The sequence below is a fragment of the Anas acuta genome, chromosome 5 (genome assembly GCF_963932015.1).
Source record: "Anas acuta chromosome 5, bAnaAcu1.1, whole genome shotgun sequence".
In the NCBI taxonomy this organism is placed as follows: Eukaryota; Metazoa; Chordata; class Aves; order Anseriformes; family Anatidae; genus Anas; species Anas acuta.
In genome coordinates, this window is record NC_088983.1 from 19,459,113 (window position 1) to 19,531,201 (window position 72,089).

The following is a 72,089-nucleotide window of genomic DNA, read 5'->3' on the forward strand; positions in this document are numbered from 1 at the left end:
GTGATAAATGTGGTTAAAGGGTTATTTGCAAAATGTTATAGGGATTTTGAAGTGGTGCCGGGAACAGGTATCCAGTGGATCACTGTAAAGTGGACTGAAGCAGTTTTAGAATCTGCACACGCTGAAGACGACCATGAAGAGGTTCCTGATAATCATTCTGACAATGACGTGGGCTGTGACACCTCAAGGACTGTCAAGAACAGCCTTTGATCACCATCAAGTGATTAGGTTTAAGTGTGTTACTATTAAGTTGTGTTACTTACTATTAGACTGTGTTACCATTAAATGCTTACGGTAATTATAGACAAATTGAGGTTTTTTTGTTCCCAATTGCTATTTTAATAAGCAGGCTTCCAAACCAGGCTTCATACAGTGTATATCGTTTCTCCTCTGGGCAGCAGGGAAGCTGCTTTCCATTCAGTTTTAGTAATAACCTGAGTTTAAATCTCTTCCTGCAGAATTACAGTGGTGTGTAAGAGGAAGTGTAAGTGGAGTGTAAGAGGAAGAAGAAAATGGCCAAGAATATTTCACCTGTCTGTGAGGACAGGACAAGGGGCAATGGCCACAGAATGGAGCACAGGAAGTTCTGTACCACTATGGTGGAAGGTGATGGAATACTGCACGAGGCTGCTCAGCTACCTTCTCTGCAGTTATTTTTGACTTGTATGGATGCCTCCCTATGCCATTTCATCAAGGGAACCTTTTTTGCTAACGGTGTTCAATGCGATGGCCTCTCGAGGTCGCTCCCAAGCCCTAGAATTCTGTTATTTCTTTCTTCTGCATACGCTGTTGCAAACCAAAGGCAAAACAGTTAGAGCTTACAACACAGTTCTCAATCTGGTAACTAAAGGTAAAAGGAAACCCAAGGCAGCTCCTCATAACAACCACCCTAACAAAGACAACCTCAGAGGTTACAGCAAACGGAGAAGAGGACAAGGCCAACCGAAAGCAGCTTTTCTTACCGTGTTGTACACGCAGAGGACCTTCATGCGGCGCTGCGGCAGGGCTCCAAGGCTGGCACCAAGGGCAAATGAAAGCTGGGCACACACAGCAACGGCCCAAGAGCCTGGACCCCTGGCTTACAGGGGGGCTCCGAGGAGCCATTGACAATTTCAAGTGCCCAGGGAACCAGAGCATCAGCACCCTGAGTTACAGGGCTGCCCTGGGCCCAGAGGCCGCGGGAGGCTCCTTCTCCCCAAAGTGGGGAATCCACAAGCCTGCATCCCGCTAACGGGTCAGGCACCCCACAGCTGCCAGCGGAGCAAAAGGCTCCGGACCAAAGCCTGGTTAAGGCGGGTCCGCAACACCCATGGAACCGCAGAGCTCAACCTTCCCCCCGCCAGCGGAGCAAGACGGCCAAATGCCGAGGCTCGGGCCCCAAGCCCTGCTTACAGGGAGGGTGAAAACCCGGCCCTGCTTCTAGTGGCCCCAGGCCCATGGAAAGCGGGGGACACGGAGACCCACCTGGCTACAGGGGGCTCCTTGCAGCGAGAGACACGGGGCTACGCTTGACCCTGCTTACAGGGCGGTATCCCACGCACCATCAATTACAGTGATGCCAGAGACGCCCAGAAGCCGAAACGGCTTCTGCCGAGACCCAATTGGACAACGCACCCCAGCTACGGGGTGCTGAAACACAGCATGCATCATAATTTATCGTTCATCTCCTTTAGAGAATCTGTTTTCACAGTATTCATATAGGTCATATTATATATATATCTCGCTTTTATATTGCTTTTTATGCAATAGTTGGCATTATATCGTAGGCATCAGTCATATACTAAGTTTCCATAGTCCATCACGTTTAGACAAATAGCCAGACGGCTAAAATTAAGGGGGTGGGGAATTGGCTCTGCCCTGACTACAGGGAGGCCCTGGGGTCCGGCAAGCTCCACAGTCCTCCCGGGTGCGGAGAGAGCAGCTGTGCCCCTGATTACAGGGGGCCGCTCCCCCCAGGCAGCCAAAGGAGCAACAAGGCAAAAGGCCGATTACAATCGCAAAGACCCGAGCCCTGCTTACAGGGAGGTCGCCCAGCACAAAACAATCCAGGCACCTCACGTGCCAGCACTGCTCTCCTCTACCTACAGCCCCGCTAACAGGGCGAAGCCTTTGCCCAGGGTGTCCTCCTCTTTGCCCGTCTTCCATCTGCCGCTCCCTCTTGCCTCGCCGTTCCACACGACGCCTCCTCCTTCTTCTGCGCTGGCTGCTGCAAACAAAGCACAAGCCATTAGACATGGGTTCGAAGCTCCACCTCCTGTGCCCGACAGAAACATGGAACCCAAGACCCTAAGGCAGGGCCCCACTCCACCCCCCCCCCAGACAAGGAGAGCCTCAGAGGTCCTCCTCCCCCTTTGCCGTAACAAGGCCAACCGAAAGCAGCTTTTCTTACCGTGTTGTACACGCAGAGGACCTTCATGCGGCGCTGCGGCAGGGCTCCAAGGCTGGCACCAAGGGCAAATGAAAGCTGGGCACACACAGCAACGGCCCAAGAGCCTGGACCCCTGGCTTACAGGGGGGCTCCGAGGAGCCATTGACAATTTCAAGTGCCCAGGGAACCAGAGCATCAGCACCCTGAGTTACAGGGCTGCCCTGGGCCCAGAGGCCGCGGGAGGCTCCTTCTCCCCAAAGTGGGGAATCCACAAGCCTGCATCCCGCTAACGGGTCAGGCACCCCACAGCTGCCAGCGGAGCAAAAGGCTCCAGACCAAAGCCTGGTTAAGGCGGGTCCGCAACACCCATGGAACCGCAGAGCTCAACCTTTCCCCCGCCAGCGGAGCCAGACGGCCAAATGCCGAGGCTCGGGCCCCAAGCCCTGCTTACAGGGAGGGTGAAAACCCGGCCCTGCTTCTAGTGGCCCCAGGCCCATGGAAAGCGGGGGACACGGAGACCCACCTGGCTACAGGGGGCTCCTTGCAGCGAGAGACACGGGGCTACGCTTGACCCTGCTTACAGGGCGGTATCCCACGCATCATCAATTACAGTGATGCCAGAGACGCCCAGAAGCCGAAACGGCTTCTGCCGAGACCCAATTGGACAACGCACCCCAGCTACGGGGTGCTGAAACACAGCATGCATCATAATTTATCGTTCATCTCCTTTAGAGAATCTGTTTTCACAGTATTCATATAGGTCATATTATATATATATCGCTTTTATATTGCTTTTTATGCAATGGTTGGCATTATATCGTAGGCATCAGTCATATACTAAGTTTCCATAGTCCATCACGTTTAGACAAATAGCCAGACGGCTAAAATTAAGGGGGTGGGGAATTGGCTCTGCCCTGACTACAGGGAGGCCCTGGGGTCCGGCAAGCTCCACAGTCCTCCCGGGTGCGGAGAGAGCAGCTGTGCCCCTGATTACAGGGGGCCGCTCCCCCCAGGCAGCCAAAGGAGCAACAAGGCAAAAGGCCGATTACAATCGCAAAGACCCGAGCCCTGCTTACAGGGAGGTCGCCCAGCACAAAACAATCCAGGCACCTCACGTGCCAGCACTGCTCTCCTCTACCTACAGCCCCGCTAACAGGGCGAAGCCTTTGCCCAGGGTGTCCTCCTCTTTGCCCGTCTTCCATCTGCCGCTCCCTCTTGCCTCGCCGTTCCACACGACGCCTCCTCCTTCTTCTGCGCTGGCTGCTGCAAACAAAGCACAAGCCATTAGACATGGGTTCAAAGCTCCACCTCCTGTGCCCGACAGAAACATGGAACCCAAGACCCTAAGGCAGGGCCCCACTCCACCCCCCCCCCAGACAAGGAGAGCCTCAGAGGTCCTCCTCCCCCTTTGCCGTAACAAGGCCAACCGAAAGCAGCTTTTCTTACCGTGTTGTACACGCAGAGGACCTTCATGCGGCGCTGCGGCAGGGCTCCAAGGCTGGCACCAAGGGCAAATGAAAGCTGGGCACACACAGCAACGGCCCAAGAGCCTGGACCCCTGGCTTACAGGGGGGCTCCGAGGAGCCATTGACAATTTCAAGTGCCCAGGGAACCAGAGCATCAGCACCCTGAGTTACAGGGCTGCCCTGGGCCCAGAGGCCGCGGGAGGCTCCTTCTCCCCAAAGTGGGGAATCCACAAGCCTGCATCCCGCTAACGGGTCAGGCACCCCACAGCTGCCAGCGGAGCAAAAGGCTCCAGACCAAAGCCTGGTTAAGGCGGGTCCGCAACACCCATGGAACCGCAGAGCTCAACCTTTCCCCCGCCAGCGGAGCAAGACGGCCAAATGCCGAGGCTCGGGCCCCAAGCCCTGCTTACAGGGAGGGTGAAAACCCGGCCCTGCTTCTAGTGGCCCCAGGCCCATGGAAAGCGGGGGACACGGAGACCCACCTGGCTACAGGGGGCTCCTTGCAGCGAGAGACACGGGGCTACGCTTGACCCTGCTTACAGGGCGGTATCCCACGCATCATCAATTACAGTGATGCCAGAGACGTCCAGAAGCCGAAACGGCTTCTGCCGAGACCCAATTGGACAACGCACCCCAGCTACGGGGTGCTGAAACACAGCATGCATCATAATTTATCGTTCATCTCCTTTAGAGAATCTGTTTTCACAGTATTCATATAGGTCATATTATATATATATCGCTTTTATATTGCTTTTTATGCAATGGTTGGCATTATATCGTAGGCATCAGTCATATACTAAGTTTCCATAGTCCATCACGTTTAGACAAATAGCCAGACGGCTAAAATTAAGGGGGTGGGGAATTGGCTCTGCCCTGACTACAGGGAGGCCCTGGGGTCCGGCAAGCTCCACAGCCCTCCCGGGTGCGGAGAGAGCAGCTGTGCCCCTGATTACAGGGGGCCGCTCCCCCCCAGGCAGCCAAAGGAGCAACAAGGCAAAAGGCCGATTACAATCGCAAAGACCTGAGCCCTGCTTACAGGGAGGTCGCCCAGCACAAAACAATCCAGGCACCTCACGTGCCAGCACTGCTCTCCTCTACCTACAGCCCCGCTAACAGGGCGAAGCCTTTGCCCAGGGTGTCCTCCTCTTTGCCCGTCTTCCATCTGCCGCTCCCTCTTGCCTCGCCGTTCCACACGACGCCTCCTCCTTCTTCTGCGCTGGCTGCTGCAAACAAAGCACAAGCCATTAGACATGGGTTCGAAGCTCCACCTCCTGTGCCAGAAAGAAATGGGGAGGACTTTCAAGTTTGTGTTCATTAGGGTGGTTGTTTTGAGGAGCTGCCTTTGGATCCCTGACTTTGTCTTACCAACACCAACTTAAATCAACTTTTCTCACCATCCTGAGGCACAGAGCTCCTCAAGCTACTTCTGCCGTGCGGCTCCAACCCCGGGTAAGTAGGGTAGGGCGCACACAGAAGCAGCCTGAGCACCTGCACCCTTGCTTACAGAGCGGTCACACAGTAGAAAACCAACCCGGGCACCTAATGTGCCAGCGCTGTTCTGCTTACTGTAGCCCTGCTGACAGGGCAGTGCCTTTACTGTTTCCCCTCTTCAGTCTTCTGGTGGTCTTCTTGTCACCCATTGTTGCGTCACAGTTCCACATGACACGTCTTCTTTCTTGTGCACTGGCTGCTACCAGCTGAAGTCCTTACCTGTTGACAGGGCAGTACCTTTGTCCAGGCTGTTTTTTTCTTCATTCATCATTGCTGCTACTCTCCTCTTCTTACTCATTCATACTGTTCATTCCCTTTGATTTATGTTGTGTTTTTTTTCCCCTAGCACCTGCTGCCAAAGGAACAACATACAGCTTAAATGGAGATTAGTGTCTACCAGTATCTGCTCCTAAAGACCAGCTATCTAGCAAATAAAAATTACTACACATTGCATTTTTCTTAGCATTCTTGTTTTTCTTCTTTCATGTATTTTTTTTTTTTTTTTTTTTTTTTTACATCATCCATTCCTCCACGCTATCGCTGAGAGTTAGCCAATAGGGACATCTGAACAAGGCTTTCTCCAACTTTCTCACAACCTCATCAGGAAAATTAAAAATAAAGCCTCCATCAACCATCCCACCACACCTACAGACATTGGTTGTATTAGCGCCTACCCAAAAATCCCAAACCGACTCCATGCTGCCGCCCCTTCCAGTCCCCTCAGCACGGCCCTGCTCACTCACCGCTCGCCCCCCCTCCATTACCTCAGCCCAGGCGGGCTCCTCAGCACCGTCTCCTCTTCTCCCCACATCGTCCCGTGCAGCCCCCCGACACCGCCCCACCACACTCCCACTCGGTACCGACACCTCACCGCCCCCCGATGGGGCTGCGCACCGCGATCTCCTCAGGAGGACAGGCCGGCAGAGCGCGCACCTGCAGCACATCCACCCTCCGCTCAGGCACTGACCAGACGGGGTACCTCACAAAGCCTTATATACCCGCCCGGCCCGCCCGCCAGCCAATAGCAACGCGGAACGGCACCCGCCACTTTTGCCTTGGCAATCGCGCCCGCCCATTGGTGGAAATGGGCTCGCGGCTGGCTTTGATTGGTTGAGGCCTCTGAGGGTGACGGCTGTTGCTGGCGGCGCCGACTTGCCCGCGGCCCTGCCCGTCATTTTGTCAATTATGAGGGGGTTGTGTCCGTCACAGCGGCCCGCGCCCTGCGGAGGGGCCCTGGGAAAACCCGTGCGCACCCGGCCAAATAAAAAGCTAAAAACCTCCTGTTTCCGAGTGTTCTGTCCGGGAACATGTTATACATCGCTTTCCAGGAAATAGGTGGCCCCAAATTAATTAAAAATACATATTTTGGTTAATAAATTTTCCACAGAAATTTCTAATATCACTGCCTCCACAAAGAAAATCCCTTTGACCTCAGAAATATTTCTGAGAAAAGGGAATATTATTACAGGGAAAACAGTTAAAAAAAGAAGCCTGATGTCAGGTAGCCCTTTCTCAAATCTTCTTACAGACTCTGATCTAACTTGCTCTTAAAACTCTAAAGAAATATCATATCCTACCACAGCAGTTTATTCTTTAATTTCAGGCTGCAGTTTTTGAACTTTTACTGCCAGGGTCACAAGAGTGTCTGAGCAGCTCAGCTGTGGCAAAAAGCATTCAGCTGAGATCTATTTGGCAGCTGTGCATCCCTAGCTCTTGACTCTTTTTTCTTGAGTGGAAGGCATACTAAAATGCACTTCATTTTACAAAACTGTTAATGAAAACGAGTATTTTAACTATCTACTTGTCATGAGAAATACAAATAATTTTAAAGGTTTTATAAAAGTAACTGAGTGAAAAATGGTAAGCTTCGGTTAAGCTGAAGTAAACAGGCCCAGGTCAGGGTAGATTTTAGCCGTGCAGCCTCTCAAATGTGGTGGTGTTGCTGCACCCCCATAAATTCTGATGTACCTGGTTTTCTTGTCCTGCAGCTGATGACAGCTTGTGGCTTGTACTGGGAGAGAGGGGGTCTAAGAGCTTTTCAGGGGGTACCAAAGGATTTCTGTGGATTGTGGAGCCTGGAGCATATCCCCCAGGCGAAGTCAGCACTTACCACATGGTTTCTAATGTTTCAGCAACTTGCACAAAAGCACGTATTACAAGTCATATCCACATATCAGTTCTTGCCTGCGAATTTAATGCTTTGTGTATTTTTCTTTGTTTATTGGTTTTTGACAAAGGTATCATTCCAACTGTCCTTCTCAGCTCTACCTTGCAACAGCACACACATTCTGCCTCAGAACTGCCTTTAGTAGCTGTCACTAATACAGGAGCAACTCCTTATATTAATGTGATTTACACAAAAGTTGTAGAAAACAGTAAATTTTCAGTATAGTCTAATGAATACTGAGATCTTTGCAACACAAGGTGTAAAAACTAAGGGATCCTACGATACATGGCAGAGCCAGCTGCTGATAGCAAGCCCTGCTGTAAAGATTTTGAAGCCTTGATTATGTAAATAAGGGAGATTATTCCATCCACAAAATTCTAGCAAGATAATCATCAAACAATAAATCACCACAACTCAGGCAAACGCAAATGAATTTTGAACATTATCACCATAATTACAACCGTATTGCTGTTATTATCTGAGCAGCATAGAGGACATCAGGCCCTAGATATTATTCCCCACTGGTTGCAATTTAAATTGGTTGACATTATTTAGTCTGTAGGGACATTGTGTAGAAATGGATTCAGTTTTCCGAAATTGGACTCGGCTTCTCTGCAGCCATGATTTCCACTTGCCTGGTACCCTGGTTTCTGGCTGATTCAGACACGTCAAAGACCTAATCCAAAGCATACTGAAGGGAACACCAGCCTTCCTACTGCTATCAAGAAACCCAAAATCTAGTCCTAGGCCCCCCCGTTTGTTAAAAATACGACAGTCGCAGCAGAAAAACTCTTTCAATCTCTCGTGCCTAAACTCAGTTTGATTGTCAGCCCTAACTGACTCTAGTTTTCTAAGATCTGAGCACAATTCAGCAGAGCAGGTATACACACACTTAACTCTTACTAACACATCCCCTCAGCTTTCTTTGGAGCGTGCCCCACTGCAAACACCCACGAAATGGCATGTTCTCAAGGGTAAAGCATGGTCATTTGCTGCCTTTTACTTGGAACAGCCACTTTCCGAGCTGTAAGAAAAGCCAGGCTTGGAGCTCCCTAGAAGTATGCTGCAGCAGGAGTTCCTCAGTACATTATGTCACAGGTACCTATAGTGTTTCAACAAATTAGATGATGTTTCACTGGAGGTTAATTTATGTTCAAACATAATCGATTATAGGGATTTGGGACAGAGCTATGTTGTGAATTTAGGTGGCAAAGGATGAGATTTATTATAAATACATTTATAGAGGAGGAAAATGTCGGATGGCTTGGGAAATTTAGAGATATTGAAAGAAGAATTTGACATCTATATTAACTAAAGCCCTAAATGGGCTGGGCTTGTTTACATTGCTTCAGTCTTATTACAGGGTGAATTTTACCAGCTGTCTTGCTGAGCAGTCATTTAGCCTTAAACTATAGTTAAAACTGTCATGGTTTTAAGCAAATTATATTGCGTAAAGTAATTATTTCCCTAACTGCAAAGAGGATCCAGGTAGCTTGTGAATCTCATTTCCGAAAAAAAGGAGCTAGCAGAGCGCCCTCTGCACAAAATATAGGAATGCAGAGTTAAGGATTTGGAAATGTCTCTGTAATCCAGAAAAGTGCAGGAAGGCTTGATTAGTTAGTGGTATACATTTAGTTAGTGCTATACATTTGGGTATGGAGGAGACAGGAAGGAAGTCGATTTCTGCCAAGCCAATCTGTTAATTACACAGATTGACTACTAATTCCAGAACATCAAGGCAAAACTTGTTTCTTTACAAGGTGTTCCTGCACCAATAAATGTTAATCCTCATGATTAATACAAACTTTACACTTACTTTGTCTGAGGGGGAATTGCCAAAGAGCCATTTTGGAGAAATAAACTACAGCAATTAGAGGTTAGCCAGGATAAGGAGGCATGCAATGGGCAGAGGTCTCACAGATCCCTAAAATCACCACTTGCAGCTGACGCTCTCCACGTGTAACAGGAAGGCTCCACTATGCTCATTTGAAACTGCTGTGGGGCCTCAAAACCTTGATCTATTCAAAAATGTGATGGCCTTTCTGCTGTATGCATTGTGGCAAACCACGGCTGGTGTCTGGGAGAGATGCTCACTTAGCTCCATACCACGTGGATAAAGAGCTCTCAGCTACTCAGTGTCGTGGTTCCGCTCGAGTGGGCAGCTGAGCTCCACCACAGCCGCTCTCTCACTCCCCCTCCTCAAAGAGGAATGGGGAGAAAATATGTGAAAGGGGCTCAAGGATTGAGATAAGGACGAGAAAATCACGCAATAATTAGTGTAACGGGCAAACCAGACTCAGCATAAGAAGACAGATAGTAAGATTTATTGCTCATTACTAACAAGCTAGAGAAGTGAGAAACAAAGGAAAGAAACCAAAAGCACCTCCTCCCCCCGAGCGGCGCAGGGGAACGGGGGAATGGGGGTTATGGTCAGTCTACAGCGCTTCTTCTCTGCCGCTCCTTCTCGGTCACTCTCGTCCCCTGTGCTGTGGGGTCCCACCCACGGGATGCAGTCCTTGACGAACTGATCCGGCGTGGGCTTCCCACAGGCAGCAGCTCTTCCAGAACTGCTCCAGATATGGGTCCGTACCACGGGGTCCATCCCTCAGGAGAAAACTGCTCCAACCTGGCTGCCCCACGGGCAGCAGCTCCTGCCAGGTCACCTGCTCCTGCGTGGTCTCCTCTCCACGAGCTACAGGTCTGGCCTGGAATCTGCTCCGGCAGGGGTCTTCCACAGGCGGCAGCCTCCGTCGGTGCAGGGCCACCTGCTCCACCGTGGTCTCCTCCACGGGCAGCAGCGTGGAACCCTGCTCCACCGTGGTACTCCATGGGCTGCAGGGGGACAGCCTGCTTCACCATGGTCCTCACCACAGGCCGCAGGGGACTTCTGCTCCAGCGCCTGGAGCACCTCTCCCCCTCCTTCCTCACTGACCTTGGCACCTGCAAGGCTGTTTCTCACTCCCTTGACTCTCCCGGCTGCTGTGTGGCGCAGCGTTTTTTTCCCTGTCTTAAATATGCTCTCACAGAGGCGCAAAACAACATCGCTTATTGGCTCAGATCTGGAAAACAACGGGGCCCTTCCCAAACATGGGGCGGCTTCTAGATCTTTCTCACAGAAACCACCCCTATGGCCCCCTGCTACCAAAACCTTGCCACGTAAACCCACTACACTCAGGCAAATACATAAAATAATAAATTGGATTTATTAATATTATTAATAAATAAAATAATAAATTGGATTTACCAATGGCTTGGTTTCGTTCATTGCTGTGTCCCTTTCTGATTGCTTCTCCTTGCAAATCAGTGCCTGACCGGTGACTTTCTTTTATATAATCAGATTCACCTCCACACCCAGTGCTGGCACTCGCTCTGTTTTTAATTAGGAAGCAAAAGCTTATTGCAGACAAGTATTTCTCCAGGACAATCCTCTTGCAAGGCTGCATTTTACACTATATATAGTTCATCTAGTGGCAATTTAACATTGCCATCAAACATTCATTATAGCATCAGAATGGAATTTGCATCATATCTGTGTGCTTCCTTTACAATGCTACTGCACAAGGATCCAGCAACTAATTCACCCAGCAGCAGGAGCTCAGACAAGTGCTATCAGCAAGGCAGAGCACCACTGAAGCCTCTCTTTACATGGACTGCATTGCTGTCCACTGAGTAACCACTACAGCAGCCCACAATGAGGGTAAATTAGACATTTTGAGGGCTATTCAGCAGTGTTCCTTTAGCCAGAAAACAAGACAGGCTATTTAACAGAGGTACTTCTGAAATCATGATTCGTCAGAAAGGCACACTGGAGCTAAATTCCCAGTGAGGTCTAGATTTAACTGTGGAATGGGACAAGAACATCTTTGGTCCCATACGAAAGTGTCCTCAGGGTCGTCTTCTGCCTCGGGGTTGAAATCTTGTAGCAGAATTATTTATTAGTACCAGCTAATATTTTTTTTCTAGCATAGATAAAGCAAATCACCACTTGCAAACTTCAAAGAAGGCCAAATGGAGGAAGACACCTGTTTAATGCTTATATGACATTTTTGAATGAGGTTGGGGTGAAAGGGAGAAGGAAAGTGGGAGTGAGAAATCATGGATATCACATTAATAATAACATGATAACAATGTTTACTTAGAAATTTTCCATTTCAGTGCTTTTTGACAGAGGTGGGGTGTTGGGAATTGGCATAATTGTTCGATCTAAGCTTGCTTTAAGCAACCAGGGGTAGGCCTTAGAAATCTCAGGGCCTGCTGTAGCTGAGCAAACCAAGCTGCCAGAGTAACTGTGAGAAGCTCCCACGGCAATGACTCCCACATCACCCAATTAAGGAACTCAGAAAATATTGTTATCAGCAGCTGGCCTCAAGGACTAGGTCTACGCGACCGTTAAGCACAAAGGGGGTTGTTTTCCTAACTTCTAATCAAAAGGTGGTGTTATTTTCTTAACGGTTTGTCTGGGTGCTTTTGACCAATAATCTTGTGTGAAACACTGTCCACCCCTGTAAAATTCACTATAAAAGTTGGGCTATTCGGGCAATAAAATGGCGAAGCATGATCTGACTCTGCTGGTGTCTGTCGTGCTTTCATCCGTGCTTCGCAACAAATGGCGCCCGAACAGGCTGAGACCTGAACAAGGCCTGAACAGGACATCGCAGTGGGACAGACATCGCACCGGAGCAGGACATCGCAGCACCGGAGCAGACATCGCAGCACCGGAGCAGACATCGCAGCCGAGCACGGACATCGCAGCGGCGCCGGGGCAAACAACGCAACGCAGCGGGACACCAGCGGCGCCGGCACATCCGAACGCAGGTAGACCAGGAGACCAGCGGCGTCGGGACCAGCAGCGCCGGGACATCGGCGCGGCGCCGGGACCAGTGCCGCCGGGGACCAGCGCCGGGGTCACAGCGTCGAGACTGAGACATCGGAGCGGCGCGGGACATCGGAGCGCCGCCGGAACTTCGGAGCGGGCATCGGACCGGCGCTGCAGCTGACCAGACACCGAGCCGCACACGCTGTACACAGGACTCACGGTGAGACGCGCTACTCCCGGTGAGACGCGGAAAACGCGGTACTCCCGGTGAGAGACGCGGGACACGGTGGGACGCGGGGACGCGGGGACTCACGGTGAGAGACGCGGGGTACGGAACCGCGCAGGACATTGAAGTAATCGCGAGACACTGAAGTAATTGCGGTAGAGGTAAAAGGGACGATAATCCCCGCACCTGCACTCTGACAGGTGAACGGGACGTAAAGGCGGAATCCCCGCACCCGAGAGCACCTATAGAGGGTCTCTGTCAGTCATGTGTCTCGCAAAGGCTGCAACAGCATAAATAAAGGCATGGAGGCATATGATTTGCTCAAATGCTTTTTAGAAAACCGCAGCACGCAGGGTATAGACTGCAAAAAAGATTTACCAGGATTATTAGCACATGGAGTAACAAAGGGTTGTTTTATCAATCCGGATACAGTTTTTGAACAAGCAGAGTGGCGCAAATTTGGGGACGAATTGTTTGATGAAGTTATCAATGACAATAAGACTGCTAAAAAATTATCGAAGCCTTGGAAAGCAGTCACTAACGCCTTAGCTATACATCAGGCCGAGCAGAGAGTCGCTGCTGCCGCTACAGAGCGACTGGGATTGCCAGGAAGAGCTGGTAGTGTTAACCCTCAGATGGACGAGGAAATAAGAGAGCAAAAACCAGACAGAAAAAACACAAGCCTGTTTACAGACGGTGTTCAACAGAGGCAGAGGATGTGGAACCAAATAGCAAATGAGGCCCTGCGTGAGGGTGAACATGAGATAGCTGCACAATTGATTACAGAGGCCTTCCCGGTAATATACTCACCACCGGACACCCAGGGTAATGTTACGGTTAATCTAGTGAATTTGGACTGGAAATTGTTAACTCAGCTGTGGTCCACAGTAAATGACTCAGGTCTGAAAGGTGAACCTACAAGACACATGCTGGACTACATTTGGGGAACGAATATTTTGCTTCCAGGAGACATACGCAACATAATGAAATTAATTTTGACCCAACACCAGCAGCTTTTATTTAATGCCCATTGGCACGCTGCTTGTCAAGAAGCAGTTGCAGTGATAAGAGCACCGGGGGACCCTTTACATGGGGTCACGCTGGAAGAGTTGATGGGGATAGGACCGTATTTTAGGACAGAAGCACAGGCATTGCTGGGACCTGATAAAGCCAAGGAATCAATGAGAACCGCCAGAAGAGCATTGGATCAGATAAAGGGGCCAGGGGGAATACCTTCCTACATGGGAATCAAACAGGGTAGAGAGGAACCATTTGGGCTTTTTATTGATCGCGTTGCAAATGCAATACAGGCGGCAGGGGTGCCCGATTACCTCCAGGGCATGATATTAAAACAGTGCGCAATTCAGAATAGCAACCCCTCTACTCGCAATATATTGGCTTCCTTGCCCGGGACATGGACAATCGAGGAAGGGTTGGAAAGAATGGCTCAGGTACCAGTAGGCCCACAAGCTATGTTAGTAGAGGCAGTAAAGCAATTAGGTGACAGCATGCGAGAGCAGGCACAGGCTATGAAAGAGCATGCTGAGTTTACACAGAGTCAGGTCCTTGCAGCTCTTGCTCCTTTGCAAACCGCCGGTGGTCCAGTACCACCCCCTAGTAACCAATTACCACACCGCTGCCGATGTTATCGTTGTGGTGCTTTTGGACACGTGAGACGACACTGCAGAGCTGGGGCAGTATGGTGCTCAAATTGTCAGTCGAACAATCACAAGGAAGCGGCATGTCGACGCAACATGCCGGGAAACGGCCGGAACAGCGGCAAGAGTCGCAAACGCCTCCCGTGGCCGCTCCGCTCCCGGCCCTGGCCCCGGCGCCGGCACCGACCGGGGCAGCGCGGCCGCGGGCGGCCACCTCTCGGCTGGGGCCGGTCCCGGTCCCTGTGCCCGAAGTTTCCCAAGCCCGCCCCGCCGAGGCGGAGGATGCAGCAGGATGGCGCTGAGCAGGGCGGCTTCCCGTGGCCGGAGCCGCTGCCCGTGGCCGGCCCGGCGCTGCCGTTCCGCTGCCCGCGCTGCGGGGAGCGCGGTCGGTTCGGCCGCGGTGCGCGTGTCAGGGCGAAGTTCAGCAGGATGGTGGAGGCCGTGGACAAGACGATGGAGAAGTGGCTCGACAGGCTGACCGGGGAGCTGGCCCAGAAGACGGCAGAGCTGCAGGAGATGCGGGAGGCCTTCATGAAGCTCTCGCAGAAGCAGCAGGAGGTGCAGCGGAGGGAGCGGGTGCTCAGCAGGCAGGTGGACGTGGCGGTGGAGATGATCGCAGCCTTGAAGCAGCGCCTCAGCGAGTTCGAGGAGGAGGCAGAAAAAGAATTGCAGGGAAAAGCCAGGCTCCAGCACTTCATTGAGAACCTGCTGCAGCGCGTGGACCTGGCAGAGAGGCAGCTAGAGTATTACCAAAACCAGCAGATCGCCTGCAGCCGTATAGCAGATGTTACACGCTCTTGCCTAACTAGTAATCATGTGTCTCATCCATTTGTGGTGAATGGGCAGTGGCAAAAAGAAAAGGGGGAGAGTAAGGGGCGGCAAAGACAGAAACAGTACCAGGAGGATGCCACTGACACTGACGGCACGGGTAATAGCAGTAGTATAAGTGACATAGGTGCAGGGCGGCGGCAGGCACTGCCGCGCTGTGGGGCATTCTGCCTGCTGCTCGCCCTCACCTGTCTGTGCACTGCTGCCGACAGTGCTAGAGCAAAATGTGAAGACTGCTCAGACGGCAGTGATGAGAGTGCTTGTGTGAAGAAGACGTGTGCTGAATCTGACTTTGTGTGCAACAGTGGTCAGTGTGTGCCAAACAGATGGCAGTGTGATGGGGATCCGGACTGTGAAAATGGGTCTGATGAGATTGCTGATCTGTGTTATATGAGAACATGCCAGGTAAATGAAATCAGCTGTGGTCCTCAGTCAACCCAGTGTATCCTGGTGTCCTGGAAATGTGATGGTGAAAAAGACTGTAACAGAGATCCTGATTGCAAGGATGGAAGTGGTGAAATTAACTGCCCTTTTCAGACTTGCAGGCCAGACCAGTTCAGATGTGAAGATGGGAACTGTGTCCATGGAAGTAGGCAGTGCAGTGGTGTGAAAGACTGTCTGGATGGCACTGATGAAGCAAACTGTAACGATGTTATTCAGTGCTCTGGACCTGGCAAATTCAAGTGCAGAAGTGGAGAATGCACAGATATCAATAAAGTGTGTAACCAGCAGAGAGACTGCAAGGACTGGGGTGATGAGCCCCTGAAGGAATGCAACAAAACTGAATGTGACTGTCCAGCTGGGTTTGAGTTTGTAGACAAGAGAAACTGTGGAGATTTTGATGAATGTCAAAAGCCTGGTATCTGTAGTCAAATATGTATCAACCTGAAAGGTGGCTACAAATGTGAACGTAGCCGTGGATATCAGATGATTCCTGCTACAGGAACCTGGAAAAGACCATACCGGTACAAAAATACAAATAACACCTGTGATTACAATGACACTGCTAAGCAGGGTTTAGGGGTTCATAGCATGGAGACAAGGGGCAACAACTACAGTGTTTGCAACAATTGTACAGCTTTGGCCTTACCTCCTGATGTTTTTCTGATTTGTGGGGATAGGGCCTGGCAAGGTATCACTGCAAATGCTATCAGAAGTCCATGTTACTTAGATAAACTCATTGTATTCGCTTCTAGCTTGTTGCAGTTGCATGAAATCACCAGACATAAATGGGCATTGCTTGCACCGGATAGCAATGATAATGTTGAATTGTGTGGGGTTGCAGCTAGAGCGGCATTGGCAATTTTAGTGCTTGGAGTGGCATCTGTGGCCGCACGTAACAACTGCTCAGCTGCGGGGATCAGCTGCGGTGTGGACACCCCTAGGTGCACCCTGAGCGTTTTGTTCGGAGGGGACTCCACTCTCAGCTGCTCACCGCAGGAGCAGACAAAGATCTCCTGTAGCTGCAGACAAACAGTAGGTTTTCAGCTGCTGGAGGGATACTAACTGGAGTATTAATAATTATATGTGTTATTCTTAAATGTCCAGGTATTTTGTGTTGAAAGTATTTGTGTAAGGGTAAGGTTTTAAAACAAAGTGTTGCAAGTCATTTCACGAGGAACACAATGAGAGACAATACTTGTTTGTTTGCTTATCATTCTAAATTATATTCTTGTGGTATGATTGAGGTTATGGTATGATTGAGAGTGAGATGTGCCAGAGGCCTCTGGGTGTACGATTGTGCTCTGTATGTGTGATTGTATTGTGTACTGTGTGAGTGAGAGTGCATATAGCCATAGTCCAGGTTATTGTTGCCATAGTGTAGGATCCTGGGATATAACCACAGTGCAGGCTAAAAGCATAGGTAATTGGTGCCAGCAAAAATCATAGAAAAATGGATTTATTAAAAAGATTCAATATGATATCAATCCTTTCAATCAATGGTTCACTGATTTGTTTGAAACAATACATAGATGGTTACTGGGATTAGTCAAAGGAGCATTAAGGATTCTGTTCATTGTGGTGTCAATCATCATTACACATAGTATTGTGATAAATGTGGTTAAAGGGTTATTTGCAAAATGTTATAGGGATTTTGAAGTGGTGCCGGGAACAGGTATCCAGTGGATCACTGTAAAGTGGACTGAAGCAGTTTTAGAATCTGCACACGCTGAAGACGACCATGAAGAGGTTCCTGATAATCATTCTGACAATGACGTGGGCTGTGACACCTCAAGGACTGTCAAGAACAGCCTTTGATCACCATCAAGTGATTAGGTTTAAGTGTGTTACTATTAAGTTGTGTTACTTACTATTAGACTGTGTTACCATTAAATGCTTACGGTAATTATAGACAAATTGAGGTTTTTTTGTTCCCAATTGCTATTTTAATAAGCAGGCTTCCAAACCAGGCTTCATACAGTGTATATCGTTTCTCCTCTGGGCAGCACGGAAGCTGCTTTCCATTCAGTTTTAGTAATAACCTGAGTTTAAATCTCTTCCTGCAGAATTACAGTGGTGTGTAAGAGGAAGTGTAAGTGGAGTGTAAGAGGAAGAAGAAAATGGCCAAGAATATTTCACCTGTCTGTGAGGACAGGACAAGGGGCAATGGCCACAGAATGGAGCACAGGAAGTTCTGTACCACTATGGTGGAAGGTGATGGAATACTGCACGAGGCTGCTCAGCTACCTTCTCTGCAGTTATTTTTGACTTGTATGGATGCCTCCCTATGCCATTTCATCAAGGGAACCTTTTTTGCTAACGGTGTTGAATGCGATGGCCTCTCGAGGTCGCTCCCAAGCCCTAGAATTCTGTTATTTCTTTCTTCTGCATACGCTGTTGCAAACCAAAGGCAAAACAGTTAGAGCTTACAACACAGTTCTCAATCTGGTAACTAAAGGTAAAAGGAAACCCAAGGCAGCTCCTCATAACAACCACCCTAACAAAGACAACCTCAGAGGTTACAGCAAACGGAGAAGAGGACAAGGCCAACCGAAAGCAGCTTTTCTTACCGTGTTGTACACGCAGAGGACCTTCATGCGGCGCTGCGGCAGGGCTCCAAGGCTGGCACCAAGGGCAAATGAAAGCTGGGCACACACAGCAACGGCCCAAGAGCCTGGACCCCTGGCTTACAGGGGGGCTCCGAGGAGCCATTGACAATTTCAAGTGCCCAGGGAACCAGAGCATCAGCACCCTGAGTTACAGGGCTGCCCTGGGCCCAGAGGCCGCGGGAGGCTCCTTCTCCCCAAAGTGGGGAATCCACAAGCCTGCATCCCGCTAACGGGTCAGGCACCCCACAGCTGCCAGCGGAGCAAAAGGCTCCGGACCAAAGCCTGGTTAAGGCGGGTCCGCAACACCCATGGAACCGCAGAGCTCAACCTTTCCCCCGCCAGCGGAGCAAGACGGCCAAATGCCGAGGCTCGGGCCCCAAGCCCTGCTTACAGGGAGGGTGAAAACCCGGCCCTGCTTCTAGTGGCCCCAGGCCCATGGAAAGCGGGGGACACGGAGACCCACCTGGCTACAGGGGGCTCCTTGCAGCGAGAGACACGGGGCTACGCTTGACCCTGCTTACAGGGCGGTATCCCACGCATCATCAATTACAGTGATGCCAGAGACGTCCAGAAGCCGAAACGGCTTCTGCCGAGACCCAATTGGACAACGCACCCCAGCTACGGGGTGCTGAAACACAGCATGCATCATAATTTATCGTTCATCTCCTTTAGAGAATCTGTTTTCACAGTATTCATATAGGTCATATTATATATATATCTCGCTTTTATATTGCTTTTTATGCAATAGTTGGCATTATATTGTAGGCATCAGTCATATACTAAGTTTCCATAGTCCATCACGTTTAGACAAATAGCCAGACGGCTAAAATTAAGGGGGTGGGGAATTGGCTCTGCCCTGACTACAGGGAGGCCCTGGGGTCCGGCAAGCTCCACAGTCCTCCCGGGTGCGGAGAGAGCAGCTGTGCCCCTGATTACAGGGGGCCGCTCCCCCCAGGCAGCCAAAGGAGCAACAAGGCAAAAGGCCGATTACAATCGCAAAGACCCGAGCCCTGCTTACAGGGAGATCGCCCAGCACAAAACAATCCAGGCACCTCACGTGCCAGCACTGCTCTCCTCTACCTACAGCCCCGCTAACAGGGCGAAGCCTTTGCCCAGGGTGTCCTCCTCTTTGCCCGTCTTCCATCTGCCGCTCCCTCTTGCCTCGCCGTTCCACACGACGCCTCCTCCTTCTTCTGCGCTGGCTGCTGCAAACAAAGCACAAGCCATTAGACATGGGTTCGAAGCTCCACCTCCTGTGCCCGACAGAAACATGGAACCCAAGACCCTAAGGCAGGGCCCCACTCCACCCACCCCTCAGACAAGGAGAGCCTCAGAGGTCCTCCTCCCCCTTTGCCGTAACAAGGCCAACCGAAAGCAGCTTTTCTTACCGTGTTGTACACGCAGAGGACCTTCATGCGGCGCTGCGGCAGGGCTCCAAGGCTGGCACCAAGGGCAAATGAAAGCTGGGCACACACAGCAACGGCCCAAGAGCCTGGACCCCTGGCTTACAGGGGGGCTCCGAGGAGCCATTGACAATTTCAAGTGCCCAGGGAACCAGAGCATCAGCACCCTGAGTTACAGGGCTGCCCTGGGCCCAGAGGCCGCGGGAGGCTCCTTCTCCCCAAAGTGGGGAATCCACAAGCCTGCATCCCGCTAACGGGTCAGGCACCCCACAGCTGCCAGCGGAGCAAAAGGCTCCGGACCAAAGCCTGGTTAAGGCGGGTCCGCAACACCCATGGAACCGCAGAGCTCAACCTTTCCCCCGCCAGCGGAGCCAGACGGCCAAATGCCGAGGCTCGGGCCCCAAGCCCTGCTTACAGGGAGGGTGAAAACCCGGCCCTGCTTCTAGTGGCCCCAGGCCCATGGAAAGCGGGGGACACGGAGACCCACCTGGCTACAGGGGGCTCCTTGCAGCGAGAGACACGGGGCTACGCTTGACCCTGCTTACAGGGCGGTATCCCACGCATCATCAATTACAGTGATGCCAGAGACGCCCAGAAGCCGAAACGGCTTCTGCCGAGACCCAATTGGACAACGCACCCCAGCTACGGGGTGCTGAAACACAGCATGCATCATAATTTATCATTCATCTCCTTTAGAGAATCTGTTTTCACAGTATTCATATAGGTCATATTATATATATATATCTCGCTTTTATATTGCTTTTTATGCAATAGTTGGCATTATATCGTAGGCATCAGTCATATACTAAGTTTCCATAGTCCATCACGTTTAGACAAATAGCCAGACGGCTAAAATTAAGGGGGTGGGGAATTGGCTCTGCCCTGACTACAGGGAGGCCCTGGGGTCCGGCAAGCTCCACAGTCCTCCCGGGTGCGGAGAGAGCAGCTGTGCCCCTGATTACAGGGGGCCGCTCCCCCCAGGCAGCCAAAGGAGCAACAAGGCAAAAGGCCGATTACAATCGCAAAGACCCGAGCCCTGCTTACAGGGAGGTCGCCCAGCACAAAACAATCCAGGCACCTCACGTGCCAGCACTGCTCTCCTCTACCTACAGCCCCGCTAACAGGGCGAAGCCTTTGCCCAGGGTGTCCTCCTCTTTGCCCGTCTTCCATCTGCCGCTCCCTCTTGCCTCGCCGTTCCACACGACGCCTCCTCCTTCTTCTGCGCTGGCTGCTGCAAACAAAGCACAAGCCATTAGACATGGGTTCGAAGCTCCACCTCCTGTGCCCGACAGAAACATGGAACCCAAGACCCTAAGGCAGGGCCCCACTCCACCCACCCCCCAGACAAGGAGAGCCTCAGAGGTCCTCCTCCCCCTTTGCCGTAACAAGGCCAACCGAAAGCAGCTTTTCTTACCGTGTTGTACACGCAGAGGACCTTCATGCGGCGCTGCGGCAGGGCTCCAAGGCTGGCACCAAGGGCAAATGAAAGCTGGGCACACACAGCAACGGCCCAAGAGCCTGGACCCCTGGCTTACAGGGGGGCTCCGAGGAGCCATTGACAATTTCAAGTGCCCAGGGAACCAGAGCATCAGCACCCTGAGTTACAGGGCTGCCCTGGGCCCAGAGGCCGCGGGAGGCTCCTTCTCCCCAAAGTGGGGAATCCACAAGCCTGCATCCCGCTAACGGGTCAGGCACCCCACAGCTGCCAGCGGAGCAAAAGGCTCCGGACCAAAGCCTGGTTAAGGCGGGTCCGCAACACCCATGGAACCGCAGAGCTCAACCTTCCCCCCGCCAGCGGAGCCAGACGGCCAAATGCTGAGGCTCGGGCCCCAAGCCCTGCTTACAGGGAGGGTGAAAACCCGGCCCTGCTTCTAGTGGCCCCAGGCCCATGGAAAGCGGGGGACACGGAGACCCACCTGGCTACAGGGGGCTCCTTGCAGCGAGAGACACGGGGCTACGCTTGACCCTGCTTACAGGGCGGTATCCCACGCATCATCAATTACAGTGATGCCAGAGACGTCCAGAAGCCGAAACGGCTTCTGCCGAGACCCAATTGGACAACGCACCCCAGCTACGGGGTGCTGAAACACAGCATGCATCATAATTTATCGTTCATCTCCTTTAGAGAATCTGTTTTCACAGTATTCATATAGGTCATATTATATATATATCTCGCTTTTATATTGCTTTTTATGCAATAGTTGGCATTATATCGTAGGCATCAGTCATATACTAAGTTTCCATAGTCCATCACGTTTAGACAAATAGCCAGACGGCTAAAATTAAGGGGGTGGGGAATTGGCTCTGCCCTGACTACAGGGAGGCCCTGGGGTCCGGCAAGCTCCACAGTCCTCCCGGGTGCGGAGAGAGCAGCTGTGCCCCTGATTACAGGGGGCCGCTCCCCCCAGGCAGCCAAAGGAGCAACAAGGCAAAAGGCCGATTACAATCGCAAAGACCCGAGCCCTGCTTACAGGGAGGTCGCCCAGCACAAAACAATCCAGGCACCTCACGTGCCAGCACTGCTCTCCTCTACCTACAGCCCCGCTAACAGGGCGAAGCCTTTGCCCAGGGTGTCCTCCTCTTTGCCCGTCTTCCATCTGCCGCTCCCTCTTGCCTCGCCGTTCCACACGACGCCTCCTCCTTCTTCTGCGCTGGCTGCTGCAAACAAAGCACAAGCCATTAGACATGGGTTCGAAGCTCCACCTCCTGTGCCCGACAGAAACATGGAACCCAAGACCCTAAGGCAGGGCCCCACTCCACCCCCCCCCCAGACAAGGAGAGCCTCAGAGGTCCTCCTCCCCCTTTGCCGTAACAAGGCCAACCGAAAGCAGCTTTTCTTACCGTGTTGTACACGCAGAGGACCTTCATGCGGCGCTGCGGCAGGGCTCCAAGGCTGGCACCAAGGGCAAATGAAAGCTGGGCACACACAGCAACGGCCCAAGAGCCTGGACCCCTGGCTTACAGGGGGGCTCCGAGGAGCCATTGACAATTTCAAGTGCCCAGGGAACCAGAGCATCAGCACCCTGAGTTACAGGGCTGCCCTGGGCCCAGAGGCCGCGGGAGGCTCCTTCTCCCCAAAGTGGGGAATCCACAAGCCTGCATCCCGCTAACGGGTCAGGCACCCCACAGCTGCCAGCGGAGCAAAAGGCTCCGGACCAAAGCCTGGTTAAGGCGGGTCCGCAACACCCATGGAACCGCAGAGCTCAACCTTTCCCCCGCCAGCGGAGCCAGACGGCCAAATGCTGAGGCTCGGGCCCCAAGCCCTGCTTACAGGGAGGGTGAAAACCCGGCCCTGCTTCTAGTGGCCCCAGGCCCATGGAAAGCGGGGGACACGGAGACCCACCTGGCTACAGGGGGCTCCTTGCAGCGAGAGACACGGGGCTACGCTTGACCCTGCTTACAGGGCGGTATCCCACGCATCATCAATTACAGTGATGCCAGAGACGCCCAGAAGCCGAAACGGCTTCTGCCGAGACCCAATTGGACAACGCACCCCAGCTACGGGGTGCTGAAACACAGCATGCATCATAATTTATCGTTCATCTCCTTTAGAGAATCTGTTTTCACAGTATTCATATAGGTCATATTATATATATATCTCGCTTTTATATTGCTTTTTATGCAATAGTTGGCATTATATCGTAGGCATCAGTCATATACTAAGTTTCCATAGTCCATCACGTTTAGACAAATAGCCAGACGGCTAAAATTAAGGGGGTGGGGAATTGGCTCTGCCCTGACTACAGGGAGGCCCTGGGGTCCGGCAAGCTCCACAGTCCTCCCGGGTGCGGAGAGAGCAGCTGTGCCCCTGATTACAGGGGGCCGCTCCCCCCAGGCAGCCAAAGGAGCAACAAGGCAAAAGGCCGATTACAATCGCAAAGACCCGAGCCCTGCTTACAGGGAGGTCGCCCAGCACAAAACAATCCAGGCACCTCACGTGCCAGCACTGCTCTCCTCTACCTACAGCCCCGCTAACAGGGCGAAGCCTTTGCCCAGGGTGTCCTCCTCTTTGCCCGTCTTCCATCTGCCGCTCCCTCTTGCCTCGCCGTTCCACACGACGCCTCCTCCTTCTTCTGCGCTGGCTGCTGCAAACAAAGCACAAGCCATTAGACATGGGTTCGAAGCTCCACCTCCTGTGCCCGACAGAAACATGGAACCCAAGACCCTAAGGCAGGGCCCCACTCCACCCACCCCCCAGACAAGGAGAGCCTCAGAGGTCCTCCTCCCCCTTTGCCGTAACAAGGCCAACCGAAAGCAGCTTTTCTTACCGTGTTGTACACGCAGAGGACCTTCATGCGGCGCTGCGGCAGGGCTCCAAGGCTGGCACCAAGGGCAAATGAAAGCTGGGCACACACAGCAACGGCCCAAGAGCCTGGACCCCTGGCTTACAGGGGGGCTCCGAGGAGCCATTGACAATTTCAAGTGCCCAGGGAACCAGAGCATCAGCACCCTGAGTTACAGGGCTGCCCTGGGCCCAGAGGCCGCGGGAGGCTCCTTCTCCCCAAAGTGGGGAATCCACAAGCCTGCATCCCGCTAACGGGTCAGGCACCCCACAGCTGCCAGCGGAGCAAAAGGCTCCAGACCAAAGCCTGGTTAAGGCGGGTCCGCAACACCCATGGAACCGCAGAGCTCAACCTTTCCCCCGCCAGCGGAGCCAGACGGCCAAATGCCGAGGCTCGGGCCCCAAGCCCTGCTTACAGGGAGGGTGAAAACCCGGCCCTGCTTCTAGTGGCCCCAGGCCCATGGAAAGCGGGGGACACGGAGACCCACCTGGCTACAGGGGGCTCCTTGCAGCGAGAGACACGGGGCTACGCTTGACCCTGCTTACAGGGCGGTATCCCACGCATCATCAATTACAGTGATGCCAGAGACGCCCAGAAGCCGAAACGGCTTCTGCCGAGACCCAATTGGACAACGCACCCCAGCTACGGGGTGCTGAAACACAGCATGCATCATAATTTATCGTTCATCTCCTTTAGAGAATCTGTTTTCACAGTATTCATATAGGTCATATTATATATATATATCTCGCTTTTATATTGCTTTTTATGCAATAGTTGGCATTATATCGTAGGCATCAGTCATATACTAAGTTTCCATAGTCCATCACGTTTAGACAAATAGCCAGACGGCTAAAATTAAGGGGGTGGGGAATTGGCTCTGCCCTGACTACAGGGAGGCCCTGGGGTCCGGCAAGCTCCACAGTCCTCCCGGGTGCGGAGAGAGCAGCTGTGCCCCTGATTACAGGGGGCCGCTCCCCCCAGGCAGCCAAAGGAGCAACAAGGCAAAAGGCCGATTACAATCGCAAAGACCCGAGCCCTGCTTACAGGGAGGTCGCCCAGCACAAAACAATCCAGGCACCTCACGTGCCAGCACTGCTCTCCTCTACCTACAGCCCCGCTAACAGGGCGAAGCCTTTGCCCAGGGTGTCCTCCTCTTTGCCCGTCTTCCATCTGCCGCTCCCTCTTGCCTCGCCGTTCCACACGACGCCTCCTCCTTCTTCTGCGCTGGCTGCTGCAAACAAAGCACAAGCCATTAGACATGGGTTCGAAGCTCCACCTCCTGTGCCCGACAGAAACATGGAACCCAAGACCCTAAGGCAGGGCCCCACTCCACCCACCCCCCAGACAAGGAGAGCCTCAGAGGTCCTCCTCCCCCTTTGCCGTAACAAGGCCAACCGAAAGCAGCTTTTCTTACCGTGTTGTACACGCAGAGGACCTTCATGCGGCGCTGCGGCAGGGCTCCAAGGCTGGCACCAAGGGCAAATGAAAGCTGGGCACACACAGCAACGGCCCAAGAGCCTGGACCCCTGGCTTACAGGGGGGCTCCGAGGAGCCATTGACAATTTCAAGTGCCCAGGGAACCAGAGCATCAGCACCCTGAGTTACAGGGCTGCCCTGGGCCCAGAGGCCGCGGGAGGCTCCTTCTCCCCAAAGTGGGGAATCCACAAGCCTGCATCCCGCTAACGGGTCAGGCACCCCACAGCTGCCAGCGGAGCAAAAGGCTCCGGACCAAAGCCTGGTTAAGGCGGGTCCGCAACACCCATGGAACCGCAGAGCTCAACCTTCCCCCCGCCAGCGGAGCCAGACGGCCAAATGCTGAGGCTCGGGCCCCAAGCCCTGCTTACAGGGAGGGTGAAAACCCGGCCCTGCTTCTAGTGGCCCCAGGCCCATGGAAAGCGGGGGACACGGAGACCCACCTGGCTACAGGGGGCTCCTTGCAGCGAGAGACACGGGGCTACGCTTGACCCTGCTTACAGGGCGGTATCCCACGCATCATCAATTACAGTGATGCCAGAGACGTCCAGAAGCCGAAACGGCTTCTGCCGAGACCCAATTGGACAACGCACCCCAGCTACGGGGTGCTGAAACACAGCATGCATCATAATTTATCGTTCATCTCCTTTAGAGAATCTGTTTTCACAGTATTCATATAGGTCATATTATATATATATCTCGCTTTTATATTGCTTTTTATGCAATAGTTGGCATTATATCGTAGGCATCAGTCATATACTAAGTTTCCATAGTCCATCACGTTTAGACAAATAGCCAGACGGCTAAAATTAAGGGGGTGGGGAATTGGCTCTGCCCTGACTACAGGGAGGCCCTGGGGTCCGGCAAGCTCCACAGTCCTCCCGGGTGCGGAGAGAGCAGCTGTGCCCCTGATTACAGGGGGCCGCTCCCCCCAGGCAGCCAAAGGAGCAACAAGGCAAAAGGCCGATTACAATCGCAAAGACCCGAGCCCTGCTTACAGGGAGGTCGCCCAGCACAAAACAATCCAGGCACCTCACGTGCCAGCACTGCTCTCCTCTACCTACAGCCCCGCTAACAGGGCGAAGCCTTTGCCCAGGGTGTCCTCCTCTTTGCCCGTCTTCCATCTGCCGCTCCCTCTTCCCGCTCGCTCTTGCCTCGCCGTTCCACACGACGCCTCCTCCTTCTTCTGCGCTGGCTGCTGCAAACAAAGCACAAGCCATTAGACATGGGTTCGAAGCTCCACCTCCTGTGCCAGAAAGAAATGGGGAGGACTTTCAAGTTTGTGTTCATTAGGGTGGTTGTTTTGAGGAGCTGCGTTTGGATCCCTGACTTTGTCTTACCAACACCAACTTAAATCAACTTTTCTCACCATCCTGAGGCACAGAGCTCCTCAAGCTACTTCTGCCGTGCGGCTCCAACCCCGGGTAAGTAGGGTAGGGCGCACACAGAAGCAGCCTGAGCACCTGCACCCTTGCTTACAGAGCGGTCACACAGTAGAAAACCAACCCGGGCACCTAATGTGCCAGCGCTGTTCTGCTTACTGTAGCCCTGCTGACAGGGCAGTGCCTTTACTGTTTCCCCTCTTCAGTCTTCTGGTGGTCTTCTTGTCACCCATTGTTGCGTCACAGTTCCACATGACACGTCTTCTTTCTTGTGCACTGGCTGCTACCAGCTGAAGTCCTTACCTGTTGACAGGGCAGTACCTTTGTCCAGGCTGTTTTTTTCTTCATTCATCATTGCTGCTACTCTCCTCTTCTTACTCATTCATACTGTTCATTCCCTTTGATTTATGTTGTGTTTTTTTTCCCCTAGCACCTGCTGCCAAAGGAACATCATACAGCTTAAATGGAGATTAGTGTCTACCAGTATCTGCTCCTAAAGACCAGCTATCTAGCAAATAAAAATTACTACACATTGCATTTTTCTTAGCATTCTTGTTTTTCTTCTTTCATGTATTTTTTTTTTTTTTTTTTTTTTTTTTACATCATCCATTCCTCCACGCTATCGCTGAGAGTTAGCCAATAGGGACATCTGAACAAGGCTTTCTCCAACTTTCTCACAACCTCATCAGGAAAATTAAAAATAAAGCCTCCATCAACCATCCCACCACACCTACAGACATTGGTTGTATTAGCGCCTACCCAAAAATCCCAAACCGACTCCATGCTGCCGCCCCTTCCAGTCCCCTCAGCACGGCCCTGCTCACTCACCGCTCGCCCCCCCTCCATTACCTCAGCCCAGGCGGGCTCCTCAGCACCGTCTCCTCTTCTCCCCACATCGTCCCGTGCAGCCCCCCGACACCGCCCCACCACACTCCCACTCGGTACCGACACCTCACCGCCCCCCGATGGGGCTGCGCACCGCGATCTCCTCAGGAGGACAGGCCGGCAGAGCGCGCACCTGCAGCACATCCACCCTCCGCTCAGGCACTGACCAGACGGGGTACCTCACAAAGCCTTATATACCCGCCCGGCCCGCCCGCCAGCCAATAGCAACGCGGAACGGCACCCGCCACTTTTGCCTTGGCAATCGCGCCCGCCCATTGGTGGAAATGGGCTCGCGGCTGGCTTTGATTGGTTGAGGCCTCTGAGGGTGACGGCTGCTGCTGGCGGCGCCGACTTGCCCGCGGCCCTGCCCGTCATTCTGTCAATTATGAGGGGGTTGTGTCCGTCACAGCGGCCCGCGCCCTGCGGAGGGGCCCTGGGAAAACCCGTGCGCACCCGGCCAAATAAAAAGCTAAAAACCTCCTGTTTCCGAGTGTTCTGTCCGGGAACATGTTATACATCGCTTTCCAGGAAATAGGTGGCCCCAAATTAATTAAAAATACATATTTTGGTTAATAAATTTTCCACAGAAATTTCTAATATCACTGCCTCCACAAAGAAAATCCCTTTGACCTCAGAAATATTTCTGAGAAAAGGGAATATTATTACAGGGAAAACAGTTAAAAAAAGAAGCCTGATGTCAGGTAGCCCTTTCTCAAATCTTCTTACAGACTCTGATCTAACTTGCTCTTAAAACTCTAAAGAAATATCATATCCTACCACAGCAGTTTATTCTTTAATTTCAGGCTGCAGTTTTTGAACTTTTACTGCCAGGGTCACAAGAGTGTCTGAGCAGCTCAGCTGTGGCAAAAAGCATTCAGCTGAGATCTATTTGGCAGCTGTGCATCCCTAGCTCTTGACTCTTTTTTCTTGAGTGGAAGGCATACTAAAATGCACTTCATTTTACAAAACTGTTAATGAAAACGAGTATTTTAACTATCTACTTGTCATGAGAAATACAAATAATTTTAAAGGTTTTATAAAAGTAACTGAGTGAAAAATGGTAAGCTTCGGTTAAGCTGAAGTAAACAGGCCCAGGTCAGGGTAGATTTTAGCCGTGCAGCCTCTCAAATGTGGTGGTGTTGCTGCACCCCCATAAATTCTGATGTACCTGGTTTTCTTGTCCTGCAGCTGATGACAGCTTGTGGCTTGTACTGGGAGAGAGGGGGTCTAAGAGCTTTTCAGGGGGTACCAAAGGATTTCTGTGGATTGTGGAGCCTGGAGCATATCCCCCAGGCGAAGTCAGCACTTACCACATGGTTTCTAATGTTTCAGCAACTTGCACAAAAGCACGTATTACAAGTCATATCCACATATCAGTTCTTGCCTGCGAATTTAATGCTTTGTGTATTTTTCTTTGTTTATTGGTTTTTGACAAAGGTATCATTCCAACTGTCCTTCTCAGCTCTACCTTGCAACAGCACACACATTCTGCCTCAGAACTGCCTTTAGTAGCTGTCACTAATACAGGAGCAACTCCTTATATTAATGTGATTTACACAAAAGTTGTAGAAAACAGTAAATTTTCAGTATAGTCTAATGAATACTGAGATCTTTGCAACACAAGGTGTAAAAACTAAGGGATCCTACGATACATGGCAGAGCCAGCTGCTGATAGCAAGCCCTGCTGTAAAGATTTTGAAGCCTTGATTATGTAAATAAGGGAGATTATTCCATCCACAAAATTCTAGCAAGATAATCATCAAACAATAAATCACCACAACTCAGGCAAACGCAAATGAATTTTGAACATTATCACCATAATTACAACCGTATTGCTGTTATTATCTGAGCAGCATAGAGGACATCAGGCCCTAGATATTATTCCCCACTGGTTGCAATTTAAATTGGTTGACATTATTTAGTCTGTAGGGACATTGTGTAGAAATGGATTCAGTTTTCCGAAATTGGACTCGGCTTCTCTGCAGCCATGATTTCCACTTGCCTGGTACCCTGGTTTCTGGCTGATTCAGACACGTCAAAGACCTAATCCAAAGCATACTGAAGGGAACACCAGCCTTCCTACTGCTATCAAGAAACCCAAAATCTAGTCCTAGGCCCCCCCGTTTGTTAAAAATACGACAGTCGCAGCAGAAAAACTCTTTCAATCTCTCGTGCCTAAACTCAGTTTGATTGTCAGCCCTAACTGACTCTAGTTTTCTAAGATCTGAGCACAATTCAGCAGAGCAGGTATACACACACTTAACTCTTACTAACACATCCCCTCAGCTTTCTTTGGAGCGTGCCCCACTGCAAACACCCACGAAATGGCATGTTCTCAAGGGTAAAGCATGGTCATTTGCTGCCTTTTACTTGGAACAGCCACTTTCCGAGCTGTAAGAAAAGCCAGGCTTGGAGCTCCCTAGAAGTATGCTGCAGCAGGAGTTCCTCAGTACATTATGTCACAGGTACCTATAGTGTTTCAACAAATTAGATGATGTTTCACTGGAGGTTAATTTATGTTCAAACATAATCGATTATAGGGATTTGGGACAGAGCTATGTTGTGAATTTAGGTGGCAAAGGATGAGATTTATTATAAATACATTTATAGAGGAGGAAAATGTCGGATGGCTTGGGAAATTTAGAGATATTGAAAGAAGAATTTGACATCTATATTAACTAAAGCCCTAAATGGGCTGGGCTTGTTTACATTGCTTCAGTCTTATTACAGGGTGAATTTTACCAGCTGTCTTGCTGAGCAGTCATTTAGCCTTAAACTATAGTTAAAACTGTCATGGTTTTAAGCAAATTATATTGCGTAAAGTAATTATTTCCCTAACTGCAAAGAGGATCCAGGTAGCTTGTGAATCTCATTTCCGAAAAAAAGGAGCTAGCAGAGCGCCCTCTGCACAAAATATAGGAATGCAGAGTTAAGGATTTGGAAATGTCTCTGTAATCCAGAAAAGTGCAGGAAGGCTTGATTAGTTAGTGGTATACATTTAGTTAGTGCTATACATTTGGGTATGGAGGAGACAGGAAGGAAGTCGATTTCTGCCAAGCCAATCTGTTAATTACACAGATTGACTACTAATTCCAGAACATCAAGGCAAAACTTGTTTCTTTACAAGGTGTTCCTGCACCAATAAATGTTAATCCTCATGATTAATACAAACTTTACACTTACTTTGTCTGAGGGGGAATTGCCAAAGAGCCATTTTGGAGAAATAAACTACAGCAATTAGAGGTTAGCCAGGATAAGGAGGCATGCAATGGGCAGAGGTCTCACAGATCCCTAAAATCACCACTTGCAGCTGACGCTCTCCACGTGTAACAGGAAGGCTCCACTATGCTCATTTGAAACTGCTGTGGGGCCTCAAAACCTTGATCTATTCAAAAATGTGATGGCCTTTCTGCTGTATGCATTGTGGCAAACCACGGCTGGTGTCTGGGAGAGATGCTCACTTAGCTCCATACCACGTGGATAAAGAGCTCTCAGCTACTCAGTGTCGTGGTTCCGCTCGAGTGGGCAGCCGAGCTCCACCACAGCCGCTCTCTCACTCCCCCTCCTCAAAGAGGAATGGGGAGAAAATATGTGAAAGGGGCTCAAGGATTGAGATAAGGACGAGAAAATCACGCAATAATTAGTGTAACGGGCAAACCAGACTCAGCATAAGAAGACAGATAGTAAGATTTATTGCTCATTACTAACAAGCTAGAGAAGTGAGAAACAAAGGAAAGAAACCAAAAGCACCTCCTCCCCCCGAGCGGCGCAGGGGAACGGGGGAATGGGGGTTATGGTCAGTCTACAGCGCTTCTTCTCTGCCGCTCCTTCTCGGTCACTCTCGTCCCCTGTGCTGTGGGGTCCCACCCACGGGATGCAGTCCTTGACGAACTGATCCGGCGTGGGCTTCCCACAGGCAGCAGCTCTTCCAGAACTGCTCCAGATATGGGTCCGTACCACGGGGTCCATCCCTCAGGAGAAAACTGCTCCAACCTGGCTGCCCCACGGGCAGCAGCTCCTGCCAGGTCACCTGCTCCTGCGTGGTCTCCTCTCCACGAGCTACAGGTCCGGCCCGGAATCTGCTCCGGCAGGGGTCTTCCACAGGCGGCAGCCTCCATTGGTGCAGGGCCACCTGCTCCACCGTGGTCTCCTCCACGGGCTGCAGCGTGGAACCCTGCTCCACCGTGGTACTCCATGGGCTGCAGGGGGACAGCCTGCTTCACCATGGTCCTCACCACAGGCCGCAGGGGACTTCTGCTCCAGCGCCTGGAGCACCTCTCCCCCTCCTTCCTCACTGACCTTGGCACCTGCAAGGCTGTTTCTCACTCCCTTGACTCTCCCGGCTGCTGTGTGGCGCAGCGTTTTTTTCCCTGTCTTAAATATGCTCTCACAGAGGCGCAAAACAACATCGCTTATTGGCTCAGATCTGGAAAACAACGGGGCCCTTCCCAAACATGGGGCGGCTTCTAGATCTTTCTCACAGAAACCACCCCTATGGCCCCCTGCTACCAAAACCTTGCCACGTAAACCCACTACACTCAGGCAAATACATAAAATAATAAATTGGATTTATTAATATTATTTATAAATAAAATAATAAATCGGATTTACCAATGGCTTGGTTTCGTTCATTGCTGTGTCCCTTTCTGATTGCTTCTCCTTGCAAATCAGTGCCTGACCGGTGACTTTCTTTTATATAATCAGATTCACCTCCACACCCGGTGCTGGCACTCGCTCTGTTTTTAATTAGGAAGCAAAAGCTTATTGCAGACAAGTATTTCTCCAGGACAATCCTCTTGCAAGGCTGCATTTTACACTATATATTGTTCATCTAGTGGCAATTTAACATTGCCATCAAACATTCATTATAGCATCAGAATGAAATTTGCATCATATCTGTGTGCTTCCTTTACAATGCTACTGCACAAGGATCCAGCAATTAATTCACCCAGCAGCAGGAGCTCAGACAAGTGCTATCAGCAAGGCAGAGCACCACTGAAGCCTCTCTTTACATGGACTGCATTGCTGTCCACTGAGTAACCACTACAGCAGCCCACAATGAGGGTAAATTAGACATTTTGAGGGCTATTCAGCAGTGTTCCTTTAGCCAGAAAACAAGACAGGCTATTTAACAGAGGTACTTCTGAAATCATGATTCGTCAGAAAGGCACACTGGAGCTAAATTCCCAGTGAGGTCTAGATTTAACTGTGGAATGGGACAAGAACATCTTTGGTCCCATACGAAAGTGTCCTCAGGGTCGTCTTCTGCCTCGGGGTTGAAATCTTGTAGCAGAATTATTTATTAGTACCAGCTAATATTTTTTTTCTAGCATAGATAAAGCAAATCACCACTTGCAAACTTCAAAGAAGGCCAAATGGAGGAAGACACCTGTTTAATGCTTATATGACATTTTTGAATGAGGTTGGGGTGAAAGGGAGAAGGAAAGTGGGAGTGAGAAATCATGGATATCACATTAATAATAACATGATAACAATGTTTACTTAGAAATTTTCCATTTCAGTGCTTTTTGACAGAGGTGGGGTGTTGGGAATTGGCATAATTGTTCGATCTAAGCTTGCTTTAAGCAACCAGGGGTAGGCCTTAGAAATCTCAGGGCCTGCTGTAGCTGAGCAAACCAAGCTGCCAGAGTAACTGTGAGAAGCTCCCACGGCAATGACTCCCACATCACCCAATTAAGGAACTCAGAAAATATTGTTATCAGCAGCTGGCCTCAAGGACTAGGTCTACGCGACCGTTAAGCACAAAGGGGGTTGTTTTCCTAACTTCTAATCAAAAGGTGGTGTTATTTTCTTAACGGTTTGTCTGGGTGCTTTTGACCAATAATCTTGTGTGAAACACTGTCCACCCCTGTAAAATTCACTATAAAAGTTGGGCTATTCGGGCAATAAAATGGCGAAGCATGATCTGACTCTGCTGGTGTCTGTCGTGCTTTCGTCCGTGCTTCGCAACATTTGGATATACTAAAAGCAGAGTCATGATATAAACCTGACTTCCTTCCAGTCTAATATCTTGTGTATCAGGAAAAGTAAGATCACAGGTATGAATTGGGCATACTTGTCTGGCACAAGTGTTTAGGCTAGCATTTTACGCTCAGGTCTATGTCATTACAGAATCACATTTTGGGTATTCCTGCCTAGCTAAGTCTAAGCTAGCTTCCTCATAGACCTACTAAGCCTGTGTGTGGACACAACCTCAATGTCTATCTAGTTTTAGTGACATAAAATTACAGATTGATTTTTAAGGAGGTAGCCAGAAGTAGACTCATGTGCATTACAGGATAGAAAAAAATGATTGTTTGCTTTTTTTTTGTTTGCTTGTTTTTGGTTTGGTTTCGTTTTCATCTTGTTGATTGTTTCATTTTGTTCCAACATCTTTCTCTCATGAGTTTGTATTCAGGGAAATGTTTAACATATCGATAAAGGTACATTAATCAAAATCTGACAGTTAAAGTCCTTCTGCCATCTCCTATTAACTGAGGTTTTATCCCATTCTTTTATGTAGAAGAATGTATTTTAGATAGTGATTTGAATAGAATTACTCTTGTATTTGTCATAAGAATAGAGAAGTAATATCTGGATACTCAGTTCTGTAATCTGTTAGCAGCAGCATAAAAATAGTGCTTTTATATATGTAATGCCAATGTTTCATGTTGGCATGTTTGAATACATCTTTCCCAACCAAATACGTCAACATCACAGGAGCCACAGAGAAGAAATTTTAGTTGTTTCAAATCAAATAGCAATGATATAACATCTGACTGAGACAGCTCTTCACTCAGCTAGTTCTGTGAGCTGGTATTCATATTGTGCATTGCATTGGAGGTTTTATTTATTTATTTATTTTTCTTGAGAATGCAGATCAGAGTTTTTCCTCCAAACAATTAATTCGATTTCTTACATGCAATGGATAGATGACCATTCCCTACCACCTAACATTCTGCAGAAACCTGCACTTAAGAGCAAAGGCCATTGTTTCATTGCAGCCACTAAGATATTTTTAGGGTCTTGCAACTGAACCTTATTTCTAATTCTCTAATTTTTTATTATTATTTTTTTTTACAGCTTTTCATTGCTACCTAGTCTTGTAGCCATTTTTGCAGAGTCACCAGTGCATTTAATACAAACTTTACAGTTTATATATAAACTTTAAAGTTTCTGTGGGGCAGGATTGTCCATTAATCCACTGGCTGATATAAAGTGGATTACTCAGCTTTTTTGATAAAATGCATTTGCTCCACAGACATATATGTTGAGAAAACCTGAAGTACAGAAAGGGTTAAAATTGCATAGACTTCATGTGCTGTTTACCTTTTTATCAGATGGGATGCAAAAAAAAAAAAAAAAAAGTGAATAAGCTATAGAAGAAAAAGGAAAGAAAGAAAAATGAAAAGAGCTCTGAATCTGGGTAAGTATGATAAAATGGTGCAAAGCAAGGACATGGTCTGATTTGTGATTGAACAATTATCAAGAGCTAGATAAACTGCTGTCTGGCATTTGCAACTCTGTAAACCTGAACACTTTCATATCTACCAGACCCCAAAGGTGTCTGCCAGATGTCTTTATTGAAAATGTACTATGTAGAAGAAAATGTAAAGGGCAAGTCACTAAAATAAATCCCTGAATTCATCTCTAGTGAGTCTATCACAAAGGCTTGATCTGCTAACCTTATTTATAAAACAAAACAAAACAAACAAACAACAGGCAATAGCTATCACTAAAGGTTTGCTTAATAATATAGTTTTTGTCCCATGTAAAATTTTCATCCACAAAGATAAATGTACCATAAGATTGAATAAATGGGGAAGTGCTGTTTTAAGTAGATAACACTATAAGCTTGCATGCTGCAAAGTAATTAAAGGACATCATATACTATTATACAAGATCAATACACACTTGAGACCAGGGCAGGATCTATTTCTGAAATGATATAGCTCACGCTGATTTCTATCACAATTTCAGTATTGATCTGATGAGAAGATACTTCATAGCTTGTTTGCAGGGTTTTGATGGCTGCTTCTGTCTCCAGAGTGAAATTTAAGTCAAGGCTGTTTGCATGTCTACAAACCGCCCTTAGCAGGTCTCAGCCAGAGTCCTCAGTAAACAAGTTATATTTATTTGAAATGATCAGTCCCAGCTCCGTTTTAACAATTTCTGGCACACTGTTTTTCATTAATAAAATTCTTTGATGGGAATGGTAAACATATGAAGCAATATATATATATAATATATACGTATACATATCGAGAGAGGGAGCATATTACTTTCTGTTACATGTTGTTTGCCCTTTTATGTATGAAGAAGCACTATGGGGTATTCTGATCAGAAAAATGCTGGTTGGGAAATTTGGCAATGACTCTGGATTGGCTTTACTCCAGCTAGTTGGTAGAGTTAGTATAAACAACTATTTGAATGAAAAGAATTAACTTAAGGTAGCATGGCAATGTGTAATTGTACTATTGCTTACAGGCAAGACAGCTAACAGAAAAGGCTCACCTAATTTTTCTTAGTCCGTCAGAATTAGAAGCTCCAGAAAGACACCTGCAGACTTTCATTTACACACAGGTCCAAGATAGGCTTTCCATTCCTCCCTAAGCCAAATTTATTCTTATGTCATATAGAAGGAACAAGGATTTTGGAGGATTGTTGGTGACACAGTGATCATCAGCAGTTAAATGCCAAGCTACAGTTCTCAAAACTACTGCTAAAGTTCCACACAGCATAAGTGCACAGATTCAGTGACAGCAGTTAACTTTTATACAAACACCAGGTTTAAGGTTTTCTTCAAGATATTATGAAGGAAGACTGTCAATACCAAATAATGTGGCACTTGTACTTAAACCTTGTGCCCTCCAAAAAAAATGAGATTTTACAGATGGACAGAAGTTATGGCATGTATTTGTACTATGGATTTTTATGCAAATGTATTATGTAAAAGAGGACTAGAAGAGAACATATTTCTATCTTCTCCCTGGCATTTTAAAGTTTAGGTGTTAATTTTAGAGAGATGGGCTCAAGTCTGAATTTTTTAATTCAAGGTTCAGCTAGAAGATCATCATAACCATGAGGTATTAAGCTATTTTGGAATGGATCATCCACCATTCTTGTAAAGAACTCTGCAGTCACTAGGTCAAAGTCACTGGCTTGAGTGATGAATGCAGTTGTTACAAAGGTGAAATAGTTACAGAAAAGGTTTCCTGCAAAATATATATCCACTCTTTTCAGAGGAAATGAGGTGTGTGTAGGAGGCAGCAGGAGGAATGGTACTAAAAGCTAAGCCAGACAGATAGGCAGTTCTGGGCACTGTGAATCTTGAAGCAGAACAGCATCACGAGAAAGGAATGGGAGTTAGAGTGCTCCTCCTCACATCCTTGTCTTTAATCTGCTGATTAGGGCATTCCTGTGGGAGGTGAAATGCCGTTTTTGGTGCCCTGGACTCCCACAACCTATATAAGGATGTTCTCTTATCTGATGCTCCAGTAGGAAATGAAAGCATCACAGTATCACAGCCTCCTCCAGCTGTCTCTTACAGAAAGAAGTGACTCATGTTCCATTTAGAAAAAGATGTGAAAAATGCCAAGTACAGCAAGAGGGCCTGGTGAACACAAATGCTTCTCAGTAACACTGAATACATTTAACACAACCTCTCCTTAGATTTCTCTGTATGCTGGTTTAGCAAGTTTCCTAAGCTATGTGTTTTTGGACCCATTCACAGAATGGGTTAATGGGGAACCCCAGGTAATTCATTCAAAGAATGCAGATTTTGTTATGAGGATCAGAGATTTCTATTTCTTTTGGAATCTGAGCCTGCAACTCATATATATCATAGAATCATAGAATATCCAAGTTGGAAGTGGCCCATAAGGATCATTGAGTCCAACTCCTGAGTCCCCAAAGGACCACTCAAAAAACAAATAAACAAACAAAAAATCAGATTATGTGTCTTGAACTCCAGCAGACTCAGTGCCATGACCTCTTCCCCGAAGAGCCTGTTCTAGTGCCTAGCCACCCTTTCGGTGAAGAACCTCTTCCTGATATCCAGCCTGAACTTTCCCTGTCACAGATTTGAGATGTTCCCTCCAGTCCTGTTGCTGTCAGCAAAGAGAAGAGATCAGTGCTTGCCTCTGCACTCCCCTTTATGAGGAAGCTGTAGACTGCAATGAGGTCTCCCCTCAGTCTCCTCTTCTCTAGGCTGAACAATCCAAGTGACTTTATCTGCTCCTTATACGTCTAAAATGTTAAAGCTTTGCAGAGAATATTTATTCAGTGAGCAATGAGTTACAGAAAAGTGAAAGTTCTGGATTTAAATATGTATATATATATATTAATGTATGTATTTCTTTTTCCACAAAGGAGTAATGAAAGCTCTTGAACTTAAAATGAATATTTTTAGAAGGTTTCATGTTATTATTATTATTTTTAAAGAATCACTCATTTCTCTGATGATATATAAACTGTACTTGTATCCTATGTATTACCTTAGGCTTCCTTGTGATATTTCTGGAAGTTGCTTTTTTCTTTTTTTTTTTTCTTTTTTTTTTGGGGGGGGGGGGAGGGGGGGGAAGGCTGGCGGAGACTGGGGTCGGAGTAAAATTTTCAAAAGAACCTTTTCTGATATTATTTTGTCATTGCTGACTTCCATCTAGAATCCTCAAAAATAGAAAGTAGTTAGAGCAGATAGCTTGGGGATTTATTTCTTTATTATTTTTATTTTATTATTTTTTATTTTTGTCTCAGCAGTTTAAACTTGCATTTGGCTTGACTTCCAGGTAGATCTGATTTTAGTTTACCCATATTGATTTTTGCATTCTGATGGGAAGATATAGTTTTCCATAAAGGGATAGCTTCTAAGATGAAGTAAATCAATGTTGTTCAACTGACTTTAGCGTTATGCTGATCTGTATAAACTGATGATCTAGCCCAAAGTTGAGCTTGTTCATTTTATGACCTAGAACAAAGCTGCTTTTGTTTGATTATTTGCTTGTTTTTAATTCATCTAAAAAGCAAAATTATACTTTGCCTAGATTCCTAGTTAGGCAAAACAGCTGACATCCAGTACCTCTAGTGCTGCCTAATCAGTAGGAAGTACTATAGACAGCAAAACAAAAGATTTGTAATTTACCCCCATGCCTCCCTGCATCTTAAATCTACAAGATAAAAGTGCTCAAATGTTGCAGTGTCCACAGTAAATTAACATTCAAGGAACATTTAGTCAGTTGAATCGTTTAAATAGCCTAACGAGGTTAATGAAAACACAAAAGAGACTGAAATTTGCTACATTGAAGCTAGAGGGTGATTTTCGAAAAAATAAAAACTGCAAGATCTTAGATATTTCCAGAGGACAGTGCAAAGATCCTTTAACTAATATACTTCACAGTAAAGGAAGAAAGTAAATATCATCAGCCTGATTTAAGAGTTTTGATTCCTAAAACAATAAACAGTAGATTAACAAATATTGCATCATATGGTGTTTTTTGTTTGTTTTCTCTTTTCTGTGTAACAAAGTGAATAAAATATACAGCTTAAAATGCAATGCACAGAGACAGTTTAATAAAATAAGAATTTTGATCCTGCTTAGGTTGATATGTTGAAATTTAACTGGAAACAAAGAAAGTATGAGCACTACTTTATTTTAAATGAGAAGGTTCTTCTTGAGTTTTGTTCATTTGTGAGTGTCATAGACTTGGAACCAGCATCTCCACTGGAATCTCAGCTGCACTACTATTCTGAATTGCCCTTGCTAAAATGTGAATTTGTGTTTTGACTATGTTTCTACAATAAATTGATTCAACAGACCTGCCAGTTTTCAGTATGCCTGACTATAGGTATACTGTATACCCAAAGCAAAATTAAGGAACGTTTGTTTCTTGCAGAAATGAGGAAGAGTTGCAGCCATGTCTTTCAGTAAAAGCATGTAGATGAGTTTAGATATAGCCTATTTATAGACTTACTGCTATGAGCCACTGCAGTTTCCAGTATCTTCCTGACACAAAGATCAGAATAGACCAAAACAACACTAAACACTAAATAGTTTTTATTCCTTCTTTAAAAAATATTGTCATTCTTGGAATATTTTGTGCCCAAGCTACAAAGGTCCTGCCATCATACCTAATTTGCCAGTTTTCAACCTAAATATTCATGTAGAGCTCTCAGGACATCATTCTTCCCCCCCCTCTTATTCATGTTTTTCACTTACTGGAAGATATAGTTATAAAATAGCCATCATATATGTGGCACAAAAGTGAAATCAATTTAATAATTTCTTAGATGCAAAAGAAATCACCTATCAATAAATCAATAAATAAATAAATAAAAGAATTTGCCTAAAGGATAGTATTAATTGTGCACTTAGTTCATTAATAGGCAACATAAAATGATAGTTGCTGAGGTTAGGATTACTTTTTGCTGTAAAAATACAGACAATTTTTTACAGATTTTCTGCAACATGTTTTTGCAATGTCCATGTTTAGATATATTTCATCAAAGTTTTGCAAATTAAGGAGTAATACAACAAAATAATTTCTGAACATTTCATGAACAAAGCACTGCTGATAAGTTATTGCTTTTATCAAAACTCACCAGATATACACAGAAGGTGTTCTTTAAATTAAAAGCATTTCTGGGTCCTTTGAAGAACTTAAATGTTTATAGTCTTTTATTTATTTTTTAAGGTCTTCCAACTTTCCTAAGCGTTTTAACTAGAACAACTTAGTTTCCTACTAATAATCTTTCCTCAGGTGAGAGTCCCCCATTTTGGAAATCTCATTAATGCTGTAGGCAGAAACTAAGCAGGCTACCCAGACCCAGGTGTAACTATTTTAAAAATACTTAAGTGAACTGCTGGTGGGGTCAGCTTGCAATCAGGATGGATACTTAGATTTTTTTTTATTTTTTTTTTTTTTTAGTAACTGATTTATCCAGTTCTCAATTACTACCTGCTTGGTATTCAGAATCACATCTCATATCTCACCATTTGTGCGGATGTTGTATGTCATCACTCCACTTTAATAAACATTTGTGATCTCAACTTCTCTTAATTTCTAGCAACTGTGTAAACAAAAATGCAAAGGATAATCTTGAAGAGAAAAAAAATAATAAAGAGGGGAAATAAACTCTTTCACCTGTGAAACCTCAGTCTGTGTTGTCAAAAAGAAAGGTTTAACTTGGCTCCTATTCATTTCTTAACTTACATCCCAAAATTGTCATGCATAATTTGATCCAAATGGATTGCTTTAGTTTCAGGAGGCAAAACGCACAGCTCAACTAGTGGAAAAGAGTGAATCACCTGTAAGTTATTGAGAAGTCAGACTCCCCCTCTGGGATAAGGTTAGGGTAATTAACTAGTCAGTCCAAACTGTGATTTGCCTGAGGAGAAACTAATTTGGTCTCTACTTTTTCATCATGACCCTTGCTGCATTCTTCCAACAACCTCTTCCTTATACATGACCAAAAATCATTATCCCACTGCTAAATAGTAATATTTCTTTCAAAGACAGCAGTGGGTGTCAGCAGTCAGCTCCATTCACGAATGTCTCTAATTTCTTGCTAGTCTGCTACAGTTTTCACACTTTCTGCCATTGACATTGCAGACTAAATCAACTGTAACTAGATTATGCATGCCTTTTGTTTTTCAGTGCCCCATAATTTTCTCAGTAAATACAGAAAACTGAGTTATTTGCTGCAGCACATTGCCCAAGCTTTTGCAGTACAAGCACGTTTAGTTGTGATTCTTGTCTTTCTCAGCAGTTTTTTTCATATCGTATTGTTAAATGCTATATGTTTGTTGTAGCTTTATGTATGTGTAAAAATGCCTTATTTAGCAATTACAGAAACCATATCATTTAATCGCCTCCAGCAAAGACACAACTAAAGCTTTCAACTGATCTCATTATTGTACCTTAGCCAGTGTCTAGAATAATCACAACATGGGATTAAGCTCTGTCTAAGCAGTCTGTTCTACTTGGTGCCTACTTGGTGCACCAGAAAAGTTCAAATTAGTACCTTTTCTGTAGTTCCTTAGTCAAAACCTTCCTTACACATAGACATACATATACATGTAGATATACACATGTATGTACACAGAACTGTTAAGTTGAAAGAAAGCATTAAGATCTAAGATAAAGACTGTATCTGATTCCAGCATGAGGCTGGCCTACACGCCTCAGAGAGGCTATTTCCAACCTAAACTTTTCTATGATTTTCAGTTACTAACAAATACTGCTTACTGTTGCTGTCTTGACAAAGCTTCCTTAAATCACGGAATCAGTGACAAGTATTTCTCTGATAACTTATCAATATTGGCACCATTCATTTCTCTCTACTGGTCAGATTTTCATGTGTTAAGAATGGTCAAAAAGGCTTCTCTCGTGTTTAATACTACTATTACTTTTAATAGAATAAAGGTCTTCTTTGTGTTGCACAAAGACATATACAGAGACAGCCTATACTCTTAAGATAAACTAATTTCAAGGTCCTGTTTGTGGAACTGGAACCATTTAGGGTTTGGCTCATACGGCTCTTCTCCTGAGGGAGTAAGACTGTGACTCACAGAATATAAAGAATGTGATATAAAGTGACATGTTGATCTGACTGTCAACAGAGATGGACAGTGGAGAACAAAAGGTATTGAATAAAGCAGCAAAAATCATGTTGTTTGTCTAAGCTAGATTAGCACAGATCTTGACTCACACAGCTTCAGTCAGAAGTTTTTGCCTGCATATAAAGGCACAAATAGAACTGACATTTATCAATGAAAACAATTTAGAGCATGAATGTTATAAAATGGAAAAGCCATAAAAACAAGTGAAGAAAGTGTGCTATTGTGTGGGGTTTATAAGAATTATGAAACAATCATAGAAATTAAAAGATTCTGAGAAACTCAGCATCCTGAGAGTTTTTGCTCTGTGATGAATCACACTGCTAGATTGTTACTTTCACCTTGGTTCCCCCCCTTATACACATTGCATAAGGTGCAGGAGAGAACTGATAAAGCAATTGCAAGATGTACTTTTTATTTTAAAAGTCCACAGGTGCATGTGGGAAAAATAATCTGTTTTAGGACAAAAGTTACTTAGACATGCTGTACAGAAAAATTGCAATATTCCTACTAATCAGTCAGTATCCTCAAGTCAAGTCTAACCTTTTCAGATCATACCCTGTGGTTACCACTCAATTGGTTGTTTATTTGCACAGTTCACTTCATTAAGATATCACACCATGAGCTACTTTTACAAAGTGAGGACCTTGTGTATAGTCATTTTCAGCCCTGTATAAATGTATCTTGTTTCTGCTTGCTTTCTTTTAGTAAACAAGCTGTCCTTTTCTATTTCATATTTTCCTGCCAAAAATATATCACAGTCGCTTGAAGTACTGACTAGGCAGAGCTTCAGGGTGAAATTTAGTTTCCTCTTGGGAGAAAATACATGAACACACAAATACATATACACACGCACTGTCAGTCACTGCCTGAGGCTCAGCATCAACCAGCTTAGATTGCTTCAGGACAGATTTCCTGTACACCATTCTTGTGCTATTTTGTTACTGGTGATTTGGTGATGAAACAGTATTTTTCTGTCTCTATTTGTAATCTTTAAATCATTCACAAAAGGCCCTTAAAACTGTCCAGAATATTTGGCTTGAATACTTAAATGCTGCCATTAAGTTTGGATGAAGCAACTCTTAGTATGAAAGCAAACAACAGAAAGCCAGTATGTTTATATTATGATTATCAAAGCAAATTCAATACAAATTCAAAGTCCATGCCAGTCCATTAGAACCATTTCAGCTCACTGACAAACTGGCATTAGACTTCATTTAAACCTCATCAACAAGCCATTCAATTTAAGGTTTTCATATAGGATGCAGTAGAACAACATGATCTTAGTTGCAGATATTTGTATACCACACAAAGTATGCCATACACATAGAAACCAAGATAAATACACAATTTTATGCCTAAGGAATTTGTTATTGCAGGCAACCTATTTTATGTGAAGATATCTTTTGTAACCTCTGTTTTACAAGATAAAAGGGAAGAGTTTAAGCTGTTTCCGTCAGCTTGCCACAAAACATTGAAATTGAGCAATATTTTGATGTTGAGGTTTGATGGCTGCACCAAGAGATAGTGACTGGGCTATTTGCCAGGACACCTTGTCTGTCTTGCCCACAAGATCATGGCTGATACCAAAATTAGGCTAATTAGACAGATATTGTCCTCTATGCCACACTTCCCAGATTTGTGTTAAGACACAAATACCACAATGAAATGGCTGGACCATAGCCACCATGGGAGGCAGAAGCAAGGCATTGTGGAGTAATTATGCTCCATTTCATTATTGTAATTTATATGATACTGCAAGTGGCAAGGCTGATGATATACCATTCTGTAGTTACTAAGGGATAAAATAGCATTAAACATGTATGTGCTCTTCATGTGCTATCTAGGCATATGATGATCAGCTGATATCAGTGCTTGTAGTGGGTCAGCCCCAGCTGGCATCTGCTTGCTCACTCCCTTCTCTCCAATGAGATTGAGAAAATGAGAGGAATAGGAGCATGAAAACACTTGTCAATCGAAAGGCAGAAATTGCTCATGAAGTACCATTGTGAGCATAACAGAGTTAACTTTGAGACTAAATGAATATATTGACGAATAATTATTTATTAATTACTCATTTTGGTATTGGGAAATTAACAAACAAAAAGACAAATATTAGAACACATAGGGAAAAAAACAAACAAACCTTCCCTTATTGCTTTTCTTAGGCTCCATATCATTCCCAGACTTGCTTCACTTCAAATACATTTCTATTCTCTGCTTCAGTTCCTCACTCCAGACACCTCTCCTTCCCGCTTTTATCACTTTAGGTCACACTTAGTCCATCAGCATGACAGCAAGCAGCAGAAGAGATTGATGTCAGGATGTTTATCTTTGCTACTCCCTCCTTCTCACACATTTCCTCTGCTCCAGAGCAGCTCCTCCATAGGTTACAGTCCCTTTAGGAACATTTGGCCTGCCATGGATCACCTCATCCTCTCCTTTTACCCTTAGCGTTCCTTCTGCTTTTCCTCACTCTTTTTACCTCTTTCTCATTTTGATTTCAAGTATTTCTGCCCTGTCTTAAATATGTATTTCCCAGAAGTGCAACCAGCTTGGCTGATGGGTTCAGCTGTGGCCTGTTGGCGGGGCAATTCAAGCCAGGTGGAAGTGTCTGTATAAGTCACAGGGCAGGCCTGGCTTTCCTTCATGTAGGCTACTCTTGTAGTTCCTCTGCTATATGGCAGATTTAGTTTTCCCTGAGGTATTTGGCTAGGTAGGTTGGAGCAGAGTGTTCTGTAAAGGGGCTAGACTGAAATTTAGAGACATACCTAGGCTAAATGGGCAGCTCTTTACCTGTATCTGAGGGCAAGAAGGATTTGATCTTGCTTGAGTGTGTGTGTGCATGCCAATTCTTTCTCCAAACCCTGTGAATCCTTCTCCTGGGGAGTCATAATTTTAGAATCTATACTGGATTGATGTGGGAAGGACTTGATAGCAGTGGGGCTCACAGAGTGCCCTCTATGAAAACAGCAAAGAAGTTCAAGAAGTTGCCTGATATTAGATCAGAGTCACTACTGTCCAGAGCTGAGCTACGCTGGTTGTGCATCTGTGAGAGCAGATTTAAGAAAGAAGGGGGGGGGGGGGGGGGGAAGACACAAACTGCTGCCTGACTACTGCTAGTAGAATTAAGTTCCCCTGCGGCCTGTGGAGAGGCCCCTAGTGGAGCATGCTGTCCCCCTGCAGCCTATGAGTCCCATATGGAGCAGATCACCATGCTGCAGCCTGTGGAGGAGCCCCTGTTGGGGCAGGTGGATGTGGCCCAGGGGAGGCTGCGGCCCATGGAGAGTCCCCATAGGAGCAGGCCCCAGGCCAGAGCTGCAACCCTTGGAGAGGAGCCCATGCAGAAGCAGGTGATCTGTGGGAGTTGCTGCCTGGGGGAGACCCAGGTTAGAGCACTTTTCTCCTGACAAATGGATCCTGTGGTGTGGGCCCATGTTGGAACAGTTCTTGAAGAGCTGCTGCCTGTGGGCAGCTCCTGCAGGCTCAGTTTAGAAAGGGTAGCATCCTGTGGGAGGGACCCCATGTGGAGGAGGGGCAGAGAGTGACCATAAAAGAGCAGCAGAGACAAAGCATCATGGACTGACTGCAGCCCCCATTCCCTGTTCCCCTGCACCATTCGAGGGGTGGAAGTATAAGAGGATGGGTGGGTGGGAAGGTTTTAATTTGCTTTTAGTTTCTCAGTGCTCTAGCCTGTCTTTGAAACTTTGATTTTTTTTTTTTTTAAATTTGAAATTACATTAATCTCTCTATGCTGGGTCTGTTTTGCCCAGGACAATAATTGGAGATTGATCTTCTTGTCCTTATCTCAATCCTTGAGCTCTTTCCATTGTATTTTCTCCCCATTTTCCTTTGAGTAGGGAAAGTGGGGGAGTGGCTTTGGTGGAATTCAGCTGCCCAGCAGTGTAAAGCTACTACAGAGTCATAGAATCATAGGATGGCTTGGGTTGGAAGGGACCTCAAAGATCATCTAGTTCCAATGCCTTTGACTTGGGCAAGGATACCTTCCACTAAGCAAGGTTTCCCAAAGCCCAGTCCAACCTGGACTTGAGCATTTCCAGGGGTGAGGCATCCACAACTTCTCTGGGCAGCCTGTTCCGCTGCCTCACCACCCTCATAGTAAAGAATTTCTTCCTTATATTTAATCTAAATCTATCCTGTTTCAGTTCAAAGTCATTACCCCTTGTCCTATCAATGCAATTCCTGTAAAGTGTTTTTCCTGTTAGCTTCCTTTAAGTACTGGAAGGCTGCTATAAGGTATCCCCTTATAGAGAAGGGAAAAAGAAAAGTTTCTCTACTTTAGGCTAAGTAACTTCAATGTTCTCAGCTTTTCTTCTTATGAGAGTTGTCCCAGTCCTCTGATCATTCTTGTGGCATTCCTCTGGACTTGCTCCAACATGTCCATGTCTTTTTATTGAGTGTCCTAAAGCTGAATGTAGTACTTCAGGTGAGGTGTTGAGGGCAGAGTAAAATCACCTCCCTCAACCTTGCTGTCATGCTCCTTTTGATACAGAAGAGGGTATGGTTGGCTTTCTGGGCTTCAAGTGCAGATTGTTGATTTGGATTGAGCTTCTTCACCAATACTTGCAAGTCCTTTTCTGCACGGCTGCTCTCAGCCCATTCTCTGACCAGCCCATATTTGTGCTTGGGATTATCCTGACTCAGGTGCAGCACCTTGCACTTGGCCTTGTCTGCACCACACAGCTTGGTGTGTTGGCAACCATCCAGCCAATTCCTTTTCCAGTGAGTTGTCCATCCATCAAATGAATGTCTCTCCTGCAGACAAGGATGTCATGCAGGACAGTACCAAATACTTTATATATGTCCAGATAGATGACATAAGTTGTTCTTCCCTTACCCACCAATGCTGTAATGCTATCGTAGAAGGTCACCGGATTTGTCAGGCACAACTTGCCCTTGGTGGAGTCATGTTGTCTGTCACCTCTCACCTCATTTTTTATGTGCCTTAGCAAATCCTCCTGGAAACTATACTCCATGATGTTGCTGGGCACAGAGGTGAGACTGACTGGCCTGTAGGGCCTCCTTTTTAAAAATGGGAGTTATATTTCCACTCTTCTAGTCAATGGGAACTTCAGTGGACTTCCATGACCTCTCAAACATCACAGAATCACATTATAGATAGTGGATTATCGTCTTTATCCACAAGTTCCCTCAGGGCCTGCAGATGCTCATCAGATCCCTTGTGTACCTTCAGGTTCATTAGGTAATCTTGAACCTGATTCTCCTTCAGCAGGCAGTTTTTCGTTCTTTCAGTCTCTGCCTTTGCTTTCCTGCGACTAGGGTGATGTGGCTAGAGCACTTGCTGGTGAAGACAGACAAAAAACTTGAGTACCTCAGCCTTCTCCATGTTCTAGGTAACCAGGTCTCCCATTTCCTTCTGGAGTGTTTCTTTATCACTGACATACCTACAGAAACTTTTCTTGTTGCCCTTGACATCCATGGAGAGATTTAATTCTATCAGGGCTTTTGCTTTCCCAACCTGATCTAACTCTGCTTGGACAATTTTTCTATATCCCTTTTCATGCAGGCCACCTGGCCTTTCTGCTTGAATTCCTGTTTTAGGGGATGCATCACTGCTGAGCTTGGAGGAGGTGATCCTTGATTATTAACTAGCTTTCTTGTGCTGTTCTTCCCTCCAGAGCTTTATCCCAGGGTACTCTACCAAGCAGATTCCTGAAGAGGTCAAAATCTGCACTCCTGACGTCTAGGGTAGTGAAATTGCTGTGCACAGTCCTCACTGTCCTAAGAACCTTGAACTCCACCATTTCATAGTCACTGCAGCCAAGGCTGCCCTTGAGCAATCCCTCTCTATCCATCAGTTTCATGAGACACCACTGCAGACTCTGACCAATTGCAATTATTATCCTTACAACTCTTTTTATTATTTGATGAATTTGATATTTATATTCATTAGTTGTTTGTTTTGGTTTGATTGTTTTTAAATGGTATCCCAGGTCAGATTTAAACTGAAAATATAAAGAAACTTTTATATAAACCTCCTACATGCTTTTACATACAAGTTCCAGACTCTGTATAAGAAGACTATTCAAGCATATGTTTAAGCATATAACGTCCAACTTTCATCTTTAAAAATAAGCTTTTGCTCTTCCATGAATATGGATGGATTTAAACATACACTTAAATATGTCAGAATTAAGGCCACATAATTAGTGTTTCAATAATGACCACGAGAGAGAAGGAATTAAAACTGTAAGTCTCCAATGGTCTTTCAAATTATTTGTAACACAAAGGTAGTTTACTCTGTCTCCAGTCAGTAAATTAAAGAAACACATTAATTGAAAATCACCCATCTTTGAATGAAAGAAGGTACATTTCTAAGTTAACCCCTCCCCCATACTTTTTATTTCTCTTTTATAGCAATTAAAGTTATATATTTTTTGTTAAGTTCTCAGTTAACAGGAAAATAGTTGTTTCTCTTTCAGTGGAACTTCTGAAGGTCTGAAAGGGAACCTGAACAAATATTCTAGAATGTAGAAAAAGTCTGTCTTTGAGTGAGGGAATGCTAAATCTAATTCTTGAATCTACCATTTCAAAGGAGTGTCTAAGCTCTGATGAAAAGGGGGACAAAATATGATGAAAAGGGCTCAAGTATTGAGATAAGGATGGGGAGATCACTCAACAATTATTGCCATGGGAAAAATAGACACAGCGTTGGGAAATTAATGTAATTTGTTACAACAATATGGGTCCCCATATGCAGCAGCTATGCCTAGATCACCTGCTCTTGCAAGCTCTTCTCCATGGGCTCCAACTCTAGCCTGGGCCCTGCTCCTGTGGAGGCTCTCCATGGGCCACAGCCTCCTCCAGGCCACATCCACCTGCTGCTCTCCATGGGCTGCAGCGTGGAGATCTGCTCCATGTGGGACCCATGGGCTGCAGAGGGACAGCCTGCTCCACCAGGGGCCTCTCCACAGGCTGCAGGGGAACTGCAGCTGTGTGCCTGGAGCACCTCCTGCCCTTCTTTCTTCACTGACCTGGGAGGCTGAAGGGTTGGTTTCCACTCCTCACTATCCCAGCTTCTGTTGTGCAGCAGGGTGTGCTATTTTTTATTTTTATTTTATTTTCCTCTTTCTCCTGTCTTAAATCTGCTCTCAAAGAGGTTTTGTTGCTCTGAAAGAGTTTTGTTGCAAACATCACCTTTTGGCTTGGCTCTGGCCAGCGGTGGGTCCCTTTAAGAGCTAGCTGAAACTTTCTTCTTATCTAACATGGGGCAGCTTCTGAACAGCTCTCACATAAGTCACCCCTGCCCTCTGCTACCAAAACCTTGCCAGCTTGTAAATCCAATAAAGCATGGTCAAGTGACTTCTGAATATCTCCAAGGAGGGAGACTCCTTAACAGTTCTGGGCAATCTGTGCTTTCACCTGGTCACCCTCATGTAAGCGTTTCCTGAAAGAACCTCCTGTATTTCAGTTTTTGTTTCTTGCCTCTTTATGAGGCCAAGTGCAAGGTGCTACACCTGGGTTGGATCAATCCCAAGCACAAATAAAGGCTGGGGAGAGAATGGATTGAGAGCCACCCTGAGGAAGAGGACTTTGGGGTGTAGGTTGGTGAGAAACTTAATATGAGCCAATAACATGCACTTGCAGCCCAGAAAGCCAAACATATCCTGGGCTGCATCAAAAGAAGTGTGGCTGTGAAGCCAAGGGAAGTGATTCTCCCCTTCAGCTCTTGTGAGACCCCACCTCGAATACTGCATTCAGCTCTGGGGCCCCCAACATAAGAAGGACATGGACGTGTTGGAGCAAGTCCAGAGGAGGACCACAAGGATGATCGGGGGCTGGAGTACCTCTCCTGTCTTCGACAGGTTAAGGGGGTTGGGATTGTTCAACCAAGAGAAGAGAAGACTCCAGGGAGACCTTATAGCATTGTTCCAATACCTAAAGGGGGCCTACAAGAAATCTGGAGAGGGACATTTTACAAGAGTATGTAGTGATATAAGACAAGGCATAATGGCTTTGAACTGAAAGAGGGTAGATTTAGATTAGATGTAAGGAAGCAGTTCTTCACTATTAGATGGTAGTGAGGCAATGGAACAGGTTGCCCAGACAAGTTGTGGATGCCCCATTTCTGGAAGTGTTCAAGGCCAGGTTGGACTGGGCTTTGAGCTATCTGGTTTAGTGGGAGGTATCCCTGCCCAAGGCAGGGGGAATGGAACTAGGTGATCTTTAAGGTCCCTTCCAGCCCAAACCATTCTATGATTCTTTGATTCTATGTCAATACAAAGGTTGTCAAACACTGTCAAGGAGTCAGGTGCTGCTACCAAAAAGGTATAGAACTGATCTTCATTTTCTATCTCTTTGCTGTGGTACACTGTCATGGATTCTTATATTAATTAATCTAGTGGGAAAAATCTCAAACAATACATTTGTTTAAAATAACATCTGTTTTATTATTTTTTTTTACCCTGTCCTCCCTTTATCATAAATATCTTTCATCTCATTTTGTTGTGTTTGCCTAAGTTTACTCAAAGAATAAATATACCAAGAATTTGTGTCTTCTGAGTGAATGCCATTTCCAGAGGACAATCCTCTAAAATTATCTTCACCATGTGATCTATTTGTTTATAAAAATGTATTCAATGACAGTACATTTTCTCACCATAAGAGTACTTTTTTGCTCTTGGGCTGGCTAAATAATGTTTGTGAATTGTTTATTTGATTTCTGCTTTTCTCTCACTAATTGACGAATACATTTGTTCACAAATGAATTTTGTTCGTTATTTTACTTCTTTGCAGATGGTTGAATAATATTAAGCAAAGAAACGATCTGCGATATTTTTTTCCTGTTTAACTGACAATCATAGTTGATTCTCTTGTCTCACCTTATTTGACCTCCAATTTTACCCATCACCCAAACCACATTTAATAATTTCTGTTGGATATGAACTATGTAAAAAGAACAAGTTTCCTAGATCACAGCAAGCTTTCATATACAGCTATACACAGTTCCCATGACTTCAGTATGTCTAAATAGCCTGCTGAGAACCACAAAAATCCTCCAAATTTGACCCACTATTTTTTCCTATCTCAGGTGCGCTTCTCCAGAGCACAGTGCACACCATGCCCTTGGGCATTGTCCCAGCAATGCTGGACTGGGTGACCCTTACAGATTCTCAGGTTTTTGCTATGTGCATTGATTTCTATGCACAATAAATCCTTGCACAGTTTCTATGTACAGTATATCCTTGCTTTCTGCTTTTTTAAGAATACTCCGTCCATAGCCAAATGTTACTGCAATTTACAGCTGAGGATGTCTAAACAGAACTAGTGTCTGGTAGCTGAAAGCATTTGACCCAAACGTTTATTTTTAAGAAAGGAATAGGCTTAATGGACTGTGTCCTGAAAAATCTGACTTCAGCTCCAGTGTTGACCTCAAATGTCTTCTCAAAACTATGAAGAAAAAGAAAGGCAAGGAAAGGGAAACCAGAGGAAAGGGAAGAGAAGGGGAAAAAGAAGATAAAATTGTGGTCTTCATCAATTATGTTCTGGCTGAGTTGCCTTCTTCCACACAGGCTTTGGTCTAATGGGTAGGATATGCAAGTTTGTTTTCTTCTTTGCTTCATCACTACTCTTCTGTCTATTCACTTTATTTTTCTTGCACTACATGCTCCCCTTGTATAAAATGGGAATATTATTTATGTTACCTTTAAAATTAAATTAAAAAATGTTTGGGTCAAAGACTTGCCATTGTTGTTATACATTAGACTATCACAATGGTACTTTAACTTCTGTTTTCTTTTTAGGCATTATATTACAGAGAAATAGTAATGATTATTGTAAACAACAGTATGTTTCTATGGTTCATTTTTTTTTGGGGGAAGGGGGGCAGGGGAGTTGTTCCTGGTTTGGAGCACCATGACAAGTCATCATGAGAAATGCATTATGTCTTAGGTACTGTTTAGTTTAACCAGAAGTGGTAGGCATCTCCTACTGCATAAACTATGCTTGTACAAGCAAAAAGCAGTATGAAATATTAATGTCAGTGAGAAACTCTTTAAAGTTAATGTTTTATTTCACTACGAGGAATGGCTGAGGGCACTGGGCCTGTTCAGCCTGGAGAAGAGGAGGCTGAGGGGAGACCTCATCGCAGTCTACAACTTCCTCGTAAGGGGGTGTCGAGAGGCAGGAGACCTTTTCTCCATTAACACCAGCGACAGGACCCGCAGGAACGGGGTTAAGCTGAGGCAGGGGAAGTTTAGGCTTGACATCAGGAGGAAGTTCTTCACAGAGAGAGTGGTTGCACACTGGAACAGGCTCCCCAGGGAAGTGGTCACTGCACCGAGCCTGACTGAATTTAAGAAGAGATTGGACTGTGCACTTAGTCACATGGTCTGAACTTTTGGGTAGACCTGTGCAGTGTCAAGAGTTGGACTTGATGATCCTTAAGGGTCCCTTCCAACTCAGGATATTCTATGATTCTATGATTCTGTGATTCTGAAATTAAATCTCATTGTATCTAACAGTATGCCTTGGTTTGCCTTTAAAGAAAGAAAGGTATATTTTGGTCAAATTTTGATTGCTTTACTTTGAAACAATAATAAAGTGCAATTAAACCAATGTGCAATGAAAGCTGGGATATTTTGTCACTGTGGATTCCTCTTGTTCCTGTTGTTTAGGCTGTATAGACTAGGTAACTAGGCTGCATATTCCACACAATCTTTAATGTAGAAATTTCAGTTTCTCTCAAATATTTAAACTGTTTTCTTTAAATTTTTCCTCTAGTAATGCCACTGCCTTCTCTAACTGTCATTGTTAGAGTTCAGATTTTAAAGAATTTAGGAGTTGCTCCAACTGCCTTTGTAGAGGAGTCAAGAAAGATATCTACTTTCTCAGGTAAAAATAGCACAGGCATGATGGATTTGCTCAGCTTCCTCAAAGTGTAAGGGAAGCAAGGGTATATATTCTTTGAGGAGGATTCAGGAATTGTCATTAGTATTGTGCCCAGTATGAATGAAGGTCAAATAAGTAAAGTGATCCTGAGATTTCAGCAGGAAAACATGATCGAGAAAGCGTTATAATAGAGAAGAATCAGTTTTTATAAACTAATATCATAAACATTTGAGATCTTTTCACCTATTGCACACCTGTAAGATGGTAGGATAAAAAAAAAAAAAAGACTAATGAGAGTATCTTTTGGAACAGCTTGAAGACAACACTATGTCTGCAATGCATTATATCATGTAAGTCTTGTAAATTGACCCATTTAAAAGTCTGGAAAATTAAGTTAATATACTGAAGTCTGCTTCTTAAATCGTGCCTGTTATTTCAATTACCTGTATATTCAATTACTTACTGAAAATCAGCTTTTTTTTTTTTTTTTCTGGGAACTCTCTGTCACTGTACTCTCTCTAAGCTTTTTTAAACCCTATACTGATGGGATGATAAACTTGCCTATATAAAGGCTCTTAAGTTCCAAAGGAATTCAGTGTAACTGGTGCAGAGTTTCAGAGCAACAAGAAAAAATATCAGACTTGGATCCCAAAATCTTTTGAATAAGGCAACAAGCTGTCTAGTGAAATAAAGATGGTTCCAGTGGCTCAGCCAGTAGAGGGAGCCCTTACACAGTACAAAGTGAGGCCAGGAACACATTGTAGTAAATTAAAGGTGTAAACATGCAATGTGTGTACATTGCAAAAATCTAACAATGTTTTTCGACTTCATTGTACATGGCACATTAACCTTCGTGTTTTCTTCCATCTGCAATTTACCACAGTGAAAATGTGACACTGCTAGATACCAGACTGCAACTTATTTCAATCCCAAAGACCCACTGACTTCCTTACACAGAAGTCAGTGAATGTTTAGGAGGAAAAATAAAAATCTGGGTATCTGTGGCTACTCTTTTCTTTAAAACCTGTAAATTGTCTTTGAGAATGGATAACCACTTTTTTTTTTTTTTTTTTTTTTTTTTTCTGGGAACATTTGTTTCAGATTTTTTTTTAATTAATTAATTAATTAATTTATTTATTTATTTTTTGCTTTGAAACTTTCATTGCTGTGACGGTATGACTTAAGACTTTTGTTCTCTGTGCTCAGGACAAATGTATCTAACTAAAGTGAGAAACAGGCATCTTTGCATCGGCCCCAGGGGCTAGATTTACAACAGTGCTTTGCATTTTCCTTCTAGGTACTTCCAGAAGGCATCCAGATTTCTGTTAGTGGTTTTACCCATTAAATGCTTTTAAAATTTTCATAGAATAGAAGATATTTTTCTATTTATATCTGATATTAATGTGATCCCTGAAGGTAAGCATAAAATTTACTTTTAAGAAAGGCAGCTATACATGGAGGAACCCTTATAATTAGACACGGTGCCATGTATGATCCTACATCTCATTCCTGTCTGGAAAACCAAATACTGTGTTTTTGCAAAGTGTTTTGTATCATTGCTGACCTTCTACAGGAACAGATTCTGTTTTTTTTTTTGATGGCTCTAACCATGCATTTTTATTGCTTTATTATTATTATTATTTGGTCTTATCTTTCCTATTCCTTTTCTCTCGTTTTGTCAGTATCTCTCTTCTGATTTTATGGCTGGTGATGGTGGCCTGTTTTCCAATGGTTTGAATGTTTCATTGTTTCATCCTTTTTTTTTTTTTTTTTTTTTTTCCCTTTGAGTTATTTAATAATGCCCTTCCATCTATGGAAAGAGAAAAAGAGAGATGTACAGTAGACTGGATACCATTTTCTCATAGCTGTAAATTCAGAGTAACTTCTCTGAAAACACATTTTCATCCAGTATTCAGTAAATGGATATTTTATCCCAACATTTACTCATTTCCAAAAGAAAGGCATTGTGTTCCCATATCAACCAGCTGTGATGGACATTTTGACATGTAAATAACTGATTTTTTTTTTTAATCTTCTCATGTCACTCAATCACTAAGGCTGATCATTATCTTTTTCAACGTTTCCATGGAGTTCAGAAAGCTCTTTTCAGCAAAGAAGTTGAAAACATGGCATGTAGATCTCTACTTATGATGCTTTTTGTGGGTTTGGAAGCTATGCTATATGGAGCCCTCCCTGTTTCATTTCTCTCTCTTGGATCATTTTGTTACATATTTCTGTAGCCTGAAATAGGATCATTTCAGGCCTTTTGGCTTCATAGGTGCAGATGCACCCAAATGACTTTGCAGCTGCCACCTTCAATCCCAGCAAAAACACTCCAATTCATACAGAATTGTGATTTTGCTTGCTCAGTGCTGCACACAGTAATGATCCCCTCCAAGCTGATAGTCCTGCTAGCCTTCTCAGTGCTGCTCTGTAACATGCAGACTTAAACTATACATCATTTAACAATACTGTATGGATGTCAGATTAGACATACATGTATTCTAGCCTAGGCATCCGTGTTGATATACAGATCATTTTACTGTCAGTATGAGTATGCTTAAGTCAAAACTGAGTAAATCAAAGCAGAGATCATTATACATAACTCTGCATTGTGAGTGTGTTTGGGGGAGTTGTCTAAATGTAACATTTTCATGCTAATCATGAAGATACACTTTTCACTTACATATAAAGAAGCAACAGAGACATCATTGAAGTCAGTCTGGCAAAGTCACATTTAACCTTCATGTGACAGGGTTCTTTTTGGTCATCGTAGCTTTGGTAGCTGGTTAGAACAAAATAAAAAGGAAAATTATAAGTAGCACAGTGGAAAGAGTCAGGAAATAATATAAATCACACCCTGTTACCTCAGCAACCCCCCTCTTGCCCCAACAGATCAAAGTCTTTCTATTTCAGAACTAAAGTTTCTTTATATTAAATACCAAGAAAGTATGTTTAGATAACATTAAGGAACTGACTGAAACCATAAAAGTCAGGAAATTCAGAATTAAGACTGGCACTCTGATCTTAAATCACACAGTGGAAAAAGGCAGTGTTGGGGATAGGAAGGTAAACCCAGGCATGGCAGTGTAAGCTGAGAAGGTAAAGTGAGATCTACCTTGGCATCTTCCTGCCTGTATCACTGAAAGCTGAAAGGATGTGTGGTTTGAGGATTTTATTAATGTTCATTATACCGCTGCTTGGAGGTTTTTTCTGGCATATTGGTCAAATAAATATGTGTTTTGGCAGTTTAATAATATTTCCAGTATATGCTCATCAGAAATCAACTATGCTTTCTGTAGCTATCCTGTTTAGGCAAAGGATAGAGAAGGTGATGTGATTATTTAGCTTTGTTTTAATTTTTTTTTCTGAAATTTGTGCTTCTCTTAGTCATGCTGTTATCAAGTTTTAGCTGCTCTGTCCTGAACTCTAGCATTAAACCTTTTAAAAACTGAAATCCCAGTTATATCCTTATAGATTTTCCTATGCAACGTCAGTAGAACTCAGTTTTCTCTTACATTTCTGAGTAGACTGTTATTAAAAAAAGCTGAATGTCTCCACCCTGAATGTGGCTTCCGTTCAGTCATGACTAAATTGATTTCTGTATATAGACACATACAATTTGTATAATAACAATATACAAGTCTGAGTAACCAAACAGTATAAATGTCACAGTATTTATTCACTATGAACATAAATTTACTTTACAGAATCAAGAACGAAGTCTACTTAACAATTTCTTATATTTTTAAATAGATGTGTGTGTGATAAGAAACTCTCCACCTAACTGCAAGACCGAAAGTGGCAGCTTTGAAAAATGTTAACATTAAAACTTATTTTCCGTCTTTCATGTTTTTTGTTTGTTTGTTTGTTTTGGTTTTTCTTTAGTTTCTCTTTGAAATTTTCAAATGTTTGTTCCTGTTGTGCTGATCTTGTATTATATGTGTCAGAAACTAAATTTCCTCTTTTGTTTATTAAAATCAGAAAGAATACTAATTGTAATAACTTTAAATACGAAAACCTAGAAATACGGTGTTTCAATATGTATGTGCATGATAAACTGTAAACAAGATAAAAATAACAATGTACCTTCCTCTTTTTTGAAATGAAAAATACAGAAATATAAGAAAAAATACTGGTAGCTGTATGATTTACTTTTCTGTATATTCTTCATGATAAAGTGTTGCCTCCCCAACACTTACCAGTGTTGTCTTCTTCAGGTAGAAAAATTGCTGAACAGTCCCAGAAATTGTCATTTACATTTTGACACAAAATATATAAATTCCATTTTTTGTATTCAGTCTTTGTCAACAATGATTTCACCAGCAGGATGGTCTTGGAAAGATGTTAGTGTATTTGGAAACTAATCAGAAAAATATATAAGGATGAATAAGTAGGAAAAGCATAAGCATATTTGTACAGGATATCTGATTTAAGAGGAAAAATACCTGAGTAGGGTACAGATACAGAATACATGAAGAAAGCAATAATGGTGTGGAAAGAATTATATTCCTATAGCTTGAGATACATACGCATTTTCACTTTTCCATTTGAGATGAAAAATTGATATTGACAATGCTCTACGTTTTTTTTTTTTTTAAGAGTTCTGAATACTTTTGTTTGTTCATTTGTTTTCCAAAGATTTAGAATATTGTCATTTGAATTAAAAAAGAATAACTGGCTTAGCATTTCAAAGAAAACAAAAAGCATAAAGCAAATCATAAAATTCAAGATTTGTTTCTACTCAAGCATATGAAAATGAAACGTTTCTGCAATTTCTAAACTTCCATTTGATATTTCTTTTCAAGTTTTTCTTCCTGATTAAATAAAAATAACTGTCTCTTTGTATTGAATACAGATTTAATTTCCAGAATATAGCAGTGAAACAAAATTAAGTCAGAACACTCTGGCTAGTTCTGCATGGAAAAAAAAGAGTTGGTTCACACAAAACACTAGCCAATATCCTACTGACTCTTATCTCATATCAAAACTTTTTCATTTTTCCTTCCATCTAATAATTTGTGTGTGTTTGTGTGTGGGGGGGGGGGGGGGGGGGGCAGGGGGAGGGATGGGGAGTAAAAAAAAAATTATACAATACAATCTACAGGTCTGAAAGTCTTTATAGGAAATAAGTTGTTCTAAAACCTAAAAAAGACTTGAAAGAAATTACTATTTTTTATTGGAGACCACCTGTAAACAGGCTTAAATATTGATGTACTATTGCACAGGTAGTCTAAATACTAGCTTGTAATCTTCTGAAAACTAGAGGGCTTTTATAGAATTTTAAGTTACATAAAAGGTAACAATTTATATAGCAATATAATTGCTATATATATTGCTAGTAACAATTTATAACCTTTTAACTTTCCAACCACAACGGATTTTCCATTAGAGAGAATCAGAATAGTTGGTGAAATTAATTAAAAACCATGACATATCTGTTATAGTTGTAACATGCCTTTTATAAGCAGACAGATTTAAGTGCAAAGAAATAAGAACAGTGCCGATATGATGTAAAGAAGTGTTACATAAACATAGCTGAGGATAGAAATATATAATGTAGTTAGGTTGCCAAAAAGACACACAAACTGTAAGGCCAATCCTTTTTAGCAGTCTGTCTGCTGACTTTTCTTTCCCTTTCCCTTTCCCTTTCCCTTTCCCTTTCCCTTTCCCTTTCCCTTTCCCTTTCCCTTTCCCTTTCCCTTTCCCTTTCCCTTTCCCTTTCCCTTTCCCTTTCCCTTTCCCTTTCCCTTTCCCTTTCCCTTTCCCTTTCCCTTTCCCTTCTCCTTTCCCTTCTCCTTTCCCTTCTCCTTTCCCTTCTCCTTTCCCTTCTCCTTTCCCTTCTCCTTTCCCTTTCCCTTCTCCTTTTCCTCCCCCTCCCTCTCCCTTTTCCCTTTCCTTCTTTTCCCTCTTTTCCTTCTCCTTCTCCTTTCTCTTTCACATATAAGTGGGCTAGCTCTCATACAGTTCAGAAAGGTATGGCATTGTGCCAGGCAGACAAATCATATGTGGTTTTTTGTTTGTTTGTTTGTTTTTGTTTTTGTTGGTTTTTTGTTTGTTTGTTTGTTTGTTTTTTTAAGGTATGAATGCAGTTCCATATCTGAACTACCACAAACACAACTCCCCTTTTCTATTTCCTTTGGACACAGGCAGTGGAATATAGGACCCGTTCTAACAGATCAACATCTTTCTTGTGCAGGACGCCCCAGACCTGAACACAGTACTCCAAGTAAGGCCTCACAAGGGTACAGTGGAAGGGGGACAATCCCCTCCCTTGACCAGTGATGGCCACTCTACTGTTGATGCAGCCCAGGATGTAACTGGCCTTTTGGGCTGCAAATGCACACTACTGTCTCAAGGATGCTTAATTCTACTTTGTTAGAATTCAGAGTACAAAAATACAAAATAAAATTTATTGTGGAAATGCTGACAAACCTTTAACTGGCATTGAAAACAGAGATGCTATAATCAGAATTGTTAACTACCTTTTATCCTTACTATGATTGGCTTCACTAAGTTAAGACAATTATAAATTGAAGCTACCAACATATGCATAATGGATCTTCGCTGCTTTAATGTAATTAGTTCTTAATTCTTTTACTAGGTCCTCTGGATATGCTTAAATTTTGAAAACTATTCAAAGAGATGCCTTAATTATTAGAATACGCAACTTAACACACATTCCACAGAATCTCATCAGTGAACACCTATGTGCTGCTCTCTTCAGCCCTTCTCCAAATGTCTGTATTCAATTTCAAAATTTCTAAAATCCAACATGCAGTCTCAGCAGACTCATGAAACAAGTTAATCATTGTCCTATTACAGCATACACATATTCTGGCCTTGTCTTTTGGCTGATTTCTATGAAGCATATGTTTTCCTCTCTCTTTTTTTTTTTTTTTTTTCTCTTCTCCTTTCCACTGTCCTGGTGTATCAAGTTGAAAATGTCTTTGTAATAAATACCATATCTTCTCTTTTATTTATTTATTATGGATTAGATAACATGTGCTTTAGTGTTACCATCTTCAAGCGAGCTAGCGGTGGAAGCAAAGGATCAAGAGACTTAGTAAGCACACTATTAAGCAAAACTGATTTGACTGAGAAATTATGTTTAGTGCTTGGTAGCATCATGCATATCACAGTTGTCAACATATAGAGAACATCCTATTCTTTAGCTTGTTTTTGTTGGCTGTTTATTGAACCTTCAAAATAAAGACACAACTATTGTATTGACTTAGCTGTGTTTTCCCTGTAGTTAAGGGTATGAAATATTTTAAAACACATTTCTTTTATACAGGTATTGTCTATTAATATAGCAAGAAAATGTATTTCTGTTATTTGGATCAATACAGGACTGATAACTTAATATCATTAATATCTGTACAAACATCCAATCCAATCTAGTAATTTTCATGGTTTCTGTAATTTCCCTGGGAAGCAGTAACAAAGTATAATGTCATTTTGAATTTGAATTTAACTCTTTCTAAATTGAGTGTGCCCTGTTGTTCTTGTGTTAAAGCTAGAGAATGCTGTAGCAACTGAACTAGCTGTCTAAATCATACATGTTTCTTTCACGAACACCTTCACATTAAATTTCCAATATTCATTTTTCTGGAAATATAGATATGTATATAATACACTACTTATAAATTAAATTTCCTAAATTATTATTATTATTTTAAATAAGGTTATATGATTATATATCAATAAAGCTTTTGACAGTATTAATTATAGAAGGAGAATGTTACAGATTTGGCAGTCTTTACTCTTAGATATCTGTAACATGATGGAATTTACTTGAAATTACAGTAAAAGATATTGCAGGAAGTTATATCTATCTTTTTAGAAATGGGCTCTTCCATTTTGATAGTAGTAATAATGATGACATTCTAAGAGACTGCTTTGATACATATCAGTATTATAAAGAAACATCACTTTGTCTTTTAACAGCTTGGCACAAAGCCCTAGGAAGTTAAATCCCTATGATACAGAAAATCTTGAAAACCTTGATTCAGGAAAGTCCTGAAGTTTTAAACATGTGAGATGCAAACTAAATCATCTGAAATAATTAAAGTTTTATGCTTTTAAACATGATGCTGAATTGAGCCAAAATGCTATGAAGTCTCACAGAAATCATGTGCTAATATGTGAGTTTTTAATAGCAACCATTGTCTTTGCATGTTCAGAAACACTTCTAAGGGGTCTGGATTAGAGATGAGCATGCTGATATCTACAGTGATAAATATGGAGTTTGTATACTGGAAACTAAATTAAAATAAAGAGAACAACTGTTTAAGCAAGTAGATAAATTTTAAAGTATTACAATGATGTATAGAGAAGAAAGAAGTAAAGCAAGAGTGTAAGAAGAAAGATTATAAAACTACATTGGGAGAGTAATACGGAGTGACTTCCATTTATTTTAAAGCATTTTCAATTAAAGTTTTAATGGGAAGAAAAGCCTTGACAATAATTAGTTCTCTTAAAAGAAAGATAATCTCCAATAATTAAAAAGTTAGAAAGAATCTTTTTTATAGACAGTACATTCACCTTGATGACATTAAATTACTCTTTTGAACATTGTTCAAAAGGAAAAAAAATATTTAAGGACAAGTTCTGTTGAAAATTGTCAGACGAAGGAATTTCTAAATTTAATTTGCATCAATATGAAATATATAATATCTGATTATCTTTAATGTTATCTACCATGAGATGCAGTGTAATCAGGCTGTATTTATATTCATGGTTTAAATTGCTGTGCTGTTTTGTCAGTGCTTAGAAATCCCAATTTTCAAGCATTTCTGCAACAACAGCAAATTTAATTTCATACAGATAAGTACAGATCTGTACTTTAGACCACAGGAGGTTAATCAAATTTTTCAGAAAGTCTTTTTGCAGTTTTCAGGTGCCTCCCTCTCAATACTGTAAATGTAAAATGTAAATGTAAATGTAAATGTAAATGTAAATGTAAAATACTACAAATGTAGAATTTTGAAAATAAGCTAGGATAAATTTTGAAAATATTCAGCTAGGATAGTTAATTATCCTCCTAGTACCTGGTAGGCTGCTATGTTTTGGATTTAGGATGAGAAGAATGTTGATAATACACTGATGTTTTAATTGTTGCAGAGCAGTGCTTACACTAAGCCAAGGACTTTTCAGCTTCTCTCTCTGTCCTGCCAGTGGAGTGAGCAGGAGATGGGAGGGGACAGACCCAGGACAGCTGGCCCTAACTGTCCAAAGGCGTATTCCATACCGTATAGCGTCATGTTAAACAAACAATATATAGGGGTGGCTAGCTGGGGTTTGGGGCTGGGGAGGGATTGCATTGTGCATCACTTGTTTCATACACATTAGTAGCACTGTTGTTATTGTTGTTATTGATTATTATTATTATTATTATTATTATTATTATTATTATTATTATTATTATTATTATTATTATTATTATTATTATTATTATTATTTATGGCCTAAGAAACTGTCTCTATCTCAACCCACAGGCTTCATTTTCCTGATTCTCTCCCCCATCCCAGAGAGGGAGGGGTGAGGGTGAGCAAACAGCTGTGTGGTGCTTAGCTGCTGGCTGGGTTAAACCACAACAGGGTGCTCTCTGGTGGAAAAGGAGAATCTGGGTGGCTTCACTTGAGCAGTACAATGGCAGAATATGCCTTGAAATGATGATGAGCAGTTTCATTGTTGGTGACAGGTTTTTCCCAGATTTCCACAAATCAGAAACATAATGAGCAACAAACAAGTAAACACATCCAGTAGCAAAGTAAACTCTGTCAAAAGCCTATAAGGAAAAACAACAGTGGGTAGATATTTCTGGGGATGAGCAAGCACCCTCCTCATGGAGCAAAGATGTGTTTCTTTTGGAAAGATATTAAGATATTAACATCATAAACTCTAAAATTGCTGGATCACTAGATATGATAATTTTGATGACATAATTCCTGAAAACATGTCAAGGGGCAGATATCTGAAATTTAGGATTAATGATCTACCTCTGTTTTGAAGAGAAATATTGATTTGGGGTCGTTTGCTCTTTGTTTGTTTGTTTGTTTTTCTCCTTACCTCTAAATGCTAGGTATAACAGATCTAAGTTAATCTAATTGTGGCATGTAGTAATAGATGCAAATGTTTACCAAGCCAATGAAAAAACTTACCTAGTGCTTAGATTAAGCCCCATGCTACTTTTCATATAACAATTATGAGAATTGGATGAGATGTTCGCAATTAATCTATCAGCAAGTAAACTCAGACCATCCCTCTGTTTGCATCTTACTTCACAGGACTGACTTAACTTGAATTTCTCAAGGGAATATAGAGGTCTAGTCTGCCTGTGCATCAATTGGGAAGATAAAAGCTTAATTCCCAGACCCTTTATTTGCCCATAGTACTAGGTTGTACATTAGTTACAGAATCTGTCTTGCTTCTTCATACAGATACAGTTCAAGCATTTTACCTAAACTCAGGGACAAACTAAACTATAATCCAAATTTGCTTCTGTAATCAATAAAATACATCTCTGATACTGACGAGTTAAAATCATAACCTTAACTAATATTTCAGCTTACGGAAAGATCATTATTTCATGAACAAATGTATTTTCAGCAGAGTTTATTCAGTAATATTAGCAATTTATTATTATTATTATTATTATTATTATTATTATTATTATTATTATTATTATTATTATTATTATTATCATTAATATCTGATAATTATCATTATATATCATTATTATGATTATTATCTATTTTTATTATTATCTAATTATTATTAGAATTATAATTAGAATTATTATCTAATAATTATCATTAATATATGATAATTATTAATTATCATTAATAATAATAATAATAATAATAATAATAATAATAATAATAATAATAATAACGTGACAATATTTTCTTTAAAAGAAAGAAGATTACACTAGATGGTAGTATAAACCCTCATAAATGCATAACTTTCTCAGAAGGAGAGATAGAAAGAGAGGTACAGGGAATGTAGTGCCTAAAGATTACCACTGTTTAAATAAAATGACACAAAAAAGGTGAATCTAGGCTTTGATACAAACTTTGTGTTTGGATGCTGACACACATGACAAAGCTGAAGGTATAATGTTCATTCAGATATAGCCATATCAGAATGAAAATATGCTTTCCCTCTGTATTACTGTTTTACGTTTCCTTTATGGTTGTTGTTGTTGTTGTCATTTTTGCGGTTTTTGTTGAGTGTGTTATCCAGTACCGCTATCTTGAATATATTTTTAGTTTCCTACATGGAAACTTTCTTCCTTGCAGAAAGCGTTTTATGGTAAAGAGAACCCACTTTGCTGGGTACTGGTGTGTTATTGTCAGATAAGTTGCAGAAAAGAATACAAAATATTTTTTATGCACCTTCTAAGATAATACTGTGATACTTCTAAGACGAACTGTGGAATAACATGACAGGCAGTGTTCAAGGAATAAAATTGTTTCCTATTCAGTGTTATTTCCTATTAATATTTAACCATTTTACCAATGTTTTAAACTATTGCCTGGTATCTAGACTAGTTTCCCTCAGAGTTAATAGAGAAACATGACTTGATCTTTGTCAGAAACTGTAATTTACAAAGTAGTTCTTCAGTTCTGTTGACTCCAAGTTGGCCTATGCCCAAGAATCTTAATTTTCATATGTTAATTTTGATAATTTAGGTTTAGCATGTGTTAACAAAGTTCAAAACTTATTTTTATGAAAACATAAGTTATGTGATGCACATGTATTTTTCAGTAGGCACTGGAGTGGACTTAAGATGATGGGCTTCTATCCACATTATTTTAGAAATCCCAATTAAATATATATTTAAGTAAATGAGGAGTGTGTATTTCAAACATGTAGATCAATTTAAATGAAAACTACAGATTAGCACTGAATGTCGATACTTTAAATACTCTTCATGAATATTCAATTAAATGACACAAACTCAGCCAGTACACAATACCCTTGCTTTCCAAAGATCTCTAAATATAAAAGACCTACTCCACTCACTACATAATAGCTAGAAGTTTATGCTGGAATAATACTAAAGATGCCAACAGAATCACATCTATTTTATATTAGAGTAATTGGTGATTTAGGCCTGAAGAATTAAAAAGCCTATTAAACTGGCTTCACACATCAAAAGGTCTAAGCATCTTAAGAAATAACTCCAATAAAGAACCACACCACCACCACCAAACCCCAGCCCTCAGAGCTCATTTGGAAGCTGTAGAAACCTGTCCCTACAAAATACACTGTGATCTTTTTTCATCAAGGAACACGGGGTGACATTAGCAGTGCAACTAATAAAACTACAACAGCCAGTATTTGCAGTATATGAAAAGGCTGTTCAGGGAAAGAATAAAAATAATTTGTAAATGTTCACTAAGGGTGGAAAAAAAGAGAACAAAAGGAAAACAATCCACCCACAGAATACAGTCACTGGAAAATAAAGCTTTAATTTCTCAGACAGTATAAATTAACACACCTTCCCTGGCATGATTGGAGTTTTGCCAGAAACCCAATAGTTGGGAGTCTTGACTAGTAAAGAAAAAAAGATTGTTGTTGGAGAGATGAAAGGATTACAAGAACAGAAGATTCATAAATACCCTTTATTTTACCGTGTACACATTTTTGCTTCTTAATAGGTGTGAATCTGAAACAAACAAGCCGAAAAGAAAATATTTTTACATTAGTACTTGGATAACCTAAAAACACATGGCCCAGGTGGAGAACTGTCAATATTCTTGAAAATGTGGAAATTGCCTGAAGAAGAATATATTTCTTATAATAATATATTTCTTTAAAAAAAAAAAAAAAAGCAAAGTGAAATAAATACGCCCTAACAAGTGTCCTGTATCTGCTTTGACAAAACAAATGCATCAAAACACAGTCATATGTTGACAGAAATGTCAGTGTCATATCATTTCCAAGTGCTGCAAACATGATCTGAATTTTAGGTACAAAACCATAGTAGCCTTGCTGTTCTGGCAGAATATGTTATAATGCTTGTTATGTGTCTCAGTGTTCAACAGGAGACTATCATAAGAATCAAATGCTAGGGCACTGAGGAAAGCCTGATATACAGGGATTCCTGCTGTGAAAAGGTTATCATTTCCATTGTAGGGCAGAGAACTTGGATAAGATAGGCAAGCAGTTATCACACACACAGAATCACACACAGAATTTCTAGGTTGGAAGAGACCTCAAGATCATCGAGTCCACCTCTGACCTAACGCTAACAGTCCCCACTAAACCATATCCCTAAGCTCTAGATCTAAACGTCTTTTAAAGACTTCCAGGGATGGTGACTCCACCACTTCCCTGGGCAGCCTGTTCCAGTGCCTAACAACCCTTTTGGTAAAGAATTTCTTCCTAACATCTAACCTAAAACTCCCCTGGTGCAACTTAAGCCCATTCCCCCTCATCCTGTCACCAGTCACATGGGAGAACAGACCAACCCCCACCTTGCTACAGCCTCCTTTAAGGTATCTGTAGAGAGCGATAAGGTCTCCCCTGAGCCTCCCCTTCTCCAGGCTGAACAAGCCCAGCTCCCTCAGCCGCTCCTCGTAGGACTTGTTCTCCAGGCCTCTCACCAGCTTCGTCGCCCTTCTCTGGACCCGCTCAAGCACCTCCATGTCCTTCTTGTAGCGAGGGGCCCAAAACTGAACACAGTACTCAAGGTGCGGCCTCACCAGAGCCGAGTACAGGGGGACAATCACCTCCCTAGCCCTGCTGGTCACAGTGTTTCTTATACAAGCCAGGATGCCGTTGGCCTTCTTGGCCACCTGAGCACACTGCTGGCTCATATTCAGCCGACTATCAACCATCACTCCCAGGTCCTTCTCTGCCAGGCAGCTTTCCAACCACTCATCTCCCAGCCTGTAGCTCTGCTTGGGGTTATTGCGCCCCAGGTGCAGGACCCGGCACTTGGCCTTGTTGAATTTCATGCAGTTGGCCTCAGCCCATCGGTCCAGCCTGTCCAGATCCTCCTGCAGAGCCTTCCTACCCTCAAGCAGATTGACACACGCACCTAGCTTGGTGTCATCTGCAAACTTACTGAGGGTGCACTCAATGCCCTCATCCAGATCATTGATGAAGATATTAAAGAGGACTGGCCCCAGCACTGAGCCCTGGGGAACGCCACTAGTGACTGGCCTCCAACTGGACTTGACTCCATTCACCACGACTCTTTGGGCCCGGCTATCCAGCCAGTTTCTAACCCAACGAAGCATGCGCCAGTCCAAGCCACGAGCAGCCAGTTTCTTGAGGAGAATGCTGTGGGAAACGGTGTCAAAAGCCTTGCTGAAGTCAAGGTAGACCACATCCACAGCCCTTCCCTCATCCACCCAGCGCGTCACTTTGTCATAGAAGGAGATCAGGTTCGTCAAGCAGGACCTGCCTTTCATAAACCCATGCTGACTGGGCCTGATCGCCTGCTGGCCCTGCAAGTGCTGCGTGATGACTCTCAAGAGAATCTGCTTCATGAGCTTCCCTGGCACTGAGGTCAAACTGACAGGCCTGTAGTTTCCCGGGTCTGCCCTCTGGCCCTTCTTGTAGATGGGCGTCACGTTTGCTAGCCGCCAGTCAACTGGGACCTCCCCCAATAGCCAGGACTGTTGATAAATGATGGTAAGCGTGATATTATTTTGGAAAAAGGGCATTATAGCTGTAGCTCTGCTTTAGAGCCTCTGCTGGTACTATTACCCTGAAATGATGTAAGAGGAATGATTTTCATTTGCCAGCTGAGAAACTTGTAAACAATGAAAGTATCTTACTGTGAATTCTGCTTTTGCATAATATTTTCTGTAGAAAACACTCTGAAAAACACATAATTAGTAAGGAATGGGAAGCTGAGGGTGATAGGAAAGAGAAGGACACAACCTGATCTTTAAAAGACAAACTGTTAAACAAAGTGTAACCAGAAAAGGACAGAGGCAACAAAAAAAGCATGAAAATTTTCAGGAAGATCTTAGTTAAAAACACCAGTCGAGTGTGAAAGTGGGATAACTGTACTGAATTGGACTACATTTCAAAACTCTAGGAAGAATAGTTTCATGCCAATATTGACAAGTTATTAAATTAGTTCCACTGAAATTCTATTGCTTACTGTTTTCAGTAATTCACCTTGAATAAATAAATAAATGTAGAGACAGTTGCCACACAGAATTTATAGAAGTCATTAACAGGTTCCTTTTGATTACTTTTTCATTTGTAATTACATTTCTCTTTCAGAGATGCTTCGTTATCTAACACATGATAAATTCAGAACCTTCTTTCCCTCTTTTTTTTTTCTTTTTCTCCAAGAGTGGTTCAAGATAAAGCATGAATTCATATTTTAATATTGTAGAAAAATATTAAATGTATATATATAAAAGAGGAGGAAATTCCTTTTGGATTCCTGCTTTTGGAGTAGCGGGTCTATAGCATGCTCAATGAAGACCCTACCATTACTTCTTTTTTTGTAAGCCAACAAACATTTCATCTTTAGAAAAGGATCAGAATGAGCATATAAAACTAGATAATCAAGTGTTAATTGAGATTATATGAAACATGAAAGAAAAGTGTTTTTCTTTTTTTTTTTTTTTTTCATGAAGTCTCTTATGAAATGACACTCTATCAGACAAGCAGACTCCTTAGAAAAAGACACTGCTTAGGACATATCAGAAATCTTAAGAAACAAACAAGCAAAATAATAACAACATATATATTAAAAAATAGAGCTTTAATATACTGCTGAAATATTAGAAATGCACTCAGTGTCATGGTTTAACCTGGCCGGCAGCTAAACACCATGCAGCCGTTCGCTCACCCTCCCCCCTCCCTCTCTGGGACGAGGGAGAGAAATGGAAAGTGAAGCCCGTGAGTTGAGATAAAGACAGTTTAATAAGACAGGAAATAATAATAACAAAAATAATAATAACAATAACAATAATAATAATAATAATACAATGGTGATAATAGGAAAGTAATAATAATATGTACAAACAAGTGATGCACAATGCAATTGCTCACCACTCGCTGACCGATGCCCAGCCTAACCCCGAGCAGTCCGGCCCCCTCCCCCCGGCTAGCCACCCCTATATATTGTTTAGCATGACGTCAGATGGTATGGAATACCCCTTTGGCTAGTTTGGGTCACCTGTCCAGGGTCTGTCCCCTCCCAGCTCTTACTGCACCCCCAGCCTGCCTGTTGGCAGGACAGAGCAAAAGGCTGAGATGTCCTTGGCTTGGTATAAGCACTGCTCTGCAACAATTAAAACATCGGGGTGTTATCAGAACTCTTCTCATCCTAAGCCAAAACACAGCATTCCACCAGCTACTAGGAAGAAAATTAATTCTGTTCTAACAGGAACCAGGACAAATAGCAGATTCTAAAGGTTTTGGGAGCTTTCTTTGCTACCAGCAAAACAAGTGAAAGTGCATATTTCTGAGGATTGTATGTGTCTCAGATGTATATGCAGTAGAATTTGAAGAGGAACTGACAATCTTATCTTTAATGACAGTCTGATTCTGAGACTACTGAAGTACTTTAACTATTTTAATTTAACTGAACATGCATACTTTGAGTTAAATATCTTTGGAAATCTGGTCCAAGGTATTTTTAATTAGTTACGGATCTTGCAGCTGACATCTTTGTCATCTCAACATCAGAATATTGTGAGATTTCATGCATCTTTCATTTCTTTATTTCAACACTATTTAAATACAGAAGATACTCCAGAATGCATATACTAAACTGACTAATTGCAGATTAACACTTGCTGGATGCCAACTCTGTTGAACAGTTTCTGTGGCTCAGGCACTCTGTAGCTAAGAGAACTAAAGTACTCAAGCACAGATATAACCCGTGAAGGTAGTGATTTCATTTGGATTTACTGAGATCTGCTACAGAAAAAATATTGGATGTAGCTAAGGGTGGAGATTCACTGCCTAGTAGTGATACAGAATGCTATATTGGAGCCATTGAACATTTACAAGTACATAAAATACTGGACTAAATTAAGAGAAAGGACCCTAGGTAAACTTCCAGAAAGAAACACACACACACACTGAATTTTTAAGCTCTAAAATTAGCTTTGAGAAATGCAAAGAAATGTGACGATTCCATCCATATTTCCAGAATTTCTTTGATGCCTCTTTCTGTTACTGTGTGAAATGTTTTGTCAGGTTTAGAATACTTTCAAGAAAAATCATTTTCCTGTGTATGGGACTTCTTAGATTCTTCATCCATGCTTTTGACATTTCTCTTGGCACCATTTTTTTGCAGTTATTGATATCTGCAGATGTTAATCTAGATTGTATAGATTTGTCAAATCTGTCAATTTTCAGGTTTCATCTGTAATATCTAGTGACCATATGTTTTGTTTCTTTTTTGTCTGTATTAGGTGCTGCGTACTTGGCAGATTGTGTCTGAATGGATGAGGAATAGAAAAAATGGGCAACATCTTCTCAATTAACTTTTTTTTTTTTTTTTAATTACCATCATGTTTTAAACATATTTTTTTATTAATACATTATGGCATCTGATCTAAACAGGAATAAGGTACCAGAGAAAGAATCCAACAGTAAACTTCGCTTGAAGAGCAATTGTAAAGGTGAATTATCTGAAAAACAATGCACTTAGTTAAATATCATGGCTCAAGAACGTCAAAACATCTGCCTTTCCAAATTCCAAAAAGGCAGGACCTGAAAGTTCAGTATTTCCATTTTTTCCCCCAGTTTTGAACAAAAAATATTGAACTCATCCCTATATGATAGGATTATTTATCATGAGTCACTGCAGAGTAAGATTAAGAAAGAGTGTAAGAATTCTTCTCCATATGGCCTCTTATTGTGGGGTTCTACATTCTTATAGCTTTTATAACTTATATAGCTTATACCTTTTACAATTACTAGTGATGTCTTAATATCAGGAAAAATTGAAAGTACTGCAAAGATCTCCTTTTTTTTTGGGGGGGGGGGGGAGAGGGGGGCGGAGAGGGGGAGCAGGGAATGTGCAATGATAGTGTAACTTCTTGGATCATTAAAGATAGAAAGCATTACTGTCTATTTTTCAGGATTCATTATTTCTGAGGACATTCAGAACAGCACTCTAACCCTGTGATTAACCCTACTTTCTCCTGCTTGTGTCTTCTCCTACATCATAAATAACCCACAGAGATGTAAACAATGCCTTGATTAGAGAGTAAGATATGAAAATATGTGTATAGAAATGGGATCAATGTGAAGACAATTAAGAACACCAGAAATTGGCATCTCAGCTAAAATTTCTCAATTACACTTGTAATCTGAAAATGACTCTCCACAAATTGTCTCTAAAAAGATAGTTTCCATAGTTACTTCATGTTCTGTTATTAAAATTCAACCCAAATGAATTCACTGCATGTATATATATAAAAACACATATAATATTTGTGAAATGCTATGCTAATTTCTTTGACATTTTCAATTCTGCACAACTTCAGTCCTGAGTACAAGCATTTTATTAATGTTGGTTCTGAATCAGATGCAGATTAGGAATAATTCACCACTGTGTAACTGTAGCAATAGATTAGTCCAGCTCCACAGAAATAACACTTTTAACAACAGATGAGAAATAAAACAGGACCTTAACTGGAGCCAAAGATAATTCTTTAAAATAAAGAAGATATTTAAATTTGAATTCCCAAGAAGACCAATCTACATTAAAAAAAAAAAAAGCATATTTTTAAACTGTTTTTTTTTTTTCCCCTGTAGATCCTCCTATACCAAGTACTTTATTTACCAAACTTAAGTAAGAATCTTAACTGCTGTCAATGTACTGCTAAAGGTAGTAGATCTCTACTCTATACTTCCCTTTTCATTGGCTAAACAGGGATAAAAAATATTATTGTTATTCTTTTGTTTACAGTTGCAGATAGAAACTATAAAGATACTGATACTGTAGGTGCTGTGGGTAGGTTTACACATAAAAAGAGAGTATTCCTGGCATAAACTGGTGAGGTCAAGAGAAGCTCAGTTTTCCAGATGAATACTCTGAGTGACTCAGTGACATTCAAAAACTGAGACATATATATGATGCAGAATAATCAAATCCTGGTG

General features: G+C 43.6%; 1 long non-coding RNA gene across 1 annotated transcript; it reads right to left on the reverse strand.

The window, feature by feature from the left end:
* Positions 1–26,424: 26,424 nt before the first annotated feature.
* LOC137858155 (uncharacterized) lies at positions 26,425–27,652 on the reverse strand. The gene is made up of 2 exons (XR_011097527.1): positions 27,591–27,652; positions 26,425–26,914 (listed from the first exon to the last, which is right to left on the reverse strand). It is a non-coding gene; the product is annotated as an uncharacterized lncRNA (long non-coding RNA).
* Positions 27,653–72,089: the final 44,437 nt, after the last annotated feature.